General features: G+C 39.7%; 1 long non-coding RNA gene and 1 pseudogene across 2 annotated transcripts; one reads left to right on the top strand and one right to left on the bottom strand.

Annotated features, from left to right (window-relative positions):
• Positions 1-24,384: 24,384 nt before the first annotated feature.
• LOC139192946 (uncharacterized) lies at positions 24,385-26,612 on the bottom strand. Of its 2 annotated transcripts, none has more exons than XR_011577527.1 (4): positions 26,350-26,612; positions 26,148-26,249; positions 25,785-25,866; positions 24,385-24,698 (listed from the first exon to the last, which is right to left on the bottom strand). It is a non-coding gene; the product is annotated as an uncharacterized lncRNA (long non-coding RNA). The 2 variants fall into 2 exon arrangements; XR_011577526.1 differs by having other exon boundaries at positions 25,785-25,851.
• A 6,712-nt stretch (positions 26,613-33,324) lies between these two features.
• Positions 33,325-36,457, top strand: LOC114822305 (NADH dehydrogenase [ubiquinone] iron-sulfur protein 1, mitochondrial-like; annotated as a pseudogene).
• The last annotated feature ends 19,340 nt before the right edge of the window (positions 36,458-55,797 follow it).

Below are 55,797 nucleotides of genomic sequence, written 5' to 3'. Positions count from 1 at the left end.
ATTTCTCGACCAACTCCTCCCAACTCTGGACGGAGTTCGGTGGGAGGTTAATATACCAGGCGAATGCTGAGCCGGTCAACGAAAAATTGAAAAGTCGCAACTTGTGAAAGTCACTCTTAACGTCTCCGCACTGTGCGGTGAAACGAGCTACATGTTCTAACGAGGATAAGGATGATTCTCCGGCAAAAAGGCTAAAATCCAGGATCTTGAAACCTCTAGGGTATTCGACCTGTTCCACGTAAACTGGATACGGGTGTATAAACTTAGGGAACTTCGGCCCTTTCTTCATGGCCGAATCGATCATCCGTTGAACTTCGGTCATATCGACGAGCGTTACTTCCGTTCTCTAGTCGGATCTGTCTGACCTACTATTCGACCCTCCTCCTCTTTCCAATTGAAACGGCCTGAGCCGAGCAAGAATTGGCTCGGCCGGTGCACTTGATAACAGATTATTCCTCGGCGGTAAATGCTGGGCAAGATAAAAAATTCTACCATCGCTGACCTTACTAACCTGTATTTCGAGTAATCTGGTTTGTGCTTCACTGGAATTGCGTATTACGTCATGAAGCTTATCGATTCCTCGACTCAATGTCTGTTCAACTGTCCGAGATTGCTCATCAAGCCGTTTTCGAAGAAACGACCTTGTGGGTGGATCGGATCCTTCGCCACCGTCTTCATCACAATCTTCTATTACTCCTTCATTGAGAGCGCAAGTGTTCCTGTCGGGAATTTCAAGACTGCGAACCTGACCACCGAGATTAACTTCCCTTTCTCGGTGAGTTGCGCTCGTGGACTCAGGTGTCACGGCGCTAATGGGATTCTGCGCTTGTGGCACATGGTGTCCTGCGTTCTGATTTGGTAGATCGGCTGTCGACTTTCCCATAACTGTTTTCTTTTTTACCGATCGTGTTTCAATTGGCATGAACTTCGTAGTCTAGCACTGGGTCCCACTAGGCGTGCCAAAATGTTGACCCTAGAAACTACCAAGCCTACATGGCGCGCAGGCCGAGTAATCTATAAGCTAACTACGTCCTTCGGTGAATGCGGGGCGTGCCAACTCGTCGGCCGAGCTCGGCCGAGGAGTAAATTTTGTTGATGTTGCGTTGGGTGCACGGCTGACTTCTGCGTCTTGCGATTGCGGCCGAGAAAGGAACACGTCTCGGCCTCTTGGGCTCTCGAACCTGAAGACAAGGTTACTATTCTTACGAAGTTCACGAGTCGTCGTCGTCGGATTCAGTCACAGTGATGTTATTCGTCAGAGTAAACTCACGCCGAATCGACACCAGAGTGTAAGGGCACAAATACTCAAAGCAAATATAAGTTTTAATGGTGAACGTGGTTTGGCCGTCCGAATGCCGAACTCTAAATCCCACTTGAGAATATCCAATCATAAAATAACTCGGCAACCAAAGCGCCGAGCTCGATATATCGTAACACCTCACTTCGCCGAGAAAGCTAATGAGATGACCTCAATCAATAAGGATCCAGAAATCCTCCTTGACCGAGACTTGGATAGGTAATCGACCGTTCTCGCCGCAGTGCTATTGATGCCAACGGAAGATACTGCGAGATCGACTGATTCTACGGTGACAGAGCTATCTATGCCGACTTAAGATATCACTGGTTGCTTTCACAGTGCTGTTGATACCAACGGAAGATGTGTCAGCGAAAAAGAAAGAAAAAATCTCAAGTTGTTAAGTTTGCGCAAGGCAGTTTTGTATTGATTTGCAGGGGGCTTGAATGATGCGCAGTCTCTTCTATTTATAGCAACAGCTCCCCCCAAGGTCGAGTTAAAAACCTACTCGGACTAGGTCTTCTTCTCCTGATCAGCACCAACTCGACCAGTCCTACTTTCACTAGGATTGTGAACCTAGTCCTTAACCGAGCCGGATTCGCTTCCGGGTCTTGCCGAGACTCCTCATTTCATTAGGACTCGACTTCTTGTGTTATGACCTAGCCGACCTAGGTTTGGAGGCCCATGTACTAAACGATCCATGGTATTCTTGTCGCAAGGCCTTCCGGGCCGAGAATGATTCTATACTCGGCCCAAACTATTATTTTGGGCCCAAACAACATCCTAAATGTTCATTATCATGTGATTTCCAATTGGGCATTGACGATCCGCATAGATTAGTACCATCATTGCCGTCACTGCCACCACCACAACCATAAACTCAATGCCACCACCACCACCATAACCACAACAGTCAACATCGCCAGCCATTGTCGCTACCACTACAACCATTGTTACCTCTGCAACCCAGTAATCTGCATCCCAGCAATTATACCCTTTCATTGGCACCACCAACGCCATCACAATCATTGCCCTTGGCACCGTTGTCGTCGTCATCACCCACACTATAATGTCAATTTTTTGTCAGATATACAATTATATCACTTGTATAATAAAATTTACCAAACGCTTTTAAACTACTTTTCATATTTACAACACTATTAAAAATACAATTAATCAAATGCTCAATTGCTTTATTCTACAGCTGATTAAGCACAATATAAGCATTTTTTTTTAGTACAACAAACCCAAACTTGCCTTAATGCTACATAGCATGAAAATGAAACCTTAATTTTTGACCTACTTTACTTGATAGCTAACTATTTGCAACATGCACACATTTGAGATGGAATATTAGAACAAGAAATTGCAATTTTCACTTTGTGTAGGGTTAGTGGAAAGTAATATCTCAAATGCATGCAATTTGTACACAATCTCTCTTAGCCGAAGGTCCAACGACAAAACACGTAGTATTATTCTCTCTCCCATTGTACAATCAAGTAACCTCTGTAGAAAAAAATAAATAAATGAAACCCATGAAGCAGCTGGGATGACATTTCGAAAAACAAATTAAAATATAAAGGAATCAGATTACTTATACTATTTTCAGGCACTAATTCAACGTATTATTATTATTATTTTTTTGGGTAGCAAGGTTCACAACTTCATTAAACCAACAAAACACATTTACATGAAAGAAGCCCAAAAACAACAAACATAAAATATAGATAGGTACCCCAATATACAACGCATCAGAAAGTTGTGAGCCAAAAAGAAAAAAAAAAAAAAAAAACCGAAGAAACCTAATCAACTTGAATCTGCCGCCGCCTTCGCCGGAAAAACTAATCTAATGTACCTTTGCGTTTGCGACAGCAGGAGATAATTTTGATCTTTTATTTTGGGTTTGCCCACATGGGTGATATTTGTGGATCCTGCTAATTTAATATGACCGATGATCCAACTAAATTTGAGTAATTAAGTTTAACTTCGAACTTTTTTTTTTGAACTTGTCTTGACATTGTTAGACGTTTGCAGTGGTATTCCTGCACACAATATAAAGACATAATAAAAATAATTAACTTAAATTGTTGTATTACTAGTGCGAGACATCATTGTAATGATATACTCGTAACATGTTTAGACTTCCATAAGAAAATGCAGAGTGTCGATGCAAATTTCTGTCATCTCCAGCTTTGATGAAAATGCACCTACAAAACAATCAACACCTTTGATCAAGGACCTAAGCCCCATGCGCCCACGAGGTGGGGGGTGAGGGTTAGGCCAATGGACCTCCGAAGCCTAAGTTTCTCTAAAAAGGAGTGAGTGTTTAGGGCTTTAAGGATAGCAAAAGCTTACCGAAAGTTGGTAGAGATGGAGGTATTTATAGAAGGAGGGGCCAACCATGGTGTTAGAGCTTTACCCTACACATGGCGGCATCCTATTGGCCAAGGTTTATGGAGAGAATATTCTTAAGATATTAAATAGGAAATAATATCTTGAGATAATGGTGTAAATATCCCTAATTGATTTAAATAGGGATTACTTGAATGGAGTCAATCTTCAGTTGGGAATGTATTAGATATGATTTGGGTAATTAATCCTTATTTTTAATGCTTTGACTTTTCCTTGCCATGGGTAGGTGAGCTGTGGGCAATCATATTCAGCTACTTGGACCTTTAGGGGTGCTGAGCTGCGCGTGGAAGAATTTGAGAAGCCTACCCATTTAATGAGGGCAATCTTGTCTTTCTTAAGAAAAGGTCCACATGTCGGCTCTAGGATTTTTGGGATTATTTGAGGCTCCACAAATGCCTTAACACTTGTTGGGCTACATATAGGAAAATGGAAGTAGGTGTAGAGTCCCGAGCTGTATAGGTGTGTATAGTTGTTTCCCAATCTGATGTAGATCACCTTCATTGACTTGGAGATAGACTCTTCTAGGAAAAGCAAACCAATTGTCCCCAATACCTATTTAATTCTGCCTTAAGCAGGGGATTAAATAAATTTGGAGAACAATCTTTATTTCAACAAGGAAGAGAGCAACTAGAGGAAATTTGTTCCCCCTCATTTAGCTCTCTTATTCTTTTACCTTTGCAAAGAGTTGTTTCTCGTTGTTGTTCTTCTTCTCTGCGCCACACCAAGGTATGAAAAAGGTAATTTTCTTTGTCTTCTTGGGTGGTGATGTCGCTAGGTAGCCGTCGGGGTGATGCAGCACGTTGGCTAGCAAGGGCTAGAAGTTGGCCTGACATGTGCCGATGAGGTGGCGTGTCATGGGCTGCGACTTGAGCTACTTGGCATGACTAGAGCCAAAGGCAGCTGCACAACATGGGCTGCGACTTGAGGCACTAGGGCACGATGCAGAGTGAACCATAGGGCTCGAGTTCATTTTGAGGGCCTGAATCTGACATGGGCCAGTCAGGCATGCTAGGTGAGGTCTTGCTAAAGGTTGCTCAACGCCTTGAGCAAATGTCATCATGAGTGGGCTAGGTGAACAACGCATTGGGTACAGAACTGGGTGAGCCAAGAGGCTCTAGTCCTTCTAGATTTGAGCTTGGAGCATACCAAGTATGAGGAGGTAGGCTCGGGCTGTTATGCCGTGGAGGAAGAGAGAGAAAGAGGCATAAGGCGTAATTTCTCTTGCTTGTGACTTGAGCAACAAGCTGGTCTTCCTAGGCCATGAATTGCTTGGTGGGACCATGGTTTTGGCGTGAGGCATTATGCTTGTCAGGTTAGGAATGGGCCCATGCTACTAAGGAAAAAGAGATGTGGGCTGAGGCCCATGTGGGTCATACATTAGTTGGAAAGAAAATTGGACCAAGTCGTGAGGCCCAGAGTATGTTGCTAAAAAAAATTTCGTTGATCTAACTTCTCCTAAGGGGAAGAAAATGACTGTTAAGCTTGAGCCTGTGAAACTTGCTGCTCCAAAGGTGGCCACGGCCATTGCTGAGAAGATTGCCTAGCGAAAAAGTTCGATGTTGCCCCCGGTGTTTGGGTTTGTATCGAAGCGCTCGTCGGGAGTAAAGTTTGGTTCGACTTTTGAAAGGCTTACTGTTATGAACAGCAGGAATGTGGATTTTTCTACTAAGGTGGCACCTAAGCATGTTCCTCCTTCTGCTGCGATTGATTCGTTTGCTGAGAAATTGAAGTATGCTTACATGGGTAGTTGTGAGAAATCCACCGAGTCTGGTTCTGAGGAGTTTCCCGAGGTTTATGTGTTGCTGAAAGCTGACCTTCTTGAGGATGTCGATGCATGCGTCAAGTGTGTTGATAGTGTTGGTAAATTATTTGTCCGCTTATACTTTTTTTAGTGCGACTTAGGTGATGTTGGAAACTGCAGAAAGAATGAAGTCAATCATGTTGCACATGTGGTCAAGGACCTTGAGCGGGTCAATTCAGAGCTACGATCTGCTTATTTTACCAATGAGAAGGAGCTTGTCTTCATGCATTGTGAAGTGTCTCATCTCAAGGATGTTGCCAGTAAGTTTGAGTCCAAGGAAATGGATCTGCAAGGTGCGCTTTTTGCTAGTGAGAACCTGAAAAAGGAACTGGATAAGCTGCATGATGCTCACACTAAGAAGGTGATGGGATAGACGTTTGAGATAGAGAGAGAGACACGATGGTTGGGAGTTGATCTACTTGACTTCTTGTTTGAGGCTGCATTTAATGGAGCAGCTAAAGGTCAGTCTGTCCAGGCAAGGGTGATTGAGGATAAGCTGATGAAAGCTTTGGCTGCTGAGAGCAGTGTCGAAGGCATGACAGTCGAACAACCAGTGGTTGCACTGGGTGTAATAATGAATTACGTTATAGTACTACAATCACGTGAAGACATGTGCTATGTGTATCACATATGAGTCCTAATTGCATATAGCAATCTAGGACAGGACTGGCACCTACAATGGATCCAGAGTGAGCATACAGTACGATGTGAACATACACGTGAAAGATTGGCCCTGGCCCGAGCCAAGTACAATACCAATGTAGCACACGATGAGCAGATAACGTAAATATAGTCATGCTATAGTAATTTGATAATTCTAGTTAACATAATACTATTTATGGCCATAAATATAATTAAGGCATTAATAATAATACGCATACCTGTGCATCCCGTAGGATGTAGCATAATTTCATAATTTATATCAATGCCCTAAATCTTATAAACGTTAAGCTAATCTAGGAGTATTGTAGAAAATTCTTTGTGAAATATATAAATGGAAGCTAACAAATATTTATATATACTATATAAAAGAAAATACCCACTCACAGGTACTTGCGATGTCACATCATTTCGAGCTAAAAAAGCCAGAGTCTCTTATAGTAATCACACCTCAGCATAATATTGGGGCCCGTTAGTTAAACTCAACTAAAACGACTAAATTTGGGAAAACGGAGTGTGAATTTGGAATCAGAGCATCGAAATATGCTAAGAGGGGTCCCGAGCAAATTTTTTAAAACGTCAACAAAAAAAGTTAACGATCAACCTTAAAAAGTCAACCAAGATGCCACAGCGATCAACTATGTTAATTCTTCATAAATTCACTAAATGGATGTCAAAAACAGACTCGGGGTGTCGAAATTAGCACATAAGGGTTTCCGAGAAAAGTTTGAAAAAAGTCAACAATAGGAATATTCCAAGAATATTCTGAGCCCATTTCGAAACTGGGTCGGGTTGGAAACTTTGGGCCGGGTTGGCCAAAGGTTTGGGCTTAAGCCCTTATTTTTTTATATATAGCGGTTCGGGTTGATCCATTAGACTCGCGGGTTGCACATGTCGGACCCAACAAGGAGAAGGCCGGAACTGGGCTTGTTCTCCAAAGCTCCGATCAAGCTCTATTCTCAACTAAACTTCACCATTTAAATGCCAAAATAAAGCTAGGAGCATGGAGATTTGATTTATACCATTTTGGTTCACAGCCGTGGTTGGAAAATGGCCGAAAAAACGCCTGTAACTTGCAGGTCCTCAGTTGAAAACTGGGGAGTGTTTCCTCCAATCGGTTTCTATCCCCAAACCCTACAACAAAGGCCTAAAACCTTAAAATCTTTCATCAAAGATAAAAAATGATGAAAAAGGGGTTTTTTAGGCCTACCTTGGTTGAAAAATAGAGAAGTCTCGTCCGGAAAATTGACATCGGTGGTGGTCTTGGTGTTTATGTGCTGTGATCACAGAGAAGGTGATAGGATAGACGTTTGAGATAGAGAGAGAGACACGATGGTTGGGAGTGTAGCTTGTCGGAAAACATGGAGGTTGAGGTTTAGGTTCGAGTTCGTAAGATGGGGACTCGGTCTAGGCTCGAGTTCGTGTGTCCTACCTTAATTGCTTGAAAAAGTTAGTGAAGGTAGTGGTGTAGTCTCACGATGTGGTTTTGATGGAGACGACGGCCGGTGGTGTCGGTGATGGTTTTATAGAGAAAGAGAGAGTTTTAAAAATGTGAGGAAGGAATTGCCATGTGTTAAGAGGAGAGTGGAGAGTTTGTGAGGTATAGGGCCCACAGCAAGAAAAATTAATAAAATATTAAAAATATCCGATCAGAAATATTAAAATAATAAAATACCCAAAATTCAAATTTCATAAAATACCTTTAAGTTTCGTAGTTTCGTAAAATCTTCATCATAGATCTAAATTCGATTCCTTTTGGTCCAATGTGTTCGTATCGTTAAATACTTCGAGAATATGGTGAAATAGTAGCTCGTACACATCACGAAAAGGCGATCAACAAAAGTCAACAATCTCGCCTTTAGGGGCATGTTCATCAATTCACTCTTTTAAAATGAATTAAACCGTAAAATTAGGGCCGAGTTGTTACATTCCTTGCTTTGCTTCATCCTTGCTATTTCACCATGTTTTTTGCAAAACTTTACCATAGGACGGGCGGCTGGGTAAGCTGCTTCGATGAAGCAGTTAATCCTACATCATCACTGAGGTTTTAGTTTTAGCTTCAGGACTTCGGGATCCCACGTCGTAACTTTAGGTTTTAGTCTTGGCTTTGATGCTCATAGAGCTTTACTTGGAAGAGAAAATATGCGAAGCTTCACGAGCCTTGGCCTTGCTGAGGCATGTTGTGAAATTTTTAACTTAAAAAGTTGGTGGCCGTACATATTCTTCTCGTAGAAAGCAAAGGAATTCACGTAGCTGTTATAGTCATAAATCTTGGTTTTAGCAGCTTCACGAGCCTTGGCCTTCCTTTGGCATGTTGGGAAAATTTTAACTTATAGAGCCGGTGGCTGGACACGTGTTTCTCGTAGAAAGCAAACGAGTCTATGTAGCCACCATAGTTATACATTTTAGCTTTAGCTCTTGGAATACTTATACCGTAGATCGCGACTCAGAGCATTGCTTTTGAATAAGTAGACGGGTCTGCATAGTCATAGTAGGTGTAAGTTCAGCTTACAAATTACCTAGCACTGCTCCCTGTTGGGTCGTCGGCTAGGCGTCTTACTTACAGAAACAGACAACCTGTGTGACCACTTTTGGCGTTAGCCTTGGCTCTAGGGGGCATTTTAGGCTTAAGTTGTATGCGAAATCGTGACTCCGTGGCCATATCCTTCTGAGTTGCTGGTCCATTGATATTCTAAGCTACACGCAGCTCGATACAGATCTTTTGAGCAACAATTGTAACTAATTCCACAGGTTACTTAACTAGTATTGCAAAACTTTAGAACTTAGTTACGATCATGAAGATTGCAGGCCGTGGGCAACCATCTAGTCACGCGAATATTTCATGGGCAGGGATCCTACACTTAACGTCCCTTATGGTTAAAGACCCGAGCTCTTACGGAATTGAATCATTTAGTCGGCTAAGTCTATTGTGGCCAATTTTGGAAGCGTCCCAGCGCAAGTAGTTGAAGCTTTCAGGATAATTGAGCAGTCAAACAACCTATCCACGTCTGGATATCCGGGATTAGTTTACCCTCTTTTAAGGGGAGAACACACGCCATGTTTGCTAGGGCAGGGGCATATTCTGCTTTGGCAGGGGTGATCAGCTGGTATGTTTATGCATCTGACCCAGGCTTATGAATAATTTCTTCGATCTTCATTGAGAATAGAGAAATGTGTCATCTTTGTTTATAGGCAGAAATAACATAACGACTAATAATCCTCTGTATGCGAGGTCTTTTTTGTCGAGTTGCTTGAGTCTTTGAACTGTATTTGTCTTAAACAGGGTCCAAGGAGTGGTAGGAGGTCACACGTAGTACTTTCTTAGGTTATAGGCATTCCATTACTTTTTTATCTTTTTATCGCTCATAGCGGTGAGGGTGTAGCTGCCTTTTACACCGAATCAGCTGATTTTGTACTGACCTTTCCAGATGGAAGCTATCTGTTTGGAGCCTTCCTAGCGAGCAGTTATGAAGGCTTTTCTAAGGACCAAGTTTCCTGGTTGGAACTACCAGATCTTTACCTTTTTGTTGTAGCTGGAGAAGAGATGTTGTTGATAAGCCGCAATGCGGGTGATAACTTTTTCACGCTCTTCCTCTTCCAAGTCTATGTTGGTGGCCAACTCCTTTTTGTTTTGCTCAGAATTTGGCAATGCAGTGATAATGCTGGGCACCACAACGTTATGAGGAATGATCGCCTCAAAACCAAACACTAAGGAGAATGGAGTTTCGCCGGTTGCTTGTCTCTTGGTAAAGCAATATGCCTGCAGAACACTGTGGAGCTCATTTGGCCACTTGCCATGTTTGTTTATGAAGGACTTCGTGAGGCAGTCGAGAGTGGTTTTGTTGGACGCCTCAGCCTGCCAATTGCCCTACGGATATCAGGGCGTGGAAATAGGCTGTTTGATGCCATATTTCTTTAAAAGCTTCGCCAAGTCTTTGCCCACGAACTGCTGGCCATTATCTGTGATGATAGAATGAGGGATACTAAAGCGGCGAATGATGTCCTTCCATATGAAGTGCTCTATGTTCGTCTGGGTAATTATGATAATGGGTTTGGCTTCGACCCATTTTATGAAGTAATCGGTTACTACGATTATTATGTTGCTGCCACTAGGTCACAGCAAATCAATCGCTCATTGCATGAATGGCCAAGGGCTCGTCTGCGGGTGGAGTTCACTAGCAGGTAGTGCGGTCATGGGCTTGAAGCGCTGGTAGCTGTTGCACTTTTGTACATACTCATTGGTGTCTTGGTGCATGGTTGGCCAATAGTAGCTTGAGTTTAAAGGTTTTTGCGCTAGGGAGCAGGCTCTATGGTGGTTTCCACATAAGCTATCGTGGATTGAGCTAAGAATCTTAAGGTCGTCGGGAGACAATAGACATCGAAGATGATGGGATTTAGCTTTCGTCTGGAGCTTCCTAGACTCAAATCTATCTATAGGGGAACATTCCATTAACTATGTAGTTGATGATGGGATCTTGCCAACTCAGAGTTATGTTGATTTGCGCCACTTCAACTGCTGGTTTCGCATCTATGGTCGGCTTCTCCAAGTACTTAATTGGGATGAAGCGTTTGAGCTGATAGTCTAGGGCATAGCCTGGGCCTGTTAATGCATATGCGTGGGCATTTTCTGCCCATGGAAACTAAGTGAGTGTGTAGGCCTGGAACGTTGCTAGCTACTCTCGTACCTTCTTGAAGTATCAGGCCATCCTTGGATGCTTTGCTGCGTACTCCCTTGAGGTTTGGTTGGTGATCAGCTGGGAATCGAAATAAATCATGAGCTTCTTCACCATTAGGTCTTTTGGCCAATGAGAGACCTACTAGAAGGGCTTTATACTTTACTTCATTGTTTGACATTTTAAAGCTTAGAGTCTGATACGAGCATATTTATGCGACCGAGTTAGCTTGTTCTTATGCATTTATGTTGCTATTTTTGTGTGTTTGTAGGTCCATAGGCCTTATAAAGCAATAAGATGCATTTTGGTGCATTTTGGAGCAGTTTTGGGCTTGGAATGAATAACACATGCATGGAGCAAGGTAGATGGAAGAAATTGAAGACTAAAGAGGCTAGGAATGTGTTAAAGAGAAAGAAGAATTAATGTAAAAATGACAAAGAGCTCAGCCACAAAGGGGTGTCACTCCACCATTCACCTTTCCATCATTGTCGTGCACCACCATTGCACTCCCTTTGGATTCCTATGCCGTGCATCATCATCCATGTTCCCTCCATTGACTCATTTGTTGCATCATTCCACTTCCTTTCCTTTGTCTACCATGTACATAATATCCTTTCACCTCATTTCACTCATTGATTCACCACTTACTCACCTTTCCACCCTTGTCCCCTTCATTATTTCAGATTTCATGCATCATTACATTGAATCATTGCACTCAATTGCTACACCATTCCTTGTTCCCTCCATCATTTCAGATTCATGCATCATTACATTGAATCATTGCACTCAATTGCTACACCATTCCTTGTTCCCTCCATCATTTCAGATTTCATTCATCATTACATTGAATCATTGCACTTAATTGCTACACCTTTCCTTGTTCCCTCCATCATTTCAGATTTCATGCATCATTGTACTCAATTGCTACACCATTCCATGTTCCCCTCCATTGCCATGCACTTCCTCTATAAAAGGAAGTGTGTGTAACATAAATGGAGTTCATACTTTGTTAGATCATTCACTCCCATTTCAACACAACCTTCATCCAAACACATTCATTCCTCTATAGAAACAAACCTTCGAACACTCACCAACAGCTTGTGCCGTAGCAAAGGAAGGGAAGGAAAGTGCTTGGACGTGCTTGCTGTCCAAGTTGGATCGTTGGAGTGTTTAGGTGTTTTCTTTCTTTTGTTTCTAATGTTTAAATTCATTTCCTTTCATTTTGTTGTAAATATGAGTGGCTAAATCCCTCTTGGCTAGGGGTGATTTCAAAGCCATGATTATATGTGCAATATGATTTGATAAATTCCAGTTATGAACTTTTGAATCGTGAATGCAATTGGCTTAACTATTTGATTGATAACTTATTTGTATTTGTTAATTAAGGGTCGACACTTAATTGGCATGCATAAATCCGTTGCTAGAATATAAGGAAGTTTCACATAATCGTTACAAACTTATATTCACATGTAGTGAAGGTCACTTATAAACGATCGCGTTAAGTTCAATTCCTAGCATGAGTGACATGATGTCATAGTTGCAAGTGCTTTGTCAATGCTTTTGATTTTCATTAAACGTAATGATATTTGATTGTATCTCTATTATGATGTCATGTAGGGAACTTTTGAAGAATGTTTTAGGTTGTCGAATAATGTCATCCAATCCAATAAAACAAGGAAAATCTGAGAGTTAACTAGTGATGTCACGGTTAACTTGGAGCATTGTCATTCATAATTCAATGAAGTAGTAACTGGAAATTGAGGAGTTTGCATACATGTCATGTGTGGAGAAAAAGCCTCTAGTTATCCCATCCATCATCTTATTTCTCAAATTCGTTTTACAATCTGTCTAGTTTTTCATACTTGTTTGTTTGTTTCAACTTGAAACCCCCATTTTAGTTTCTTGTTTCAAAGTGTTTCAAATCTATTTTAGTTTGTGTTTTTAAGTGTTTTGATTCAAGTAAAAGTCAATTTTCGTCCAAAGTCATTCCTAGTGTCTAGTTTAAGTTTATTTGGTTATTTTAAGCTGTTCTGAGTATTTTAAGTTTTCCTTGAGTCTTGTGAGTCTTGTTAAGTGTTTTTAAATTTAGTTTTATGTTTTTGAGTCTGTTTAGAGGTTATTAGCAAGCCCTCCTAATCCTCGGTCTAGAACGATCCCTACTTATACTTGTATTACAATTGTTAAAAGAGGGTTAAATTTGTGTGTTAAGATAATTTTCGCACCAGAGTCATCGCCTGCTCGAGCATCGAACCATCTGGGGTAGTGAAAACTAGGCTTGCTCCTAATCCTTGGTAGTTGGATGATCCGTCGACGTGTAAGCACCAGAAATCTTCTGCAGGTGTGGCTAGTGCGGCTACGGTGTGTTCGGTTACCTCTGGGGCGTTTCTAGGCTGAGTTGATGTGTCATTCAGGCTTAGGGTGAATTCTAACGAAGTTCGCCAATACCTGGGTCTTTATTACCGTGCAGGGTTGGTATGTTAAGCCGTATTGGCCAAGTTCCAACGCCCATTTCATCAGTCGTTGAAAAGCATCTAGACTATGTAAAACTGACCAAAGTGGGTACATGGTCATGATGATGATCAGATGTCCTTAAAAGTAAGGTCTGAGCTTCCAAGAGGTAATAACTAGCGCCAAAATTAGCTATTCAATCTTCATATATTTGATTCCACATCGATGAGAGCTTTGGATGTGTAGGATAAAGGTAATTGGGCCCCCATCTCTTCTATGGTAGAGCTGACTATTACCTCCGATACTGCCAGATAGATGAACAGGTTATCCGTTGCTTCCGGCTTGGATAGTAGTGGAGGTGATGTCAAGTACTACTTCAGATCTTGAAATGCTTTCTTGCACTCGCCGTCTCGTTTATCTCTATGCGCCCTCTTGATTACCTTGAAGAAAGGCTTCTATCGGTCGGTGGATTGCAAAAGGAAACAATTAAATGTAGCTGCTCGTCCGGTCAAACTTTGGATCTCTTTCAGAGTCGTGGGAGACTTCATATCTAGGATTACTATGATTTTCCTTAAATGAGTTTCAATTCATTGCTGTGTTACAAGGTACCCTAAGAACTGGCTTGAGGAGATTCCAAATGTGCACTTGGCTAGGTTGAGCTTCATTCTGTATTCTCGGAAGATGACAAAAGTCTCTGCCAATTTGCCAATATAGTTTGATCGCTGTTTTCCCTTCACCATGATTACTCCGTGGTTACTCCGATCTACTTCTTCAACATTGTGTTGATGAGCTGTTGGTAGGTAGCTCTTACGTTCTTGAGGCCAAAGGGCATGACCTTGTAGTGGTATGTGCCTCGCTCGATCACAAATGTCGTTTTGTCCTTGTTAGGCTCATGCTTACCAATTTGATTGTAGCCTAAGTACGTGTCTAAGAAGCTGAGCAGCTCGTTCTTGGAGGTTGAGTCAACGAGTAGGTTGATTTAGGGAACTTGATAATTGTCTTTAGGGCATGCATTGTTAAGGTCAGTGTAATCTATGCATACTTTCTATTTGCCCTTTTTTTTTCGTAACTAACACGACGTTGCCCAACCATGCGAAATGTCACTTTTTATCACTAGATCAGCACAAGTCAGGGGGTGACCATGTGAAAATGTCATGATTTTCCTTAAGGAAAGCCATGAGTTCCTTTTTCTCTATCGGGCTTAGACGTGAGCCAATCTTAGTTGTCTTCTCTGGCTGGTGAGGGTCAAGAATGATGTACTCTATGTCTTCTTCAAGTTTTGATCTTGGTTCATTTGCTAGGGCATTGTTGACTTTGACGCTATCCCTTTCACTTGTTTGTTGTGATTGCTATTTGGTGGAGGTAGAGTCATCCTTCTGCACTTCAGCTGCTACTGTTGAGGCGAAAGATTTCTTCTTCGACTCCTTGAGAACTTGTATAGTACATCATCGAGACATAGCTTAGTCGCATTTGATCTCTCTGACTGCTACTACTGGGATGCGAAATCCGATTTTCTGATACTCGATTGAGGTGACAACTCCAATCTTCACTAGCCAAGGCTGGCCTAAAATCCTGTTATTAGGGTCACTGACGATCATGAAGGACTGTGATGAGACAACTGGATGGCTAGTTACGTCAAGCATGATTGTGCTAATGGCAGTTGAGGTAAGTTTGGCGAATCTAATCAAGATATCCAATTTACCTCTGATCATGTTTTCCAGGCCCATATTTTGGATGTCTGACAGTTGTAGAATGTTGACCGAGCTATCATTGTCCACCATGATTCTGTCAACGATTATGTGGGCCAGTTGAACAAATATGACTAGGGCAGCGTCATGCTCAGTGAAGCCGACGATTGGTTAAGGTACAATATCTATGGCTTGAACATCAAAGACCAAATTCACTTGCTGGATTTTCCTCTTCTTGGAATTGTGGGTGACCCAAGATACTCGGATTCAGTGAAGATGCCATTAATTCAGATTATCTTGGCTCGAATTTTCTGCATCGGCATCTACTTCTCACCTTGGTTAAGCAGTTGGTCTGTCGACATATTGGTCGCATTTGCTTATTTCACGTGCTTCTCAAGGTACTTCATCCATGTGATTCAATCATTGGTTGCGTGCCCTGGACCTTTGTGGAATGCGCAGTATTTGGTCTGGTCTATCTTAGAGGTAGTCCCTTAATGAGCTGCAGCCTCTTGAACCATGGCTTGTCCTTGAGGTCGCGAAAGATCTAGTTAATCGGGACTGAGAACTTGGTGTACACCTTGGGTGCTAAGCCTTTTTTGCCCCAGGATCTGTCCATATGTCTGCTTCTCGGCTTGTTATTGTCATTGAGCTGTTTATCGCCCGCCTTCTTTTAAGCTGGCTCCTCGTCTTTGCGTTGTTGCTCAGGTGGCTTCTGGGAACACTTGGCCTCATCCTAGAGTGTGATTTTCTGCCAAAGCATAATAATCTGCCAAGGTATAGTTCTTACCCATCATTAGCTCTTCGAAAAGTGGGTGATCTTGTAATACCTTGAACATTTAAACATATGAATATGCGGAGGAAAATTGAAAATAAATCGATTTATGGTTATGAAAATATAATTGAGGAATTTTAAAATTTTGTTACCGGAAATTATTATAATTTACGTATTTGTATTATTGAGATTTTATATTATTTTTCAAGAATTTATATTAATTTATTTCAATTGAGTTTTAAGTTAAACTCATTATGAAGTTTGAAGTTTGAAAATTAATGATAAAAAATTCTTAGACCCTTCGAGGTCATAATTTATATGTTTGAATAGAGCTCTATCTCACGAATGTGTAGGCACAAACCGTTCGTGAAACGGAGTTATAACGAAGAAGTTATTAACATTGAAGGTCATGGATATTTTGGTAATTTTAACCATCTTTAGAAGGCTCTAGATTTTCTGGAACCATGTGATATGCCACGTGTGTGGCTGAGATGAAGGGAAAAGAAAAGAAAAGTGAGAGATGGACAACTGGGATGAGAAGGAAAGAAGGGAAAGGAGAGAAAGGAGGAATGGGACCAGCCAATCAGGAATGGAGGAAATAAGAGGAAATGAGGGAGAAGAGAAAAAGGGAACCCAAATCCCTCTTTGACCCGCCAACCCGACCCGGCCATATCTCCCAATTCTAGCCACCTTGACGACAGGACCGGTGCCAAAATGATCCTTACCTCGAACCCATTCGTTCTCTCTTCTAATTTCACCCCAAAACATAGGAAAATTGGCCTTGAATTTAGGAGAAACCGTACGGTTGGTGCGGGGGTTCTTGCTGTTGATCCTCCCATTTCTAAAAAATATTCCTTCAATCACAACCACCCATAGCATGCTCTTGAGGCCAGGAACAAAGCCCAAACAAGTTTGGGGGTGGCGGAGCTATTTTGGGGTCGAATCAAGAACACCCAAATTAAGGGTTTCCGATAGTGCGAGGGTGATTTGAGGTGTTTTCTAGCTGAATTGGACTTCGGCCTAGGTATGAAAGTTGTTCATCTCATTCAAATCTACTTACCTGTAAAATTTGGTATATTTAGAGTTAGTAAAAAAAACTGGGTTTCCGATCGCCGGAAACCACCACCCACGGTGGCGCATGGCCAGTGGGCCGATGCTACCATTTTGTACAAATTTGGATATTCTAAATACGAATTTGGTACCCATTGGATGTGTTTCAATCATTAGAACTAATGTTGGATATTTCGTTTATTTGGAAATATTAAAAAATGGATTAAGATTGAATGGTGGACTATGAAGGACTTGATCCTGCTCAAGGGTACGTAGGCAGTCTAACAAGGGTTAGATGCAGCCCTAAATAATCGAGAATTAATCTTTTGTTGAGAAGTTAATAGAAGAAATTTGGTGATTAAATTGATAATTTAATCGTATGTTTTGATAATTAAAATATGGATATAGTTTTGTGAGAAATTAAGGAATTGAAGTCAAGACTCGTGGTTAATGGCAGTAAATTAAGCAAGAGTTTAAATTGGGCCTATCATTGGAATTATTTCCCGAAAATAAATATTTCAGGGCGGGGCGTTACAAATTGTATCAGAGCAAATAATCATGCTCTACAATATGCAATATTCTTGAGTTCATATTGGTGTGAATCATGATATGCATTGTGGTTGCATGATCTCATAATTTTTGTGAATAAAGTGGCATTCATGTGAGATATATATATATATATATATATATATATATATATATATATATATATATATATATGTGTGTGTGTGTGTGTGTGTGTGTGTGTGTGTGATACATATATGATTTGCATTGTGTTTGTGGTGCAATTTCCATGGTGATTATGGAATTCCGTTAGTAGGAATTATGAGTTGCGTTAATATTGCATTATTTCTTAAGTTCTTTGAATAATGAGGAAGTTATGTGGAATATATATATATTATGAATCATCATGAAATGAAGTGAATTGGGTTTATTTGAATGTGAAGGAATTTATTTGAATATGAGCGTTGATTCAAGTCTCGAATTAATTTTAAATGGAGTTGATATTATGTTATGCATCATGAAAATTTTGGAAGTTAAGTTGATTGTGAAATTGTGACAAGTAGATGAAATGGTCATACTATACCTGTGCCATTGAGGAATGTTGAATTGGGCTAAAAGGCCCGTGGATGTTGAATGGGGCGAAAAGGCCCGTGCATGTTGATGAGGGCGGAAAAGGCCCGTGGATATTGAATTGGGCGAAAAAGGCCCATGGATGTTGATTTGGGCGTGAGAGCCCGTGGAATGGGAGGAATGTGTTATATGGGCAAAAAGAGCCCGAGGATGTATGATGTGGGCAAAAAGAGCCCGAGGATGTGTGATTGGGCAAAGTGGCCCTGTGAACGATGAATTGGGCGAAATGACCCATGAAGTCTGAAGGAATGGTTGAATGGGCACAAAGACCCAATGTTTCGGGGAAGAAGTTCCATGTGTGGGCTATGAGAATGAATTATTAAGGTGATAAAAATGTGTGATGTGTATTAGCCAGGTATATTACAATCTTTTCCAGCCTACTAGTCACTTATTGAGAAAAAAAATGGTGGTGAAATCATTGTTTTGACAATGATAAGTATGGCTAGAAATTTAAAATCTTTTGGCCAATGATAAATGGTGGTTGGAAATTTTAGTATTTATTAAAGTCATGGTGGTTTATCGAATGGGAATTAGATTATAAACTATGGTTATGGTTGATCCTTATATTTGGGATGGTGAAAAGATCATAAAGATTTCTTCATTTATTATTGGTGGACATGAATGAAAATATGGAATGAGATTTTGGGTTCGTTTAATATAAACGTTTTCCCAGTAGAGTTTTTACGTTGATGAAAATAATCGTTGGAGAAAGTTATAATTACAAATTTGATTGGTTTAGTGGTCATAATTATGGAAGGTCATTGTTGGATTCGATATTGCAAACAAAATTGATGATGAGCACATATTCTCGTGGCTGTGTGATTAATAAGGGTTAGTTGTTGGCCAATAGAGTTGTAATATATTAAAAATTTTCTCCTTTGGTTGATGGAATGTGAATAATACTCTGGATGTGTGAGTCACTCATTTATTCGATTTGTGATTGCACTTTGAAGGAATTTAAAAGAGAAACAATTCAAAGAAAGATTTGGAAAAGAAAAAAAAAAAGATAAGGTTTTTAAATTTACTATGGGCAATTTAGTTAATTGCGGAAATAAAGGAAATCATAGAATGAAGTTTTATGTTAGTGGTGTTGCGGAGTTGGTTTTACATTTCTTTCCTTTACCGAGTGAGTGTGATTGGAAACTCCATTGATTTTGGTTGGAAATTTTCATAGTTAATTTACCAATTATAATGTTTTGGCTTGAAATTTTGATATTTTCTTAGCCACTGATGATTATGGCTTGTATTTCTGGTATCTCGTTGGTTGATGATGGTTATGACTAAAGTTTATGATCATTGTTTTTAGGGTGCTGTATATGGAAAAAAAAAATTCTAACGTATAGTATTGCTGGTGATTGTGATTATTATGCAGGTATTTGTTTTAGGTCATGAAAAATGTGGCTTGATGAGGATATTTATTTTACCAATGAATGTGGCTAAGAATCTTAAATTGTAGGTAAGTGTCATGATTGTTATTCGTTGGTTTACGTATTTCGGAGCTTGAATAAAATCATAAACTGAGATTATGATTTTATTCACCATAAAAGAAATGGTTGAAATAGTTCTAATTTCTTTTCGTAACTCGGTGGTTGAAATCTCAGGGACGAGACTTATTTTAATGGGGGGCGAATGTCATACCCTGGACATTTAAACATATGAATATGCGAAGGAAAATCGAAAATAAATCGATTTATGGTTATGAAAATTTAATTGAGGAATTTTAAAATTTTATTATTGGAAATTATTATAATTTACGTTTTTGTATTGTTGAGATTTTATATTATTTTTCAAGAATTTATATTAATTTATTTGAATTGAGTTTTAAATTAAACTCATCACGAAGTTTGAAGTTCGGAAATTAATGATCTAAAATTCGTAGACCCTTCGAGTTCACAATAGAGCTCGATCCCACAAACGTGTAGGCACAAACCGTTCGTGAAACGAAGTTATAACGAAGAAGTTATTAACGTTGAAAGTCAGGGATATTTTGGTAATTTTAACATTCTTTAGAAGACTCTAGATTTTCTGGAGCCAAGTGATATGCCACGTGTGTGGCTAAGATGAAAGGAAAAGAAAAGAAGAGTGAGAGACGAACTGCTGGGAAGAAAAGAAGAGAAGAGAAAGGAGAGAAATGAGGAATGGGACCAGCCAATTACGAAGGGAGGAAAGAAAGGGAAAAGAGGGAGAAGAGAAAGAGGTAACCAGATCCCTCTTCGACCCGCCAACCCAATCGGGCCATATATCCTGACTCCGACCATCGTTGATGATGGGACCGGTGCCAAAATGATCTTTACCTCGAACCTATTCGTTCTCTCTTCCAATTTCACCTTAAAACATAAGAAAATTGGCCTTGAATTTAGGAGAAACCGCACCGTGGGTAGGCGGGTTCTTATCGTCGATCCTTCCATTTCTAAAACAAATTCCTTCAATCACCACCACCTATAGCATCCTCTTGAGGCCAGGAACAAAGCCCAAACAAGTTTAGGGGTGGTGGAGCTGTTTTCGAGTCGAATCAAGAACACCCAAATTAAAGTTTCCGACGATTCGAGGGTGATTTGAGGTGTTTCCCGGTCGAATTGGACTTCGGCCTAAGTATGAAAGTTGTTCCTCTCATTGAAATATACTTATTTATTTTTAGAGTTAGTTGAAAAATTGGGTTTTAGATTGCTGGAAACCGCCACCCACGGTGGCGCGTGCAGTGGAGGGTGGCCAGTGGGCCGATGTTGCCATTTTGTACAAATTTGGATATTCTAAATACGAATTTGGTACCCATTGGATGTGTTTCAATCATTAGAAGTAATGTTGGATATTTCGTTTATTTGGAATATATTAAAAAATGGATTAAGATTGATTGGTGAACTACGGAGGGCCTGATCCCGCTTAAGGGTACGGAGGTAGTCTAACAAGGGTTAGATGCAGCCCTAAATAATTGAGAATTAATCTTTTGTTGAGAAGTTAATAGAAGAAATTTGGGGATTAAATTGATAATTTAGTCGTATGTTTTGATAATTAAAATATGGATATAGTTTTGTGAGGAATTAAGGAATTGAAGTCAAGACTCGTGGTTAATGGTAGTAAATTAAGCAAGAGTTTAAATTGGGCCTATCATCGGAATTATTTCCTAAAAATAAATATTTCGAGGTGGGGTATTACAGATTTGTTGGGAGCCCATTTTGAAAGGTGACTCATTTTGAAAATAAATCATCCGACAATCTTCGCCTTTTCCACCTTGAACTCTTGACGTATATGCAAAGTGACTCATTCGAGTCTTTTTTCAAGTTTAAAAAGCAATCACACTTCTTCTTGACCTAGCTATAGGACAAATATTCCTTAGTGAAAACTAAGGAAAGTTTACTGAAGTTTCGAATTGAGCATGGCGGTAGGGTGTGGAACTAGTCCTGCGCCTCACCTTGAAGCGTCGTGGGAATGATTTTGCACATGAGAGCGTCATTGTTGCCGTAAAGGGTCATGACGCTTTGGTAGTGCATCAGGTGCTTGTCCGGATCTTCATCTCCTTTAAACAAAGTGAAATGTGGCGGGGTAAACTTCCTCAGTGGCTCTGCTCGATCTCGTATGTGAACGGTGACCTGCTTATATTAGCCATGTCTCTTCAAAAGGTATCCTCGATGGTCTCAATGCGCTAGAAATCACTCAGCTACTTTGCTACGAGCCCTTGTACTTCCTCCTAGATTAACCTCTGGTGGGGCAACGAAGCCTCTACCAGCCTTGGTTTTGACCTGCTCGTCCTTATTGCTCCTTAGAATGTCTTGCTCGCCTATGTCGTGGTCGCAGTGCACGTGGTTCATTCTGAACTGCTCACCGTCGCTTTTGGCGAAGGCTACTAGTGGAACTTGAGTTGCACTACTCTCGTGCTCTTCCCGGTCCATCATGTGGCTGCCTATTCTAGTGCCTTGTAGAAAGATCTCCTAGTGGGCTTAGCTTCGTGTGGATGCTTCGCCTCGAATGTCCGTAGTGCTCGTCAGAGTGTGGACCCAACCTTGAATGCGCACTGACTCGTGAACTGAGTCGAGAATGAACGCTTCTCTACACATTGAGGCAGAAGAAGACGTTCTCCTGATGGCCCAATGAGACTGCACGCTACCCGAATGCGTTGTTCCTGGCGAGCTTAGAAGCTGTTTGGCTAAACATCACTGCAATGAGTCACCTTCATCTACCATTGTCCTGCTTCGAGAAACCTTGTTTAGGGCGCGCTGCATCTCGATGCACTCGATGAGCTAGTTCAACAAAGTGGTCTGCTGTGTGAAGGCGCTAGTCAAGTTGGTGACCTGCTGGGGCAGATGATGTTCACCATTTGGATGGGAAAAGTTTGGATGATGGATATCTAAATGTGTGGTGGAAGTATAGTGGACTGCAGGTACAAAACTTGGGCTAGGAGCGGGCATTTCTGCAGAAAAATGGGGTGAAAATAACTCTGGGTTAATTGGAGGGCCGGTTGGTGGAATCGGAATCACAAAAGATGGCCCCGGATTGGATTGGGTCGCAGGGATAACTAACCCACCTTGGTGGTCGGAGCGTACATGGGGAAGGCTAGAGTCGCGTGTGGGCTGGCTAACACTGGGCCGCAGTTTGCTTCTCGCGTGCTTAGGCCTAGCTGATATCCAAGTGGGCTTAAGCTACCCTGCAACGACCTAGGCCTAGTCCCGAGCTTGGGCTGCAGGCTGGGCTCCATCTGTTACGACTTAGGTTGCCTGGCTAGCAGTTTGGGTCTCCTAGGCTTGGCTTACAGCTTAAAGGGCATGAGGTGCATGCCCATGGGTCATGGAATGGACATGTGCAAGAGGCCTAGGGTTTTGAGGAGTGGGCCATTGAAAAAGTAGCGGTGCTGCTGCTTGGACCGTGGCCTGGTTACCCTGCCATGGCTGCTGGGTTGAGGCAATGGTGATGGTGCGGGCCTTGAGGATCGCCATCTCGGGGCTATGTCGTCATCTCCATTCTCCTGTGCAAATCCTTGTACGTATGGGGTTTCGTTCATCGTGGTTTCCGAATTTCCTACCATTGTATCCTTTCTCCAAAGATTGATCAAGAAACTTTTCTAGGGAAAATTAATTGATATGATGTATGAAAAATTCAACGTAATAGAAAATTCAATAAACCAAATGCAAGAGGTTTCTTCAAGTATTTCAATCAACTCTCAATGAAAGCACCAATTTGTCGATGCAAATTTTCGCCATCTTTAGTTTTGATGAAAATGCACCTGCAAAACAATCAACACATTTTATCAAGGACCTAAGCCTCACACGAGGGGGCTTAGGCCAATAGATCTTCGATGCCTATGCTAGTTTCTCTCAAAAAGAGTAAGCATTTAGAGCTTTTAGGGGTAGTAAAAGCTTACCGAAATTTGGTAGAGATGAAGGTATTTATAGGAAGAAGGGCCAGCCATGGTGTTAGGGTTTTACCCTACACATGGCGGTATCCTATTGACCAAGGTTTATGGAGAGAATATTCTCAAAATATTAAATAGGAAATAGTATCTTGAGATAATGGTGTAAATATCTCTAATTGATTTAAATAAAGATTACTTACTTGAATGAAGTCAATATTCAATTGTGAATGTATTAAAGATAGGATTTGGGTAATTAATCATTATCTTTAATGCTTTAACTTTTACTTGCCATGAGCAGGTGAGATGTGGGAAATTGCATTCAGCTGCTTTGACCTTCAGCGATGCTGAGCTGCTTGTGGGAAAATCCAAAAAGTCAGCCCATTTAATGAAGGCAATCTTGTTTTTCTTAAGCAAAAGTCGACATATCACCTTTAGAATTTTTAAGATTATTTTAAGTTCTACACAGAAAATAAATAAAAATAAATAAATAAGGAATTATCTGGAGGTGGTGAAAGAAAATAGAGGGATAGTGGTTGGGTATTTTGTTTTCATTCCACGAAATGGCAGATGTGACTGGAACAAGGGGACACTAGCATAAAGGCATAAAGGTGTGTGGATTTATCAACTACTTTTTCTGCATGTAGAGACAAAACAACTGCAGCTTTCCAATTGTGATCAAGTGATATTCTGATTTGTCCAAAGAGGTGAGGAAGACGATAACCTTATTTTAATTTCCAAACTACCCTTTTGATTCCTTGCTCTTGACGGCCATCTTACTTCCCAAATTCGCTGGTAATAATATAATAATTTTCCACCTTTTATTATTGTTATTATTATTCTAATTAATTTGTTGGTATTTATACTCGTGGTTTAATAAATATGAATGATCTGTTTTTGTTTGTATATGAACACATGCATCATGTCTGCATGCCTGCATGGTTGGCGCCAACCAGACTACATTTATTTGTCTGAACTACGACAGCCGACATGAACTTTTTTGTCATATATGTTGCCACTGCTACATCTGTTAAAACTGTAATTAGATTTTAGTCGAATATGAATTATATTGATAACTTTTTAGCTAAAATTTGAAAACTTAAATACCTCATTAAAATAAAATTACGTACATTGTTCTTATTTCATCTATTATCAAGGATACAGTAGAACTTTAATACAATATCTGATAAATTAATAACCTCTATTGAATAATTTATTTTTGGCCGGTCCCGACTTGAGAAAAGCGTGCTAAATTAGTAATCCGTTAAATTTTTAAAATAATACAACATTAAACATTCATATAGGTCCCTCAAATATATAAATTAATAATTTCCTATTACACTACTAAAAATTCATATAGGTCCAAGGATACACCCTAACCTAAATCAAGGCATGTTTACCGTCACGTGGGAGTGATGTAACCATCTACACAATACAGAAGCAATAAAGATATAAGGGAATTGCGAAGGAACAGAAACCAAACTACTAGCAGAATTAGTTAAGATAGAGTGTTAGTGAGAGATTAAGCGTGAAATACACAACCAGAGTAAAATAGTCTAAGTGCAGTCAAGCAGGACAAGTACTAATAATACAACACCCGAGAGTGATCCTACATGATTATGTTCTCTCAGAACCCCCGTTAGAATCCTTGTGATCCACCAAAACACTTATACTTAAAACTTGGAGGGGTGCAAAACAGAAAGTGTGAGTGGGCAAAACCAAAGCTTTTCAAAATCATTTCATTTCTCAAAAGTTCTAACCCCTTGCCGTAAAACCTGTATAATTTCCCAGAAAATAATAATAATAATAATAATAATAATAAGTTGTATCCGAAATCATACTCTAGATGAAAATCCATAGAAGTATACTATGCCAAAGTATCTCAATGCAATGTTATAGGTAAACCATGCAAAATATATAAATGTCAAATATCGCATTAGCCAAATCTCTCTAACTCAAACTACATTACTGAGTATATAGCTCATAACCAATCTGAATCATATCAAATCACATCTTGCACACGAGTCGGAACCACCTACAGTGGTCTGTATGACAAGACTAGGTGTAAAGTAAATATGCTCTAGTGTTACGATCACGTGAAGGCTGTGCGAATGATCGCGGGTCATCTACGAGTCGAAATGACCTAAAGTGGTATGTACGACACGCCTGTGCACCTAACCTGGATCCAAGGTGAGCATATGATGTGGGAGGTGAACATCACGTGAAGGACTGTGCCCTAACTCTGGGCGGGAGCACTAACATCGGGTGCAAATTTATAAGCTCTCATCACATCACATCATAACTTGCATAACTGAATTAATCTCACATCTTTAATTTATAAACTTACCTGTGCGTCCGCAACACCAATCATAATTATATGCAGCTACCAATGCATAAATAAAATAGGCAAATACTTCGCATGGCATTTCAAAATGTATAATCATTCAAATTCATTTTCTGGGAAAAACCTCAAGTATATAGGTATATACGGAAAAACAAAAGGCCACTCACTGGTATGTCGAAGGGTCGTAGCCCCTAAGCCTCGATTAATGGCGCTCGTCCTCAGGATAGGTCTCACCTATATGCGAAATAACTAAATAAACGTCATTTAAAGCACATACACAAAACTAGGAAATAACTTCTCATACAAAGCTCAAATGGGGTATTTGAATATACCACCATGATCTACTCATCCTCAGGAACATCCCCATATTTTTAGAAAAAAATTTCATGACCCCACGTGCCCTCATGCACCGGCCAAGGCACGGCCAGATGCGCGGCTCAAGCCCAGGCACGTACTTGGAACAGAGGACGGAATAGTCAACGCCATTAGGGAATATTCCATTAAAAACTAGAATATGCTGTTAATTATACCTAACGGCGTTAGAATTTTCCATCAACTTTGACAGAATATTCTTCTCCTTCTTCCTTGGTTCGCCGGAGTCCAGCGCTGGTCACCGCTGCACTCGCCGGAAACTGAAAAATAATCAAACATTCATATCTTCTTCGATTCTTAACCAAAATTTATGAAATTTGAACCAAATTGAAGCTTAGGATGAGAGGAACAAAACCTTACCACTTTCAAGCTTTGAAATCCACGAAATCTCGTCGGAGAACCCTCAATAATCCAGCCAAAATTTGAAACTTGTCCAACTCAATTTCCCGACGTCTAATTCACTTCGTTTTTCTTCTCCGAGCTTCACGAAGACGTCCTAAAGCTTCCTAACAGCTTAAAATATTCTAAAAACTTCACATTCACGATCACATGAACAATAACCCAAAACTAGGTTCTCGGGTTCTCGAGAAAATGAGGTCTTCACGTTCTAAAAATGGTATAGGTGAGTTCCTGAGCTCACAAGGATCACAAAGACTACCTTCACAACCTTGATCCGTGACTGGGATGGAGAGTTTGAAGTTCGTCCGTACACTTGTACGGAAAATGGAAGAAAACCGAGAGAGAAGAGAGAGAAAGAGAGTCAACGGGAGAGAGTGTGTGTGTGTGGTTCAAATTTTCTTACAACCAACCAAAACAATTAGAACCTTTAGTTCTAATTGGGTCCAAAAGATTAGGAAGAAAATAAGTAATCTCAATTGTTTAATTTCTTAGCTTATTTACACAACCCACAACTCAACTCTTAAGGGTAGAATCGACATTTCATGCCATCAAGAAAAATATCTCGGGACGGGCTGTCACAACCAAATTGTTGTAGGTATGATGTGTTGTGTTACTAAGATTCTTATTTATTTAAATAAATAAAAAATTCTTGGTTAAATGTTCATAAAATGGAGTAATGTAATACATTGAACAATACACAATCTTTTTTTTTTTTTTGAAAAAATAAGTTGATCTATGAATTTTACTTGGTTAAACAAATATATAGAATTGCTTGTTCAACGAAAGACTAAATACAATGTAAAAAAAAAATATAGAAATAAGGAATGCTCCCAACGGCTAAATTATAGAGCTTTTAACTGCATTTGACATTTATTGAGCAGATTTCCCACTACACAATTAATCCATATTTTGGGAAGCCTACATGGCCGCTGACAGTTTTGCTAATTTGGCACATATGATTGAAAACATAAGGTCTAATTACTATATTAAATCAGAAAAATTAATAAATAATACATGCAATTATATATCAAAGTAATGTATGCATATGAGTAACTAATATTAAATAAACATGACATAATGGATTAGGAAAACCCGAAAATACAGTCAAGGCAAGTGTCAAACACTTTGTCCTTAAGACAAGTTTACGTCCCACTACGATGCTCATGGTTGATCGGCGCTTGTCTCCCAAGATACAACGACCACGTCCTTGTAATAGTAGCAGTCCAAATCACAAGGCTCCATGCACCACAATTGTGTTGAAAACTCTCTCATATGGACTCAGTGAGACTCTCTAATATTTAGTGTACTCTATGTATAAATATGTAATAATAAAAAAAATGTCTTTTGATTATAGAGGCTTCCCTATTTATAGAATTGAGATATCATTTTGGAAAACATGTGATTATTTATGAAGAGTCAAAAGTTTGCAACTCTTCATTTGAATAGACACATCTACCAAAAGGCTCAACTTCTAACTTCCATTCAATTAATAAATTTAATATATAATTATTATTATTAAATTTTCCCAACACATACATAAGTTAGTCTTGTATTTGATTCGCTAACTTTTCTCTTGTAATAGTTCCTCGGTTACTTTTTGATAAATTTGAAAATAGGATCTTTAGAGGATTCTTTGTATATATAAGTTTCTTCATATTTCAAAATTAAATTAGGGAAGGATGTTAGGAAGTTTAAATTAGAAGTTCCATGGTGCACTTAATACTTTTAAGGCGTCTTAGTTCTTACTATAAGTTCATTATATCTACAAGGTAATTCGCATCTCGCCTTTATACACTGTTATGAGGTGAATTGGGTCTAAAAGCAAGCTAGCATGGTTATCTATGTGCCTTAAAGTAATCTTTCATCCTATTTTCTTTAAACGGCCATAACTCACTAGCCTAAATATTTAGCATATTCAGTTTTATTCAATTGATTATTGCAATTTAGAACTAAATCTCCGCACGACTATACACGGCTGAGCTAACCGTCGAAAACCTATAAAAGAGTACAGGCCAATGACCCTCTAACAAGCAAGTTAGTAAAGTATTGTGTTTAGACCTCAAACAGTAGCCTTGAGAGCAGAAGTATTGCATACCTTTGATATGAGCCCCAAGGAATTTATGCTAGTTCTTGGAAAGTCCTTATAAGGAAAGCAATCTTCGATTAGCCGGGACAATCCTAGAAGAAATCTAAGATGTAATTTTCCTTCCTCTTTGGGTTTTGATTGCTTGTGACGCACTTCAACGAGATCTGTCTAGTCTACCACTCTGGAGTGAGTGGGACCATGCACCTAGGTCTGGACTACCTGGTTCGTTGAGCCTACTCTAGCTCTAACTACACTCGCAGGGGATTTCAACCACTTTGAATGCCATGCATTTATTGAGTTCAAAAATCATAATCTCAGGCATGACACTCAATATTTTTTTTCTTTTCTTTTTAAGTTATACAGATTTTTCAGCTGAGTGTACATTTACAAAATGGAAAAATTAGTATCTGATCCCTAGTTATTAATGTTCATTGATTGGGACCTTATTAGTTTTCAAATTTTGATTGAAATCCCCAGCATTAATGTGATAATGAATTTACATGTTTATTACATATTTTTTAAAATAAAAATTAATATTTGATTTAACGTTTTAATACTCACACCTCTATTAATGACACACCTCGAATGGAGTCGAGACATGCTGGCCAACATCAGAAGGTGACGTAGCCAAAATGAAGTTGATGTATAAGACATGGATAAATGTAACCCAAAGCTAGCATTTACTTAAACTAATAAAGAGAGTGCGCAGTAGTGGGAAGAACCCATAAAACATAAGTAGTCAGAGCATAGATGGCAGTACAACATAAGTAGAGTAGCCGAATCTAGTTAAGGTACTTATTACACAACCGGAAGTAAACTCCTACATTTATTTATGGAAATGTCAGTGTAGACATCGAAATTTCGGTAAAATAAATGTTGATCAATAATTAAAATTTTAATGTTTATGTGTCACATAAATTTTACACATAGCATGTGACTAAACGAAAAATCAAAATAAATCGGAAAAGTCATCAAACAGGACACGTGTCAACGCCTGACAGAAATGATTTATTTCATCTAATTATTTAAATCCAAAAAAATCAAGTGTTGGAATTCTATAAATAGGAGGCCAAGGCATTCATTTTGGAGACCAATTCATAACCAATTCACCTCATACCACAACCTTGAAGCTTTGAAACTCAAAAGCTCCCAAGCAAATCCCGAAGGATCAAGAGAGCTCTCTTCGTTCTTCGTCAAATCCTCATTCAAAATCAAGCCCCGACGGCCCTTGAAGAACTTCTGCTGATTCAAGATCAAGCTCCGACGGCCCTTGAAGAAAGTGTCCATCGTTCATCATTCGTTCATCCCTAGATCAAGCCCGACGGACCTTTGGATCCACGACGTCAACAAATCTGCACAACTGTTTATCCCAAAATCAAGCCCCGACGGCCCTTTGGACCAACAACATCAAATCCACCCATTGCAAAGATAGAATCAGAGGCTAAATTTGTAGAAGAGATTGTAACCCCTAAATCATCAATACAAATATTATTTTGTACACGTGTTTCTTGTCTCGTTCATCGTAGGAATTTCCGTGTTTACAAATGGTGGATTAGCCATAAACATCATGCCAAAGTCAACAATGACTACAATCGGCATCAAGGCGGATGAACTGTCCTTAAGTCGTCTACTAATCCAAGGTTTTAATCAAGGAGGACAAAAAGCAATGGGCATGATCCGAGTAGAGATGACTATTGGTCAACTCAAGTCAAGCACGATATTCCACGTGATTGATGTAAGAACTTCCTACGGCTTGCTCTTAGGAAGGCCTTGGATCCATGCAAATGGAGTAGTACCGTCCACCCTTCATCAATGCTTGAAATTCTACCAAGAAGGAGTGAAGGTGATCTATGGCGACACCAAACCATTCACCGAAGCTGAATCACATTTCGCAGACGCCAAGTTCTACATGGATGAAGACATGGTGCTCGAAGCTCTTCCAAAAGAGATCAAATCCACGGGTAAAGCAACACCTAAAAAGCAGGAGTGGCAAGCCATGCCCAAGAAGCAAGAAGAAGAAGCCATGTCGTCTTCAAGCAAGAACGATGATGAGCTTGCTAAACCTGCAACAACCAAAGGGAGTATGACGCCCTCAAATGAACTAAACACACCCGTTTTCCGATACATCCCGATGTCAAGAAGAAAGAATGGTCAATCCCCATTCGAAACTGAAGCAAGCAAAGCCAATGCACAACGGTACATGGATAATGTAAAGTTGCTCAAGACGAATGCAGTTCTACCTCTGACACAGCTAAGCAACGCTAAGGTTGCAAGATTACCACAAGGCTTCATAAAAGCTCTACCAAAGAGAGCGGAACCAAGTTTTCTCCCAACCAAGAGGACTGAAGTAGGTTTTGATCCGAACGCCTACAAACTCATGTCAAAAGCTGGGTACGACTTCGCTTCTTCTTCGAATCCTGGAAAAAAGGTTTCAAACACCGTCAACAATAAAGAACGTGACCTCACCGAAACTCAAAAGAAGTTGAAGAAGCATGGTTACGGAGTGAACAACAAATTCACCCGTGAAGATTTCAAGCAAAGCGAAAAATGCTAGCACTCAACACATTAGCGTAAGCATTGAACAAGATCGAGAGGAGCCTAAATCCACCCCTCAAACGCCAATTTTCAATAAGATGAAACGTTCAAGACCCAGAACGTCAGCCCTTGATCACATTAGTGGTCAAAACCGAACCTCCGTCTTCAAGAGGCTTAACAGGCCAACATCTCGAAGCTCTATTTTTGAAAGGTTGTCAAAACCTAATAAGCAAAGCACCACGGCTAGCTCTCCTCCTCGTCAATCAGCTTTGGAAAGACTTAAAGACAACATGAAGTTTTCTGGAAATAGGGAAACAACGTCAAAGGAAGAAAAGCTCGACAGGCTAGTAGGAAAAGGCGATATTCGAAGCTCGATTCCTTCAAGGATGAAGCGTCAAGCAATCTTGGAGGTTGACGCAAATGGACCACTGATAGTAAGAAGGCACACCATCATCCATACTGGATAATCTGCATATCAACAAACCCAAGAGGATGACACTAAAGAGGAAGTCCAAGATGTCTTCCACATCACTATCCAAAAAGGCAAAGAAGACGAAACCCCTGAAGAAGATGTCACTGCTGCACCACCACAACTTGAGGATGGGGGGCAAGCCACGGATGACCATCTTAATGAGCTCAACTTGGGCACAAAAGAGGAGCAAAAACCTATCTTTGTAAGCGCACTGCTAAGAGCAGACGAGATAGAGGAGTACTACCAACTGCTATCAGAGTACAAAGACGTCTTTGCCTGGACTTACAAAGAAATGCCCGGCCTTGACCCTGTCATCGCTGTGCATCATCTTGCAGTCAAGCCTGGAACACGACCAATAAAGAAAACTCAAAGGCGATATCGATCCGAGCTCATTCCTTAAATCGAGGCAGAGATTAACAAGCTAATCGAAGCAGGATTCATTCGAGAGGTACAATACCCCAAGTGGATCTCCAACATCGTCATCGTCCTTAAGAAATCTGGACAAATACGTGTTTACGTAGACTTCCAGGACCTCAACGATGCTTGTCTGAATGACGACTTCCCCTTGCCAATCATCGAAATCATGGTGGACGCAACCACTGGCCACGAGGCACTGTCATTCATGGACGGCTCTTCTTGATACAATCAAATTCGTATGGCTCTCGAAGACGAGGAACTAACAGCATTCCGCACTCCAAAAGGTATCTACTGTTACAAGGTGATGCCCTTTGGTCTAAAGAACGCTGGAGCTACATATCAACGAGCAATGCAGAAAATCTTCAATGACATGCTACACAAGAACGTAGAATGTTATGTGGACGATGTGGTGGTCAAAACAAAGAAAAGATCAAATCACTTGAAGGATTTGCAAGTAGTGTTCGAAAGGCTGCGAAAATACAACCTCAAGATGAACCCGTTAAAATGTGCGTTTGGCGTCACCTCCAGAAAGTTCCTCGGCTTCGTTGTCAAGCACCGTGGTATTGAAGTGGACCAATCAAAAATCAAGGCCATTCAAAGCATGCCTGAGCCAAGAAACCTGCACGAGCTGAAAAGTCTACAATGACGGCTTGCCTTTATCAGACGCTTCATCTCTAACCTTGCAGGGCGTTGTCAACCGTTCAGCCGACTCATGAAGAATCATGTTCCGTTTGTATGGGACGAAGCATGCCACAATGCTTTTGAAAGCATAAAAAAGTATTTGTCAAGTCCACCTGTCTTGGGGGCGCTTGTGCCCGGGAAACCACTCATATTGTACATCGCCGCTCAGGAAAGTTCAGTTGGAGCACTCTTGGCGCAAGAGAATGAATCCCAGAAAGAATGAGCGCTTTACTACCTCAGCCGAACCCTCACCGGCGCCGAGTTGAACTACTCCCCAATAGAAAAGATGTGCCTTGCCTTGGTGTTCGCCATCCAGAAACTCAGGCATTACATGCATGCTTACACCATCCACTTGGTTGCAAAAGCTGACTCGGTCAAATACGTCATGTCCAAAACCGTCTTGACAGGGCGACTCGCTAAATGGGCGCTGCTTCTTAACCAATATGAGATCATCTACGTCCCAGCTAAAGCTGTAAAGGGACAAGCGCTGGCAGACTTTCTTGCCGATCACCCAATCCCAGCTGATTGGAAAATCTCAGACGACTTGCCTGACGAGGAAATGTTCTACATCGACATCTTCCCGACATGGATGATGTTCTTCGACGGATCTGCACGAGCAGACGGAGCAGGGGCATGAGTAGTATTCATGTCACCGCAAAGGCATATATTACCTTATTCCTTTCCACTAAGCGAATTATGCTCCAACAATGTCACCGAGTACCAAGCATTGATCATCGGACTCCAAATGGCGATCAATATGGGAATCACAGCCCTTGAGATATTTGGCGACTCCAAGCTCATAATCAATCAACTCTTAACTGAATATGAGGTAAGGAAAGATGATCTCATCCCATACTTTCGACTGGCAACTCAACTGCTACAAGAGTTTGAGACTATGACACTAAAGCATGTGCCAAGAAAAGAAAATCAAATGGCAGACGCTCTTGCCAACCTAGCCTCAAGCATGACATTAGGAGAAGATGAAGCTGCAGAGGTGCTAGTCTGCCAAAGATGGGTGATCCCCCTCGTCACTGAAATGCTACTAGATGATACAAATGTCATCTCAGTACTTCCAGTCGATGTTGAAGAGTGGAGACAACCGCTGATCGATTACTTAGAGCATGGAAAACTTCCAGATGATCCTAGACACCGCTCCGAAATACGTCGACGAGCACCTCGCTTCCTCTATTACAAAGAAACACTCTACCGACGCTCTTTCGAATGAGTACTTCTGAGATGCCTAGGTGAGGAAGAAGTTAATCAAGCCATGGAAGAAGCACACTCAGGCGTATGCAGAGCGCATCAATCTGGACCAAAGCTACATTTCCAGCTCAAAAGAATGGGCTACTACTGGCCAAGCATGGTGAAGGACTGCTTGGAATATGCCAAAAGGTGCCAAGCCTGCCAATTCCACGAAACTTCATACACCAACCACCTGAGCCATTACACCCTACAGCTGCTTCATGGCCATTCGATGCATGGGGATTGGACGTCGTATGACCAATTACTCTGAAATCATCTGCAGGAGAAGCTTACATCCTAGCTGCAACAGATTACTTCTCCAAGTGGGCTGAAGCCATACCCCTAAGGGAAGTAAAGAAGGAAATTGTCGTCCGTTTCATCAAGGAGCACATCATCCACCGATATGGGGTGCCTTGCTACATCATCACTGACAACGGAAAGCAATTCTCCAACCGACTCATGGATGAGCTATGTGAGAAATACAAGTTCAAGCAGCATATCGGACGACACATAGGACTCCTACCCAAGCTACGCCTTATTCTCTTGTATATGACGTGGAAGCTGTTCTACCGCTCGAAAGTCAAATCCCCTCACTGAGAATGGCTATACAAGAAGGCTTGACTGAGAAGAAGAATGCAAAGTTGCGCCTTCAAGAGTTGGAAGCACTCGACGAAAGAAGGCTCGAAGCTCAACAACATTTGGAATGCTACCAAGCACGGCTATCCAAGGCATTCAACAAGAAGGTCCGCCCAAGGTCTTTCCAAACTGGAGATCTCGTCCTAGCATTGCGTAGGCCTATCATCACAACTCACAAGACGAAAAGCAAGTTCACATCAAAGTGGGATGGACCATACGTAATACAAGAGGTTTACACCAACAGCGCCTACTTAATCATGGCAGAAGACGGCTTGAAGATTGGCCCTATCAATGGAAGATTCTTGAAGCGCTACTACCCCTAAAAGGCGACAACCAAAGCTCCTGGCCTGCAAGAGCATAAACTGTGTACGGCAAAATCATCAGAAAAAAAAATGCATTTGAACTACGTTACGACTTGATCCCTTCTTTGGAGGGGTACGTAGGCAGCTTGAATATTCAAAATTTCGAGTTCAGTCACATCAAAATGAAATTAAAAAAAAAATATATATATATATATAAGGATTTTATTAGAGGTTTGACTAATAAAAGTCAATTTTATTACAAAGACAACAATTTCTTTGTACTTAAAAAAAACAAATAATAATAATAATAAAATAAATAAATAAATAAATAAATAATATATATATATATATATATATATATATATTAAAGTGGGATATATCTCCATTTTAAATGTTGTCCCCAAGCCAAGGAGGATGGAATCAATCCTAAATCCCGTCAGTGCAACAATCAGGACAAATCTTTTTATTGGGCCTAAATTTGTGAGGAGGATTGTCAACTAACTATCTCCCCAAGGAATTTACTGTATTGCAGGCCTGTGAGATCGCCGGTGTTGATATCCCTAGATTCTGCTACCACAGCCGGTTGTCGATCGCGGGTAATTGCCGTATGTGCCTTATTGAGGTTGAGAAGTCGCCGAAGCCAGTCGCCTCCTGCGCCAGGCCTGCCATGCCTAGCATGAAAATTAAGACTGATACTCCGATAGCAAAGAAGGCTTGAGAAGGGGTGATGGAGTTTTCGCTGATGAATCATCCATTGGATTGTCCAATTTGTGATCAGGGAGGAGAATGTGATCTGTAGGATCAGTCTATGGCATTTGGATCTGACCGCGGCCGTTTCACTAAGGTTAAGAGATCTGTAGTTGATAAGAATCTTGGACCTTTGGTGAAGACTGTAATGACTCGGTGTATTCAATTTACAAGTTGTGTCAGAGACCATTGATGTTACTGATGCCATTGGATCCAACATTCGAATTGATAGCCGAGGTCCAGAGGTCTTGCGCATTGTCCCACGATTAAATGAGAACATAAATGAAGAATGGATATCAGGCAAAACTCGATTCTGTTATGATGGTTTGAAGAGGCAGAGGTTAAATGACCCTATGATTCGTGATGCTGATGGGCACTTTAAGCCTGTGAGCAAGCGTGATGCGCTTGCTGTAGTTGCCGAGATGGCTCATCAAGTTAAAACCACAGGAGATCGTTAGGGTTGCTGGTCAGCTATCTGATGCTGAGTCTATGATGACACTGAAAGACTTCTTAAATAAAATGGGGTCAAACAATGTCTGGTATGAAGCAAATGGTTCGAATCGTGATGCTAATCTTCGATCCGGATATATTTTGAATAGTACCATTGCTGGTCTTGAGAAAGCAGATGCTTTTCTGTTGATTGGTACCTAGCCAAAGGTATAAGCTGTTATTGTAAATGCTAAAATCCGGAAGACGGTGCAAGCTAACCACGCCAAGGTTGGGTACGTTGGCCCTCCTGCTGATTTCAACTACAATCTAAAGCAGGGGATTCAGTTTGCTGTCACCACTTAATCAAGTAGGATCAATGAAGATACTTGAGAATCGTCACTACTCTAAGAGTCACGGAGAAGGGAGAGCTGCTGTCGGCTCAGAAAATATGTTTCATTGTTTCTATTGGCTGTACAATCATCAAACCCCTCTCAACAAATTGATGACGACGATGACGAAATCGAAGTTGTGAAGTCCCTGCCAGAGCCACTTTGTGAATGTGCTTCGAAGTTCCTTATTGAATTGGCTTCAAAAGCTGCATCATCCAATCTAGTGTTTGCAGAGCTTATTAAATGCTTCTCGAAGATGGGCTTGTCGTACTTGATTCCAAATGCCCAGGTTCAGATTGCTGGAGATTCAGGCAAGCAAAACGGTGCTTCTAAGAGTCATGTGGATCCCCTAAGTGCTTCTAAGACAAACGATCTGAAAAGTCATGGTCGCGTAGTGGATGAGAGACCGGAGAAGCAGTTGCAGATCATTAATGATGAAAAGGCAAGATAGTAGAAGGCAATAAGTGATTGACTTCCAATTACTTCATCAAGGAATGCAAATTGGTGGTACGCAGCTTTCCACAATGTCAATTCCATGGTTGGAGCTGGTGTCCTAGGTCTTCCCTTTGCAACTTCCAGTCTCGGATAGGGTCCAGGATGTGTTGTAATAGTGCTCTCATGGGTGATCACTTTGTTCACGTTGTGGCAATTGATTGAGACGCATGAAATGGTGCCCGGCAAGCGGTCCGATAGGTACCATAAGCTGGAGCAACACGCCTTCGGCGAAAAGCTTGGCCTCTGGATTGTGGTGCCTCAGCAGCTCGTATGCGAAGTTGGTGTCAACATTTTTTGTACATGGTCACAGGTGCACAATCCCTGCAGAAAATCCATAAGAAAGTGAAGAAAGATAAAAATCCCATCAAGCTTACCTACTCCATCATAGTCTTTGCCTCCGTGGAGTTTGTCCTCTCCCATCCCCACCAACTTCAATAACCGCCGTCAAATTGTGGTGCCTCAATGCCTTGCATTCTACTTCAAGCTCCAGCTGCTTCTGCACCTCCGCCATGGCTGCTGCTTTTGAATGTGATTGACAAAACCAAAGTTTGCCCAACTCACACCCAAAGGCCTTCTCTCCGTCTGTGGCAAACAACAATGACGAAGAACTTCAATAAACCGCCGTCAAACGACTAGCCGGTCATGAAGCCTCGACTGCAGCTCACCGTCCGTCGAGTTCCATCCCTACAAAGCACCGTATATAAAGAAAATAAAATAAAAATAAAAAAAATAAAAATAAAAGTTTTTCAAATGGTGGCCAGCCACCGAAAGCAAAGAAAAGAAGTGATTGACAGGCACCATCCAAAAGGAAATGATAAAAAGCAAGAGAGACAGGTCATGGTGTATGCTACTATTAGCAAGTATGAAAAAGGAAATAGGTGGTGGAGACAGAATAATTGAAAGGAAGAAAGCAGGGGGAAGACGACGAATTTCCGTCTAAAAATAGGGAGTAAAAGAATAGTGCGCATCAGGTACTATCTAAATAAAATAAAATAAAATAAAATAAAATAAAAAGGAGTAACACATCTTAGTCAGATATATGATTTAGCACAACATACTGAATAAAATAAAGCATGTCCATTGATATCTCTAAGAAATTACAAATGCGTAAAAAAAAAATAAAAAAATAAAAAAATAAAAGCCTTCACAAATGTCACTTATGAGAAGCCTCAGTACTTGAAGCCTTAGTACTCGGCAACTTATGAGAAGCCTCAATACTTGAAACATTAGTACTCGGCAACTTATGTGAAGCCTTAGTACTTGAAGCCTTAATACTCGACGGAACCCTAGAAGAGGGAGGCATTGGGGATGGATTATTCGGAGTCTCAATACCTGGTCGAACTTCAGATGACGAAGGCAAATGGTCCCTCTGGAATACATCCACAAATCTCCGATTGTCACTTTGAATCCGACCTTCGGAGTCCAGCAACTGATCAAGCTTCCTCTTCATGCTCGTCGAATAATTATTTGCAAGCACATGCAATTCTCTATTTTCATACTTCAGCTGTCTGATCACTTGATTAAGAACTACCACCTCGGCTGTCAATGATTCAACCTAGCGAGTTCGAACAAGTAAGCGTTGGCTCATGTTGGAAACAGAGTTCGCACAATGGACACTAAGAGCCTGGGACTCTCGAACAGCTAATTCATCGGACCGTTGTGAAAGTATCATATTATCTGTAGGAGTGATAAGGTTTCTAGCTACAACCGTAGCCGTTGCTGCATCCCTCATTACAGAGTCTTCAACTGTAAGAGGGCCATTAGAAGATGAGAAGGACGGGCGCCATATATTACCCTGACGCGGTGCACCTGCGTCACTGCTAAGACTCAAATCTAAAGAAATGTTAGATGGGTTAGCCATTTTCAAAAAGATGGTAAAAGAAAAGGGTTGGAGTGAGTAAAAAATCTCAGAAATACAGCAAGGACGATTTTCAAAGGCGAGCAATCTTCAAAGCGTGCAAGTCGAAAATGATTGACACCTCTTTAAAAAGAAGAGGCAACACAACCACTTGTTCAAAAAAAAAAAAATTAAAGAAACGCCACTCCTCGAATTTCAAAACCCGGATTTTCCTGCGTAAAATCCATCAACACTTTTCAGACGCAGTTTCAGCTTTCGGCTATCACGTGCAACTTTACCAGAGATCACTGACAAGGTTGAAAACGTGTGGAGTCCATCATACTCACCTACCCGACTGTTGGCCGACAAAGCATGGGAGACAAGGCACATCCACCCTGCCACTTGCTGTTGAGAGCTCACCATATAATTCGACTTCCATCCTCTATGGCAAGACACACATCCAGCCTGACTCTTCTTCCTTGCCGAAGGCATCTGCAACCAAAACTCAGTTTTCTTCCTCCCTGGAAACGCTTCTTCAGCCAAATCACATCAAAGCAAAGGTATCTCATATCACTGGGGTTGAAAGCAAGAGTATCTCATAGCATGCTTTCACCCTATCCTTTTCTTTATCCTCCCTCTTCACTACGATGACAAGGATAAAGAAAGCAATATGTCGGAACCTCCACTCAAGCTCCTGGTAAGGAACTGACTGCTTGGAATCTTTCTTGATTGCTCACCTAGCACTGCTCTCGAAGTACCAATTATCTCAACATCTTATGCTTCTAGAGAAGATACCACATCGGCCATGAGAACAGAAGAGGCGAATGAAAATGATGCATCGAAGCATGTGGAGACAAGCTCAACAAACACATGTGCTGATCATCCGCTACTTCTTCAAAAGCAAAAGTATCTCATATCATCGGGGTTGAAAGCAAAGGTATCTCATATCATGCTTTTTCCCTATCATTTCCTTTGCCCTTGTTCTTGCCTGCAGAACAAGAAGAAAGGAAGCAATCAGTCGGAACCTGAAATTAAGCGTCCGATTAGGAACTGATTGCCAGGAACCTTTGCCTGGTTGCTCACCTAGCGTTGCTCTCGAGTACTCATCTTCAACTGTTGACGGATCTCGAATTTCCTCAGCAAATATTTCAAAACAGTTGATATGGTGTTGGCTCTTTACACTGAAGCTGCCAAACACGGATGAGTGGCTGAAAAGTGATGCTCTGAAGGACCATTTAAAGGCAAAAGGTTGCCGCCACTTCTGCTAGGCGAAAGAACTTCCTAGGGTAATTTAAGAACTAATGGCCTGTGGAAAGTCAATAAGCGCAACGGTCTGTGGAAAGTCAACAATTGGAGGAAACCAAAAAAATCCTCCAACCCAGTTCAAGAATAAGCCTGTGGAAAGTCAACAATTGGAGGAAACCAAAAAGTCCTTCGAACTAGTTCAAGATCAAAGCTGTGGAAAGTCAACAATTGGATGAAACCAGAAAATCTTCCGAACCAGTTCAAGATCAAAGCTGTGGAAAGTCAATAAGCGCAACAAAATACGTGTCGATTCACCCACTACCAAAGCAGAAGATCATCTACCACATGAAGCTCCTTGTGGTCCAATTTCAACCTTCAAGATCAAGCCTCAACGGCCTTTGAAGAAATTTCAAACAAAGTTCAAGATCAAGCCCCAACGGCCCTTGAAGAAATCACCAACCCAGTTCAAGATCAAGCCTCAACGGCCCTTGGATCAGCATCTGCAGTAAGGGACTTCAAAACGCATCTTCTACACGTGACAAGCACATGTATACGACGCGCCTTGAAGTGGGGGCATTTGTAGACATCGAAATTTCGGTAAAATAAATGTTGATCAATAATTAAAATTTCAATGTTTATGTGTCACATAAATTTTACACATAGCATGTGACTAAACAAAAAATCAAAATAAATCGGAAAAGTCATCAAACAGGACATGTGTCAACGCCTGGCAGAAATGATTTATTTCATCTAATTATTTAAATCCAAAAAAATCAAGTTTTGGAATTCTATAAATAGGAAGCCAAGGCATTCATTTTGGAGACCAATTCATAACCAATTCACCTCATACCACAACCTTGAAGCTTGAAACTCAAAAGCTCCCAAGCAAATCCCGAAGGATCAAGAGAGCTCTCTTCGTTCTTCGTCAAATCCTCATTCAAAATCAAGCCCCAACGGCCCTTGAAGAACTTCCGCTGATTCAAGATCAAGCCCCGACGGCCCTTGAAGAAAGTGTCCATCGTTCATCATTCGTTCATCCCTAGATCAAGCCCCGACGGCCCTTTGGATCCACGACGTCAACAAATCTGCACAACTGTTTATCCCAAGATCAAGCCCCGACGGCCCTTTGGACCAACAACATCAAATCCACCCATTGCAAAGATAGAATCAGAGGCTAAATTTGTAGAAAAGATTGTAACCCCTAAATCATCAATACAAATATTATTTTGTACACGTGTTTCTTGTCTCGTTCATCGCAGGAATTTCCGTGTTTACAGTCAGAACTGTCAAAGATCCCTTGTACGCCACAGAGAATTCAGCTAAGTCCTGGAGGGTCGAAAAACAGAAGGTGTGAGTGGGCAAAAACAAGGGTTTGTAAAACACATTTATTTTTCGAACATACTAGCTTCTCGCCGTAAAACATGTATAGTTTCCAGAAAATCATACTACGTATAAGTATGAACTTAGATGTAAATCAACAATAATTCCAGAAATACACAAATCATAATGTCTCAACCGTAGCATAAGAAAATCAAGTGCTCATCAATCTATGCTAACACACGAGTTCATGCAAAGGGATTTTGACATGAACATGACTGGGTGTAATCATAATATACGCTCTAGTACTACAATCACGTGAAGGCCGGCACTAGGCACATCACATACAAGTCCTAGTTGCCTATTGCAACCTAGGATAGGATTGGCACCTACAATGGATCTAAGATGAGCGTACGGTGCAATGTGAACATACATGTGAACTTGGCCCTAGCCTGTGGCGAGTACTACACCGGTGCAAGCATGCATGATGAGCAAGTAAAATGTATATGAACATGCCATGACAATTTATAAATCTCAACAATATAATAGCACTTTCCTAATGAAATAAATCATGGCATGTTATCAATCCAAAAGCAATTGTGGAAACAATAAAACTTTATATAATTAATATATAAAAACAAATGCCCACTCATTGATACGTAGTTGGATTGTAGCCTTCTAGCCTTACTTGTCCTCGTACCTCCTCAAGATAATTCTCTTCTATATGTGAAACAACTATAGTAATTAATTAATTAGGGCATACACGAAAAGGCCAGGAAAATACCCCCATAGCTTGCTCTAACAGAGGGTTTAAATATATTCGACATCACGAACCCATACACGTCAACCACATGCCGCCACGCGCCACCAGGTCACAACCACACGTAAGCCACGCGCCCGCACGTGTTGGTAGATTCCCAGAAAATATTCTGTCAGATTTGATGGAATATTTTGTTAAATCTAACAGCGTCAGTTAATACCTTAACGGCATCAGAATATTCTGTTAACTTAACGGAATATTCCTCCTTCATCTCCGATAAAGCTCCGCCGCGCCGCCATTTGAATCATCGGATTCGAGAATAATTTGGCCGGATCTTTGTAAAAACTTAAACTTCATATCTTTCTCATTTCTCAACATTTTCAACCGATTTTATATGGAAATGAAGCTGGGGAAGAGAAGAACAAAATTGTACATCTTGAGAGTCCAAAAAGTGGACGGAAATGGATTGAAAATAGCTCGAAAGTCTCGAACCTAACTCCAACTTCCCAAAAGTTGCATGTTTACACTTTGGCTCGACTTCAAACTTAGGCTAGGGACTCTAGGGAGTTGTGCAGTTGTATCTAGACCTTCCAAAACCATGCAACTCGAACTGAAGGTCGCCGAAGAACCTACACCTAAGTCAGAGCTCCGAGTTGGAAGCTCAAAACTAGATCATTTTTTAATCGGCTCGTACGGATGGACTCATAGGGATGATAGGGGTACGATGGTGGTGATTTGAGGTCCAATTAGTGAGGTTTGATGATGCTTCGTAGATGTTGCAGAGAAAGGAGTGACACAACATGAAAGAGAGAAAATGAGAAGAAGAGAGAGAGAATGAGAACTTCTTATTGGACAAACAGGAGAAGGTTTCTGATTGGGTAAGGGAAATGAGGGGAAAAGCTGAATGGTGGTGAGATAGGGTCATAGGACCAAATTTTAATGAGAGAAAGTGATAGGATTTATTACAATATAAAAATACATAATTCGGCTTACCTTATAAAAAATCGTATTCCTAACACTAAATAATTAGCACATGTGTGTACAATTCTACCCGTTGTTAACGCACTTTAACTAAGCGTAACTTCTTCGTTACAAATCCAATTCGGATCTAACTTGTGCTCACGTATGCGTAACAATAAGTACTATTTAATTAAAATAATAGGAAAAATCAATTAAAATCTGAATAACTACGTCCACTTCAAGTTCCACTTTTCCAAGGCATAATCGTCATTTTACACATTCGAGAGGGAAATTACATGGAAAATTAGGGACGAGTCGTCAGAACCTACCTCCCTTAAAAAAATTTCTTCCCTAAAATATTAACATTATTGAAGAACATAGTTAAAGAACAAACGTGGATAAAGGTCTCGCATACGCTCATCTGTCTCCCTGGTAACTTGCTCCACATAGTGGTTTCTCCACAACACTTTCACCATACGAACGCTTTTGTTTCTAAGACCTTTCTCTTTCCAGTCAAGAATTGTCACTGGAATCCCATCATAAGTCAAATATGGGTTAATCTCTAAAGGCTGAGGATGAATCACATGTGACGGATCAGAGACATATCTCCATAGCATGGATACGTGGAACACATTGTGCACTCTTGACAATTTTGTAGGTAGATCAAGTTGGTAGGCAACTTTACCAATCGTTCAATGATCTAATATGGTCCGACGTAAGGAGGACTTAGCTGCTCTTTCTTCCTGAAAGGTACAACACCCTTCCATGATGACGGCTTTAAGAATACCAAATCTTTAACTGCATATACCCTGTCTGTCGAATGTTTATCTACTATACTTTTTTGTCGATCATGTGTTGCTTTCAGATTGTCCTTTATCACTTGGATATTCTGTGTCATCTCATCTACAATTTCAGGACCTACTAAAACTTTTTCGCCGACCTCGGACCAACATAATGATGTACAACAAGGTTTCCCATACAGCGCCTCAAATGGTGACATACCAATGCTGGAGTGGAAGCTATTATTGTAGGCGAATTCTATTAAAGGTAAACGCTTGTGCTATTCATCCCCGAACTGCAGGGCTGAAGATCTTAGCATGTTGTCCAGCGTCTAAATAGTTCTCTCTGCCTGTCCATCAGTCCGAGGATGATAGTCAGTGTTGTAGAGTAATTTCAAACCTAAAGCTAATTGAAAAGTTACCCAAATTTTCGAAGTCAATCTGGGGTCCCGATAAAAAATAATACTAATTGGAACACCATGACACTTTACAATTTTGGAAACGAAAAGTTTGGATAACCGACTTAGCGGGTAGTTTTCACGAACAGGTAGGAAATACATTGACTTAGTAAGCCGATCTGCAAGCACCCAAATACCATCATAGCCATTATGTGTGCGAGGTAGCTTGTACATGAAATCCATTGTGATATCTTCCCATTTCCACTGAGGTATAGGAAGTGGCTGTAACAACCCAAATGGTTTCTTTCTTTCTACTTTGACCTGCTAACAGACCGAACAACAACTCACATACTTCCCAATTTCTCTTTTCATTCCTGGCCAATAGTATAAAGTTTGGATATTATGATACATTTTAGTGCTCCTGGGATGCATCATATAAGTTGAGATATACGCCTCATCGAGTATTTCTTTCTTCAATTCTTCCATATTCGGTACATACATTTGATCACCTTGCATGAGCATACCACCAGGCCTTTTAATTCTAAGATCTCCCCTATTGCCATTCAACATGATTTTCTTTAACTCTTGGGATTCTGAGTCATTCATCTGAGCCTTGAGAACACGATCCAATAAAATTGGTCAGACTTGAAAGTTGGCTAGTAGGACTCCCTGGTGATCCACTTCTAAATCGGCTCCAGTAGATCTTAAATCGGTCAAAAGAGGAACATGACATGTATAAAGAGCATTGAGTCGACTGTGAGATTTTCGGCTGAGAGCATTTGCTATAGTATTCGCACGACCATGGTGATATCAATAGTGCAGTCATAATCGCTACTCAATTCCATCCATTTAGGCTAGCGGAGATTAAGTTCTTTCTAAGTAAAGATATACTTGAGGCTTTTGTAGTCAGTGAAGGTTCCACACGTTTCTCTATAAAGATAGTGTAGCCCAAATTTTAAAGCGAAAACAATGGCTGCCAATTCAAGATCATGGGTAGGGTAGTCCATTTCATGAGGTTTTAATTGTCGCAAAGCATACACGATCACATTTCCATGCTACATCAATACACATCCTATACCATTCAGAGAGGCATCACTATTGATCTCGAAATTAACATTATCATCAGGAAATGCCAGAACAGATGCATGAGTGAGACAGTACTTCAACTGTTGAAAACTTTTTTCATAATCATTATTCCGTTTGAATTTAACTCATTTCCGGGTCAACCTTGTCAGAGGCAGTGCTATAGCTAAGAAATCTTTCACAAAATGTCAATAGTAGCCAGCAAGACCAAGAAAACTTCGTACTTTAGTGACAGTCTGAGGTTGCTCCTAATTTTCCACTGCTGCTACTTTCTGAGGATTCACGAGAATACCCTAAGCTGATATCACGTGCCCTAAGAATGACACCTGATCCAGCCAAAACTAGCATTTACTGAATTTAGTGTGTAGTTGATTCTCCCTTAGCTTCTTTAAGACTAAACGCAAATGCCTAGCATGGTCAGCCTCATTCTTGGAATACACCAAAATGTCTTCGATGAAGACAATTACGAACCTGCAAGGTACAGACAAAATATCCAATTCATTAGGTCCATAAAGCTACTGGAGCATTAGTTAACCCGAATGGCATCACAAGAAACTCGTAATGACCATATCGAGTTCGGAAGGCTATTTTCAGAACATCATCACCTGATAATAACCAGACCTTAGATCGATTTTTTAGAAAACGCAAGCACCACGAAGTTGGTAAAAAATATCATCAATACGAGTTAAAGGATAACGGTTTTTAATCGTCACCCGATTCAGCTATCTATAATCGATACATAGCCTAAATGTTCCGTTTTTAATTCTTTCAACTCTACAGGAGCCATATGATAAGGAGCTAAAGAAATAAGGTCAGTACCTGGAATCAGGTCGATGGCGAACTTCACTTCACAATCCGGTGGTAAGACAAGTAAATTGTTTGAAAAAACATTAAGAAAGTGTCTGACTACCCGAATGTTTTCCACACGGGCAGGAGTCTTCTCAGTCATCACTACATGAGCTAAATAGCCTTGACAACCCTTTTTCAACATTCGCTTCGCCCTCACGGCAGAGATTACCCCATGAAGGAAATTTTGTGAAAAACATGTTCATTTGAGCAACATCTATGGCATGCAATTAACAATTAAAGGCGGAATCATGCTTGTATGCACTCAAAAACAAAACATTACCCATGAAATTCAAAGCCTAATAGAAAGGTGAACCAAGACTCAACTCAAGAACAAAGTGAGTTGAGAGATTTTATACCTTTGTTGATTCCTCTTTGCATAAGCAAAGGCTAATCACCCAAGGAGAGGGCCTTCATTCCTTGCTTCTTAGATCCATGGATTTCTTGGATGAGGATGGTTGAAAGGATTCTCCAAGCTCCCAAAGTTGAGAACCTCTAATTTTCCACACCAAGGAGAGACATGAAAAAGAGATGAGTGACCTTGGAGGAGGAAAGATTGCTAGCTAATCTCCTCCAAGGGGCCGACCTCCTAGAGAGAAAGGGAGAGACATGTTCTCTCCAATTTTCTCCAAAAGAAACCCTAAGGATGAAATGGTTATAAAGTTACCTTTATACCACCTCATAATGGAGTGGCAAACTTGCAATTAAAGCAAGTTCACTACCCTCCTCTATTTGGCCGGCCTTAAGGGTTTATTGGGCTTTCAAGCCTTTTGTTTATTCAAGTTGTCATACAACTTGAGTTAATGGGCTTGACATTCAAATCCCATTGGGCCCTGCGGCCCAAACCTAACCCTAGGTCTATAACGAACTTATTCGTTTGATTAATTAACATATTAATTAATCCTAGCCATAAATAATTAAACCATTTAATTATCCTTACTCATCTCTGTTGTTTCTTCAATCTCTACCTTACACGGTGTACAATCCATTAGGTTCCTTTTAGCGAGGCAGTGGGCGATTGTTACTTTTAACAATCGATTGTGAATTGAAACTTACTTTCAATTCTCCCTTTATTGATTATACACGTTTAGGGCTTCCACAAACCATGAGTGACACCTAGCAGTATGTCATGGTTACCCAAGCTAAGTAGAAGAGGTGGAGAACCTATTCAGTTTAGGATTATAATGCAATACGGTCTTTCTCTAATACAATACTCTTGACCACATTGTTTGGTTTGATAGTTTAATCATGTCTATTATCCAATGTGATTCATTTACTTATATGATTACCTTGAATGTGATTTGGAACGACTTCCTAAATCTCATTCATACTCTGGCCAGAGATTCTTAATCATATCATAGAGTATTCTCCCTCAAACGGTTTGAAGGTTAGAGATCCCTTGTTGTGCATTCACTTGCCTTCATGGCTAAGTGGCTTAACCCCAACTATGTCGTGGACACCCTCTGACAAAGTGACTTTGACATAGTCAAAGATCAAGGACCTAACCACAAGACAACTATGATGCCTCAGGTCAAATGACTACTTTGCATTATCCCAACCATGAGTTCTCATGTGACATGAGTATGAGAACTCCTCGTTGATCGTGAGAGAAGACACAGCACGTACTGATCTTAACGGACTATCAATGCCCAATTGGCAATCCTATGATCGGGAACATTTAGGATATGTATACGAAAGAGAATGGTCTCATAAATCTAACTTCTTTAAATTACATTCTCCTAATTACGTATTCCTTGGACTTATCATTTAAGCATATAATATTTATATGAGACAGCTTAAAACAATAATCTTTGCCCTTGATATTAAACTAGATTAGTTTAACATGTGAAATATCCGTAAAGTATCATCATATGATTGGTTTTAGGGCACATTTCCAACAATCTCCCCCTTGCACTAGATCCAATTAGCTTGGTGATGATACCTCTTCTGTAGTCATTTCAAAAATGGCTGAGTAGTAGGCCTAGACAATGGATATCTATATGTTATCCATAGAAGCAACCTTGAGAATAACAACGTCACCATTATACATGATTCTTAATCATGTGGTTTAGTCTCTCATTTGAGTTTGGATCATGATGAGACCTTGATTCCCTGGCTTGAGTTATCACCCCATTAGTGTCGTAGTGTTGGTACACTAGAGACACTTTCTAGTTGGAACCGAATAGAGAGTTCATGAATGAACTTTCTCATCCAAACAACATTGTTGTAAGCTTCTATATGGCAATTTATTTTACTTCATAATGGAACACACTAAAGTCATTACTTTTAATGTTTCCATCCAAATATCTCTTTAGTCATAATAAAGAGATATCTGGTTATCTCTTCATTCATAATGAAGAAACATCCAATAATGGATTAGATTCATAATCTAATACATTTACGCTTCCATTACGTTACTCTAATTCTTCCTCATTCTTTGAGGAATCTATCCTTTATTATTTCTTAAATACTTAAGGATTCACTTGACAATTGCCATGGTTCTGATCCTGGGCTTACACTGATATTGTCTTGTACCGTTCTAGGTATAACTCATATCAATATTTTTCATACAATATGAAATACGTAAATCACCTTTTTGTGTATGCATAAAGGATTCTATTTACGCATTATTTCTTTGGGAGTCAAAGGGTACGTTCCCTTTGAGAAGAGCAACCTCCTAGTCTCACTAGAGTTGTTCTTCTGATTGAAGTTTATCATCATATGAGAAACTTCCTAGCATCTTTTGTCTATTATTAGGGATTGATATAATCCAATTATATCTTGAAATCTATCATTGTAGATTTCCATCCCATGTATATAGACTATGTCTCCCATATCCATTCTATCTTTATAGAATGGTTAAAGTCATAACTTTAATGAAGAAGTATTCTTTTCATTTCCAAAATTAATATATCATATATATGTTAAATTTTTAGGAACATGATTAACTCCCACTAATCTTTTGTAAACTTAGTAAACAAAAGATTCATTTACATCTTTATGAGAAATCAATTGATTTGATATTTCTCTCATAAGACGCTTATAGCTCCCACTAGCTTGCTAAGATCCATGATGGATGGATCTCTACAACTTACATGTCTTGTGATTCATAGTTTTAGACATATATTGTCAAGACTATCTTAATAATGGTTTCGGAAACCCATATTATGTCCAAACATTGAATCACCATTTAGTTGTAGCTAGAAATCTTCGAATTAATTGAAACCAAGACTACGTCAAAGATGGTTTCTTCAAAGTCAACCAATCTCTTTGATTGTAGTCACCTTAAGCTACCAATTAGCTATAAAGGTTTCATTATTTTGGGTCAAATGGTACTTTACCATTTCCTTGAGTATATGTCGTATATACACTCAATGTAGTCATAAGGATTTTCATTCTTATTTCTTTCGAATTAAGAGGTGTAACTCTATGACATAATCATAAAGTTCAAACCATTCAACTGAGACAGTTTTTAAATCCTTCTCGACTACCTTGGAGCTTGTGGTATAGGAACTAGGTTGTTATATTTGTTGATCACTATCTTGTCTCTCAAAGAACCCATTCTTTGAGTTCTATCCCTCGTTCATTTGCTCTATCTTAGGCAAATCCTAGTGTAGGATTACAATGAACTACCCAACAAACAACATTTGTTAGTTGGTTTATAGAAGTGATATCCAAATGTTAATTTAAGGATACCCACAAGATAATTCTTTAAACAAATATTGCTTATTAGCACACAACACCAAATCTTAACATGATTAAGATTTGTCTTTCTTTCCAATTACATCCTATGGAGTCATGAAAATTTTGGAAGATCTTCTAATTGACAATCATATTGTCTTAAAAGTATATATCCTATATATGGGTAATTGATAACGTCCAACGAATTAAATCTTATTTGAGTTCGTTCTTCTCTTAATGGAGAAATCCATTATCTTATGATGCTTCTTTCCTTGATATCTTTCAAGGAAACTATTCTAAAGTGTTACCTTTCCTTGGATCAAATCTAAGGAAGTAAATACTTTAGACATCTTACTCATCAACTTACATTTCTTGAATTCTTTGAAACCTTTTGCAAAGTATTTGGACTTGTGTTTATTCAAAATAAATGATAGTCCAACCGAGAGCGATCTTCGGTGAATGTCATACAACATGAGTAGTATTATGTTGTGGACAAGTGCCACTAACATCTAAGTAAATTGACCTCAACAATTTTGCCTCTATACAATTTTAACAAGAAGGTATTGGATCCGGTCTAACGATCCAAAGCATCCATCTATGACCAACTCGTAATTTATGTTTTAGAGGTATCACAACTCAGTTGGGATTAGTCACTACCTTGCAACCTTTTGGGTTTTAAGCATCGTTATATTCTAAATAGTTAACACTACCATATGATCTCTACTATAGAGATAATCAATTAGATTACAATAATCTAATCATTCATTAATAAAGAACAATGTTTTGTCAAACAAAACATTCACCATTTCTCATACGGAATTAAGTTCCTTTATTCAAATTGGAATGTAAAGACAATCTTAGTTTTTCCATTTTCTTTGGTAGTTCATATGAGGAAGTAAGTACTACCTGCTTTCGCAGAGATCTACATTTGATTCATGTTCCGAATGTGAAGTACTTTCTCTTCTCTCATTAATCTTCTACTTCTTATTAGCCACACTTTTACAACGATTGTAAAACATAGTTACTAATACGGAATCAAGCATTCAAGTAGAAGAACCAACTGTTTTGAACTTTTCAAGAACAATTTACAACACCTTCGAAAGGTGTGTTCTTGACACTTGCAAGACATTTCTTGCAAATACCCCTTCCAATGTCCATCCTTTCATAAAGAAAGTTTGTTCCCTTGGAGTTATTTCGCCTTCTTCATTTTACTTCTCCTTTGACTACAATAGTCATGGTCCCTAAACTCCCACTATCTCTCTTGAAACTTATTTCAATTGTGTTATACACATCAAACGATTTGGAGAGCGTGTGGTTATTGTTCACTATATAGTTTACAATAAACTTAGTGAACCATTTGGATAGGGACACAAAGGTCTCCTTGCCTAGTTTCCGTCTCTAGAAGTGGTTTAACACTTCAACACTCAATGATTCAAAATTATCATAAGTCCATGTTGATGGACTATTTTTGTCAACCAACCGTTATGTTCTAAACATAATTACAAACTTTCAATAGTTGTTCAAGGCAACTCTCATTTCTTCATACAACAATTTGTAAGTGAAGAATCGTGGCACATAAAGTGTCCATGCCCTTATGCTTACTTCTCAAGTTCCTTGTTCATGTAACAAAGAAACGAGCACTAATGTTTGCGTTAACTAAGGGTTGTTCAAAGCAACTCTTACTTCTTCATACAACAATTTGTAATTGAAGAATTATGACATTAAAAGTGTTGTCCTCTTTATGATAGACTTATCTATCATGTACTTCCAATGACACATTATCAATAGGAAGATTGCGAGGATGAGACTACTTAGGTACATATACAAGCCATTATAGATGAAGGAAAAATTTTGTCCTAGCTAAGAACATGTGAGAATATTTGAATAAATATGCAAACTATTAACACATTAAAGTAGGCATGCATTCAAAAACGATTCATAAAACCCATGACTTTCAAAGCCTAGTGAATGGTGAACCAATAAACTCTTTAACAACATTAAAGAGAATAAAGGATTTAGAGATTCTTTACCCTTGAAGCTCATCCTTGATTACACAAGGGATTCACCCAAGTGGAGGGCCTTCAAGTCACCTCCTTGCTTCTTGGATCTTCCTTGTGATTTTCTTCCTTTTAGTGCTCCTTTGCTTCTTTGAGGATTTGAGGATATGTTCTCCAAAACACCAAAAGCTTGATGTCTCTAAGTCTCTTCACCAAGGATATATTGTGAAGAAGAAATGGATGACTTAGAGAAGAATAGATTGCTAGCTAAAACTTCTCTAAGTGGCCGGCCTCTATAGAGAAAAAGAGAGAAAATGTTTCACCTCTTTTCATCAAGAAAACCCTAAATGAAAATAAAGCTATAAAGTTGAATTTATACTTCATCACATGTGAGTGGCAAACTTGTAATTAATCCAAGTTTGCATCCACTCACCCTATGGCCGGCCATGTTGATGTTATTGGGCTAATTGCCCATTTTGTTTTAGTTGTCATACAACTTAAACATAATGGGCCTTGTGGACCAAAACGCTTTTGGGCCCCGAAGCCCAAAACCAACTTAAAGCCCAATACGAACATTTCGTATAATTAATTAACTAATTAATTAACTTTGACCATTCTTCAATTAAACCATTTAATTGCATATCCATTTCATTTAATTTCTTCACTTTCATCCTTACTCGGTGTACGATCCATTAGGTTCCATTTAGCGAGGTAGTGGGCGATTGTTACTCTTAACGATCGATTGTGAATTGAAACCACATTTCAATTCTCCCTTAAAATTAGTGTTTGCTAATCATTAGGGCTTCCACAAACCATGAGTGACACCTAGCAGCATGTCATGGTTACCCAAGCTAAGTAGAATTGGTTGGAGAACCTATCTAGTTACAACTACAATGCAATAGGGTCCTTCTCTAATACAATACTCTTAATCACATTGTTTAAGTGATAGTTTGTTTCATGTCTACTATCCAATGTGATACTTCTCCATATGATTCTATTGAATAAGATTTGGAACAAACTTCCTAAGTCATATTTATATGCTTTGGCCAAAGACTCTCGAATCATATCTTAGAGTATTCTCCTTCCACCATGGAAGGTTAGAGATCCCTTGTTGTGCATTCATATGCCTACATGACTAGATAGCTTGACCCCAACAATGTCGTGGACACTCCAATGGAATGCCTTTGACATGATCAAAGGTCAAGGACCTAACCATTAGACATCTATGATGCCTCATGTCAAAGGACTACTTTGCATATTGCAACTATCGAGTTCTTACATGACATGTCTGTTCAAACTCTCTTTTGATCGTAGTTCAGTGTACTCGATTACTCTTTCAAGCACCTATGTGTTTGTCTTAGTGTCCAACACCAAATGACTTGAGACTAGTCATACTCACGCTTGAGTCGACACAACACATACTAACCTTAGCGGATTGTCAATGCCCAATTGGCAATCCTATGACTAGGAACGTTTTAGGAATGAACATAAGAGAAAGGTCTCTTTAATCTAACTTACTTAAATCACTTGTCTCTTAGATCAAATACATTCCTTGGATTCCCTTATTGCTTAAACACATGATACAATAAATAGTGATTAACAATAAGCTTTGCCCTTCATTAAACATATAAAAGTTTAATACAATAAGTATTCCAAAAGCTATTACATCAAATGATTGGCTTTGTGGGCATACTTCCAACAATAGACAATCTATGGGATTGTAGTACCAAGTCCGGAAACTAAAGCTTTCGGCTTTTTCTTTGTCAAGTTTTGGATAGCGTTTGCAAATATATTGGTAAATAAATACACAACGAATATAAAATGATTGATTTTAAGCCATTTGATTCGGGTCTTTAAATCAAATAGCATCACCCACTATTTTTGGCAAATTCCATATCCCTTATCGGAATTCGAGAGTTTTGGAGGAAACTCTTAGTAGGGTATGGGAGACTCATCATTACCAAGCCCACCTCACAATGATATGATGTTGGCTAGTATCAATAATAATGAGATAGTACACTTACTCATTTGCATCTCTTGCAAGTACCCATCTTATTTGGCCTCTAGAGAATGAAGCCTCACAATGATATGATGTTGGCTCCATTGCACTTAGTTAAGTCATTCCCACCATGCAAGTTCGAGTAGGGGTTCAAGAACAACCTCACAATGATATGATGTTGATCATTCTCGTTGCCTACCTTCACAACATCATGTATGCATATAGAACTCCTCTTGAGTGTAAGCACGCACTTTGTACTCCCCCATGATAGGATGAAGTTCGTGTACGAGTCATAAACGATCGGAGCCTACCACGGTGGAAGGCCACGAAAGAGTGTTCAAAGCACTCTCATGCTTATCAACTTAATAATGGTTTGGTTGAAGGTTTTAGGTCTCATCACATATAAGCATGCATTTTAATCTAATTAAAACAATTTGGTCCTATTACAACTATTGGTCCATGTGATTGATTTAGTAGTATATAATACTCTCACTAAGCTTGTAAAACGGTTTTAAAGCAAGAGTATATGGTACTACTAACATAAGGTTTGCATTCATTGATGGACTATATAGTTGCCTTAGGGCCTTAGGATGACTATGAACCTTTGATTAGATCCAACACGAGTCTAGTATTGAATCTCGGTCTAGGGATGGTGATTGATTTTAGTTACGCGTTTAATCATATTAAAGCGTGTTTTTCTTATTGGGCGTTGGACCCAACTACTCCAATTTCATGCATATCAAATAAAACAAGAAAGGAGTACTTCAAAGTAAAGAAGAGCTTATGATCTTTTACAACATTTGATCAAAACAAATTACTTTAAAGTAAAGAAGAGCTTATGCTCTTTTACAACATTTGATCATATCAAATTACAACCAAAATCTAATCTACACATTTCCATGGTTCAAACAAATTTGAGACAGCCTTTCACATAGCTCAATTATCGTAGGCTTAGGTTCATAATCACCCTTTCTTTAATTAATTAACGCTTTAACTAATTAAACTTGAATGCAACATTTTCATTTGGTTGTTGTTTCCATAGAATTTATTTAAATGGAGCTAAATGAAATGAAAATCAAATTCTCATTTAAAGATACAAAACTATTTTGTTCTCAACTAATTTGGGCCAAATGCAATAACCTCAACTTTTTGGGCTATGTTGCAAAGCACAAACTTTTAAGGTCACTTTGCAAGAACACAAAAGTCCACTACTTCATGTAATTACAACTAGAACCCCCAAAATTTCATTAAATACAAAAACTTCATTAAAGGAGCAAAACAATTTGTCCTTTAGTGATTTTGGGCCTTTACGTAGAAACGTAAACTTTCGGGTCAAAGTACAAATACACAAAGGTATCAAAACTTTATGTAATTGCATAAAAGCCACAAAAGTACCCAACATGTAGGGTGGCCGGTCATGGTAGTGTGAGGGAGTGGTTTGTTGATAAAATAACAAAGTCATAAAGTCATGCAAGTTGAAAATGATGGGTGATGGATTGGTGTGAAAAAGTAGGTATAGGTGTGTAAGAAAAAAGTATCAATCATGTACAAAAAATTCAAACACTCTATCAACATTTCAATCACCTTTTCAAATAAATGTCTTGTTGATAGAAAAGTCACACCAACCAACACAAAACAAAGACTTTATGTAATCAACCAAAAACTTTGAATCAAAAACACCAAACTTTTTGTTCTTGGTAAGAACATCAAGAACATTGAAGAACACATATGAAAACTCATAAGAGCTCCATGAATGTTTTCACTCAATAAAATTCAAAATTTCACTACTCAAAAGGGGGTTAACATCCTAGGCAACTTAGGGGTTCCAAAAGTCACCTTAAAACACTTTTAACAAGACAACCCAAAAATCCACCCTTTGGATTTGGCCGAATTTCCCCAAAAACATGGCACCAAATTTTAGCTCCAAAATTCATGCTCATATGAACTACATCTACAACATTTGAGATGGCAAATTTTCTAACAAAATTTACATTCAAAAAAGCAAGAATAAAGCTTGTAACAATTACAACATTCAAATCAAAAACTACGAACTACAAAACCCAAAAGGATTCACCA

The sequence above is a fragment of the Malus domestica genome, chromosome 16 (genome assembly GCF_042453785.1).
Source record: "Malus domestica chromosome 16, GDT2T_hap1".
NCBI lineage: Eukaryota > Viridiplantae > Streptophyta > Magnoliopsida > Rosales > Rosaceae > Malus > Malus domestica.
This window is presented reverse-complemented; position numbering and strand designations above follow the sequence as displayed.